Source organism: Triticum aestivum, chromosome 4A (assembly GCF_018294505.1).
Source record: "Triticum aestivum cultivar Chinese Spring chromosome 4A, IWGSC CS RefSeq v2.1, whole genome shotgun sequence".
Taxonomy (NCBI): domain Eukaryota; kingdom Viridiplantae; phylum Streptophyta; class Magnoliopsida; order Poales; family Poaceae; genus Triticum; species Triticum aestivum.
Genome location: NC_057803.1, coordinates 610874795 through 610944440, shown reverse-complemented (window position 1 = coordinate 610944440; position 69646 = coordinate 610874795). Strand labels below are relative to the sequence as shown.

At 47.1% G+C, this 69646-nt stretch overlaps 6 protein-coding genes, 1 long non-coding RNA gene and 1 pseudogene across 12 annotated transcripts; 3 read left to right on the top strand and 5 right to left on the bottom strand.

The window, feature by feature from the left end:
* Positions 1-12596: 12596 nt before the first annotated feature.
* LOC123087529 (uncharacterized) lies at positions 12597-14648 on the bottom strand. Of its 2 annotated transcripts, XR_006441422.1 has the most exons (4): positions 14455-14648; positions 14231-14381; positions 13482-13732; positions 12597-13377 (listed from the first exon to the last, which is right to left on the bottom strand). It is a non-coding gene; the product is annotated as an uncharacterized lncRNA (long non-coding RNA). The 2 variants fall into 2 exon arrangements; XR_006441423.1 differs by having other exon boundaries at positions 14231-14648.
* Positions 14649-22397: 7749 nt separating this feature from the next.
* LOC123087527 (protein Brevis radix-like 4) lies at positions 22398-35770 on the top strand. 5 transcript variants are annotated; one of them, XM_044509559.1, is made up of 5 exons: positions 24512-24923; positions 28964-29470; positions 29570-30012; positions 30114-30205; positions 33740-35770. In XM_044509559.1, the coding sequence occupies exons 1-4, from the start codon at positions 24795-24797 to the stop codon at positions 30190-30192; spliced, it is 1158 nt and encodes a 385-aa protein (XP_044365494.1). In that variant the 5' UTR covers positions 24512-24794; the 3' UTR covers positions 30193-30205; positions 33740-35770. The 5 variants fall into 5 exon arrangements, with proteins under 5 accessions (XP_044365497.1, XP_044365495.1, XP_044365494.1 ...); XM_044509562.1 differs by lacking the exons at positions 24512-24923; positions 33740-35770 and adding an exon at positions 22398-22655 and having other exon boundaries at positions 30114-30540; XM_044509560.1 differs by lacking the exon at positions 33740-35770 and having other exon boundaries at positions 24511-24923; positions 29573-30012; positions 30114-30540.
* Positions 30739-36816, bottom strand: LOC123087526 (uncharacterized). Its single transcript, XM_044509557.1, has 4 exons — positions 35791-36816; positions 32239-32294; positions 31953-32145; positions 30739-31574 (listed from the first exon to the last, which is right to left on the bottom strand). Exons 1-4 carry the CDS (start codon positions 36517-36519, stop codon positions 31218-31220), a joined length of 1335 nt encoding a protein of 444 aa, XP_044365492.1. The 5' UTR covers positions 36520-36816; the 3' UTR covers positions 30739-31217.
* A 6968-nt stretch (positions 36817-43784) lies between these two features.
* Positions 43785-47054, bottom strand: LOC123087524 (transcriptional repressor ILP1). The gene has a single exon (XM_044509555.1). The coding sequence runs from the start codon at positions 46851-46853 to the stop codon at positions 43959-43961; it is 2895 nt and encodes a 964-aa protein (XP_044365490.1). The 5' UTR covers positions 46854-47054; the 3' UTR covers positions 43785-43958.
* Positions 47055-47231: 177 nt separating this feature from the next.
* On the top strand, positions 47232-49424 carry LOC123087525 (uncharacterized). Its single transcript, XM_044509556.1, has 2 exons — positions 47232-47452; positions 48542-49424. Exons 1-2 carry the CDS (start codon positions 47362-47364, stop codon positions 49216-49218), a joined length of 768 nt encoding a protein of 255 aa, XP_044365491.1. The 5' UTR covers positions 47232-47361; the 3' UTR covers positions 49219-49424.
* A 346-nt stretch (positions 49425-49770) lies between these two features.
* On the bottom strand, positions 49771-52053 carry LOC123084057 (chaperone protein ClpB1-like; annotated as a pseudogene).
* A 4971-nt stretch (positions 52054-57024) lies between these two features.
* LOC123084055 (chaperone protein ClpB1-like) lies at positions 57025-61337 on the bottom strand. Its single transcript, XM_044505856.1, has 6 exons — positions 61071-61337; positions 60253-60939; positions 58137-58477; positions 57752-58031; positions 57336-57533; positions 57025-57225 (listed from the first exon to the last, which is right to left on the bottom strand). Exons 1-6 carry the CDS (start codon positions 61335-61337, stop codon positions 57025-57027), a joined length of 1974 nt encoding a protein of 657 aa, XP_044361791.1.
* Positions 61338-61791: 454 nt separating this feature from the next.
* On the top strand, positions 61792-64021 carry LOC123087523 (uncharacterized). The gene is made up of 2 exons (XM_044509554.1): positions 61792-61982; positions 62346-64021. The coding sequence occupies exons 1-2, from the start codon at positions 61792-61794 to the stop codon at positions 62953-62955; spliced, it is 801 nt and encodes a 266-aa protein (XP_044365489.1). The 3' UTR covers positions 62956-64021.
* The last annotated feature ends 5625 nt before the right edge of the window (positions 64022-69646 follow it).

Below are 69646 nucleotides of genomic sequence, written 5' to 3'. Positions count from 1 at the left end.
AGCAAGATGTGAATGCACGTGCGGCAAGCAACAATTTTGACAACCCCACAAAACCAGTTGCATGTAGTTTATCATCATTTCTATATGTAGATACCAGTCTTGAAGTATACACACTACTATGTTCATATTATATTGGTTACAAGTACTGGCCTTCAGCACCGTCACTGATCCGCCTCGTCTCTTGTGTCCTTAGGGCCTTGGGACGTGGTGGATACCGACTCTTCCTGGTGGGAGGGCTCCGTTCAGGTGTTTTTAAACTTCATTAGGGTTTGTGTCCTATTCAGAAAGACGAGGGGGGGACAACTCCCTGAAGATGGAATAAGATAGTTCTCGCTTAGCTTCCATCCTAGCGGTGCGTCTAGCATCGTCATACATTTATAGATGTGTGTCTTCGGCGGATCTCATGTAATTTAGCTGTGTTTGTCGTCGGTTGATCGACGGCTTCATGAATAGGCATGTGCGGCCCATGAGAAATCTACATGGGCTAGAAAAGGCATGGCAGAAATCGAAGTTGCCAGGTGCTTGCCCTCCCTCTGAATCCTGCTTTTTCGACCATCTCTGTGGCTCTCTACAGCTAGCCGATTTGTAGGTTGTAGCTGATTTTTACCGAAAAAATGTCGTGGTCTGATGAAATTGAAAACTGAAACCTGTCTGTGGGAGTATAGGTCGCGCCATATATCAACATGGCACCTCTTGGAGGGAGTATGATTGATTGCCTTGCCACACACCATATCCACTCCCAAAGTGATTTGTGTTGTGCCCCCGTTGTGAAGCGGGCATGAAGACGGAGGAGGAGCTCGATCTAAGCATGTCGCTGCGCTGGTACTCGCCGCCAAGGCGCTAGGTGGTGTTCGCCTGGTACTAATGCCCGCCGCAAGTTCACGAGCCCTCAAGCGCTCGACGGCCACCAGAACGCGCACAAGCTGCAGCGCAACCTGGACACGACGCTCTGGTTATGGGCGTTGGCAGAGCATGGTAAGGCTGTCGTTCATAACCACAGCGCTCAGCCACGCCCCGGCGCCCGCGCTTGGGGAGCAGGAGGGAATCACAAGCTTTTGATAAAAAACGAGCCGTTTTAGCGAGATTTATAATATAAGTACCCTGCTTTGCCGAAATGTAAGGGGCCATTTAAGGATTCCATTTCTTAATACCATGACCAAAATGAACTCCTGCTTCTATCATCTGTTTCAAATTAATGTTCCAATATCTTGTAGTCATTTTTTCCACGCTTCCTTTTTCCTAATCCTACCATTCCATTACGAATTTAGTTCTTTTTAAAGATTAAGAAAGATCTGAAATAGCTTGAAATAAATAATAATTTCCTCCCTCGTCGACATCACCAGCAGGGCACGGGCACTGGTTCACGGGCAGCCTCGTCCGGGACAAGAAGGGGCAACTACACCTAATCCTCCAGAAGGCCACCGCCCAAGGAAAACTACACCCTCTCGGTGGTCAGGCTATGTCAATTCGGGCCTCCCTCTACGCGGACGATGCAGCTGTTTTCCTTGCCCCCATCAAGTCAGATGTTGAGTTCTTTGTCTGCACTCTTAAGAGTTTTAGGGATGTCACTGTCTTGGTCACGAACTGTGCCAAAAGCTTGGTTGCTCCTATTCGTTGTGAGAATCTGGATCTGGTGGATATCTTACACTCTTTCCCGGCCAGCCATACCTCATTCCTGATGAAGTATTTGGGCCTACCTCTCTCGGTCAAGAATTTGAAAAGAATCCACTATCAACCGCTCGAAGACAAGATCGCAGCCCAACTGGCACCATGGATGGGTAAACACGTTGCCTCTCCGGGACGTGTAGTGTTGGTCAAGTCTGTGCTTACGACCATTGCCATCTACTATATGACGGCACTTAACCTCCCGGTTGAGGTGATGAACAAGATTGATGCTCTCCGACGGGCATTCTTGTGATCTGGATGTGACAAAGTCACTGGAGGAAAATGCAAGATTAATTGGGAGCAAGTGTGCAAGTCAAAACTTCATGGTGGCCTTGGCATCCTGAATTTGAAAAAGTTTGCATCAGCACTACGCATTCGTTGTCTCTGGGGTGAGTGGCTTACACTGTTCAAGCCTTGGGTGGGATTGTAGGGTTTCGTAGTAATTTTAAAAAAATTCCTACGCACACGCAAGATCATGGTGATGCATAGCAACGAGAGGAGAGAGTGTGATCTACGTACCCTTGTAGATCGACAACGGAAGCGTTAGCACAACGTGGTTGATGTAGTCGTACATCTTCACGGTCCAACCGATCCAAGCACCGTTACTCCGGCACCTCCGAGTTCTTGGCACACGTTCAGCTCGATGACGCTCCCCGGGCTTCGATCCAGCAAAGCTTCGGGGAGGAGTTCCATCAGCACGACAGCGTGGTGACGATCTTGATGTTCAACCGTCGCAGGGCTTCGCCTAAGCACCGCTACAATATGACCGAGGTGGAATATGGTGGAGGGGGGCACCGCACACGGCTAAGGAACGATCACGAAGATCAACTTGTGTGTCTAGGGGTGCCCCCTACCCCCGTATATAAAGGATCAAGGGGAGGAGGCCGGCCAGCCTCTATGGCGCGCCAAGGAGGAGTCCTCCTCCTAGTAGGAGTAGGACTCCTACTAGGAGGGGGAAAGAAGTGGGGAGGGAGAAGGAAAGGGGGGCGCCGCCCCCCCTCTCCTAGTCCAATTCGGACCAGGGGGGAGGAGGCGCGCGGCCCACCTTTGGCTGCCCCTCTCTCTCTCCACTAAGGCCCATATGGCCCATTACTTCTCCCGGGGGGTTCCGGTAACCCTCCGGCTCTCCGGTTTTCTCCGAAATCACCCGGAACACTTCCGGTGTCTGAATATAGCCGTCCAATATATCAATCTTTATGTCTCGACCATTTCGAGACTCCTCGTCATGTCCGTGATCACATCCGGGACTCCGAACTAACTTCGGTACATCAAAACTCATAAACTCATAATATAATTGTCATCGAAACCTTAAGCGTGCGGACCCTACAGTTCGAGAACAATGTAGACATGACCGAGACACGTCTCCGGTCAATAACCAATAGCGGGACCTGGATGCCCATATTGGCTCCTACATATTCTACGAAGATCTTTATCGGTCAGACCGCATAACAACATACGTTGTTCCCTCTGTCATCGGTATGTTACTTGCCCGAGATTCGATCGTCGGTATCTCAATACCTAGTTCAATCTCGTTACCGGCAAGTCTCTTTACTCGTTCCGTAATACATCATCTCACAACTAACTCATTAGTTGCAATGCTTGCAAGGCTTTATGTGATGTGCATTACCGAGAGGGCCCGAAGATACCTCTCCGACAATCGGAGTGACAAATCCTAATCTCAAAATACGCCAACCCAACATGTACCTTTGGAGACACCTGTAGAGCACTTTTATAATCACCCAGTTACGTTGTGACGTTTGGTAGCACACAAAGTGTTCCTCCGGCAAACGGGAGTTGCATAATCTCATAGTCATAGGAACATGTATAAGTCATGAAGAAAGCAATAGCAACATACTAAACGATCGGGTGCTAAGCTAATGGAATGGGTCATGTCAATCAGATCATTCACCTAATGATGTGATCCCGTTAATCAAATAACAACTCTTTGTCCATGGTTAGGAAACATAACCATCTTTGATTAACGAGCTAATCAAGTAGAGGCATACTAGTGACACTCTGTTTGTCTATGTATTCACACATGTATTATGTTTCTGGTTAATACAATTCTAGCATGAATAATAAACATTTATCATGATATAAGGAAATAAATAATAACTTTATTATTGCCTCTAGGGCATATTTCCTTCAGTCTCCCACTTGCACTAGAGTCAATAATCTAGTTCACATCGCCATGTGATTCAACACTAAGAGTTCACATCACCATGTGATTAACACCCATAGTTCACATCGTCATGTGACCTATACCCAAAGGGTTTACTAGAGTCAATAATCTAGTTCACATTATTTATGTGATTAACACCCAAAGAGTACTAAGGTGTGATCATGTTTTGCTTGTGAGATAATTTTAATCAACGGGTCTGTCACATACAGATCCGTAAGTATTTTGCGAATTCTATGTCTATAATGCTCTGCACGGAGCTACTCTAGCTAATTGCTCCCACTTTCAATATGTATCTAGATCGAGACTTAGAGTCATCCAGATCTGTGTCAAAACTTGCATCAACGTAACTTTTTACGACGAACCTTTTGTCACCTCCATAATCGAGAAATATTTCCTTATTCCACTAAGGATAATTTTGACCAATGTCCAGTGATCTACTCTTAGATCATTATTGTACTCCCTTGCTTAACAGAGTGTAGGGTATACAATAGATCTGGTACACATCATGGCATACTTTATAGAACCTATGGCTGAGGCATAGGGAATGACTTTCATTCTATTTCTATCTTCTGCCGTGGTCGGGCTTTGAGTCTTACTCAACTTCATACCTTGTAACACAGCCAAGAACTCTTTCTTTGACTGTTCCATTTTTGAACTACTTCAAAATATTGTCAAGGTATGTACTCATTGAAAAAACTTATCAAGCGTCTTGATCTATCTCTATAGATTTTGATGCTTAATATGTAAGCAGCTTCACCGAGGTCTTTCTTTGAAAAACTTCTTTAAAAACACTCCTTTATGATTTGCAGAATAATTCTACATTATTTCTGATCAACAATATGTCATTCACATATACTTATCAGAAATGTTGTAGTGCTCCCACTCACTTTCTTGTAAATACAGGCTTCATCGCAAGTCTGTATAAAACTATATGCTTTGATCAACTTATCAAAGCGTATATTCCAACTCCGAGATGCTTGCACCAGTCCATAGATGGATCGCTGGAGCTTGCATATTTTGTTAGCACCTTTAGGATTGACAAAACCTTCTGGTTGTATCATATACAACTCTTCTTTAATAAATCTATTAAGGAATGCAGTTTTGTTTATCCATTTGCCAGATTTCATAAAATGCGGCAATTGCTAACATGATTCGGACAGACTTAAGCATAGATACGAGTGAGAAACTCTCATCGTAGTCAACACCTTGAACTTGTCAAAAACCTTTTGCGACAATTCTAGCTTTGTAGATAGTAACACTACTATCAGCGTCCGTCTTCCTCTTGAAGATCCATTTATTCTCAATTGCTTGTCGATCAGTGGGCAAGTCAACCAAAGTCCATACTTTGTTCTCATACATGGATCCCATCTCAGATTTCATGGCTTCAAGCCATTTTGCGGAATCTGGGCTCACCATCGCTTCTTCATAGTTCGTAGGTTCATCATGATCTAGTAGCATGACTTCAAGAACAGGATTACCGTACCACTCTAGCGCGGATCTCACTCTGGTTGATCTACGAGGTTCAGTAGTATCTTGTTCTGAAGTTTCATGATCATCATCATTAGCTTCCTCACTAATTGGTGTAGGTGTCGCAGAAACAGGTTTCTGTGATGTACTACTTTCCAATAAGGGAGTAGGTATAGTTACCTCGTCAAGTTCTACTTTCCTCTCACTCACTTCTTTCGAGAGAAACTCCTTCTCTAGAAATGATCCATACTCAGCAACGAATATCTTGCCTTCGAATCTGTGATAGAAGGTGTACCCAACATTTTCTTTTGGGTATCCTATGAAGACGCACTTCTCCAATTTGGGTTTGAGCTTATCAGGTTGAAACTTTTTCACATAAGCATTGCAACCTCAAACTTTAAGAAATGACAGCTTAGGTTTCTTGCCAAACCATAGTTCATACGGTGTCGTTTCAACGGATTTAGATGGTGCCCTATTTAACGTGAATGCAGTTGTCTCTAATGCATAATCCCAAAATGATAGTGGTAGATTGGTAAGAGACATCATAGTTCGCACCATATCTAATAAAGTACGGTTATGACATTCGGACACACCATTATGCTGTGGTGTTCCAGGTGGCGTGAGTAGTGAAACTATTTCACATTGTTTTTAACTGAAGGCCAAACTCGTAACTCAAATATTTGTCTCCGCGATCAGATCGTAGAAACTTTATTTTCTTGTCACGATGATTTTCCACTTCACTCTGAATTTTTTTGAACTTTTCAAATGTTTCAGACTTATGTTCCATCAAGTAGATATACCCATATCTGCTCAAATCATCTGTGAAGTTCAGAAAATAACGATACTTGCCGTGAGCCTTAACACTCATCGGACCGCATACATCAGTATGTATTATTTCCAATAAGTCAGTTGCTCGCTCCGGAGAACGGAGTCTTAGTCATCTTGCCCATGAGGCATGGTACGCAAGCATCAAGTGATTCATAATCAAGTGACTCCAAAATCCCATCAGCATGGAGTTTCTTCATGCGCTTTATACCAATATGACCTAAACGGCAGTGCTACAAATAAGTTGCACTATCATTGCAGTGCTACAAATAAGTTGCACTATCATTATTAACTTTTCATCTTTTGGCTTCAATATTATAAATATGTGTATCACTACAATCGAGATCCAACAAACCATTTTCGTTGGTGTGTATGACCATAGAAGGTTTTATTCATGTAAACAGAACAACAGTTGTTCTCTAACTTAAATGAATAACCGTATTGCAATAAACATGATCAAATCATATTCATGCTCAACGCAAACACCAAATAACACTTATTTATGTTCAACACTAATCTCGAAAGTATAGGGAGTCTGCGATGATGATCATATCAATCTTGGAACCACTTTCAACACACATCATCACTTCACCCTTAACTAGTCTCTGTTTATTCTGCAACTCCCGTTTCGAGTTACTAATCTTAGCAACTGAACTAGTATCAAATACTGAGGGGTTGCTATAAACACTAGTAAAGTACACATCAATAACATGTATATCAAATATACTTATGTTCACTTTGCCATCCTTCTTATCTGCCAATCACTTGGGGTAGTTCCGCTTCCAGTGACCAGTCCCTTTGCAGTAGAAACACTTAGTCTCAGGCTTAGGACCAGACTTGGGCTTCTTCACTTGAGCAACAACTTGCTTGCTGTTCTTCTTGAAGTTCCCCTTCTTCCCTCTGCCCTTTTTTTGAAACTAGTGGTCTTGTCTACCATCAACACTTGATGTTTTTCTTGATTTCTACCTTCGTCAATTTCCGCATTACGAAGAGCTTGGGAATCGTTTCCGTTATCCCTTGCATATCATAGTTCATCACGAAGTTCTACTAACTCGGTGATGGTGACTAGAGAATTCTGTCAATCACTATCTTATCTAGAAGATTAACTCCCACTTGATTCAAGCGATTGTAGTACTCAGACAATCTGAGCACATGCTCACTAGTTGAGCAATTCTCCTCCATCTTTTAGCTATAGAACTTGTTGGAGACTTCATATCTCTCAACTCGGGTATTTGCTTGAAATATTAACTTCAACTCTGGAACATCTCATATGGTCCATGACGTTCAAAACGTCTTTGAAGTCCCGATTCTAAGCCATTTAAGTATGGTGCACTAAACTATCAAGTAGTCATCATATTGAGCTAGCCAAACGTTCATAACGTCTGCATCTGCTCCTGCAATAGGTCTGTCACCTAGCGGTGCATCAAGGACATAATTCTTCTATGCAGCAATGAGGATAAACCTCAGATCACGGATCCAATCCGCATCATTGCTACTAACATCTTTCAACACAATTTTCTCTAGGAACATATAAAAATAAACACAGGGAAGCAACAACGCGAGCTATTGATCTATAACATAATTTGCAAAATACTATCAGGACTAAGTTCATGATAAATTTAAGTTCAATTTAATCATATTACTTAAGAACTCCCACTTAGATAGACATCCCTCTAATCCTCTAAGTGATTACATGATCCAAATCAACTAAACCATGTCCGATCATCACGTGAGATGGAGTAGTTTCATTGGTGAACATCGCTATGTTGATCATATCTACTATACGATTCACGCTCGACCTTTCGGTCTCCGTGTTCTGAGGCCATATCTGTATATGCTTGGCTAGTCAAGTATAACCTGAGTATTCCGCGTGTGCAACTGTTTTGCGCTCATTGTATTTGAACGTAGAGCCTATCACACCCGATCATCACGTGGTGTCTCAGCACGAAGAACTTTTGCAACGGTGCATACTCAGGGAGAACACTTCTTGATAATTAGTGAGAGGTCATCTTATAATGCTACCGTCAATCAAAGCAAGATAAGATGCATAAAAGATAAACATCACATGCAATCAATATAAGTGATATGATATGGCCATCATCATCTTGTGCTTGTGATCTCCATCCTCGAAGCACCGTCGTGATCACCATCGTCACCGACGCGACACCTTGATCTCCATCGTAGCATCATTGTCGTCTCGCCAATCTTATGCTTCCACGACTATCGCTACCGCTTAGTGATAAAGTAAAGCATTACAGCGCGATTGCATTGCATACAATAAAGCGACAACCATATGGCTCCTGCCAGTTGCCGATAACTCGGTTACAAAACATGATCATCTCATACAATAAAATTTAGCATCATGTCTTGACCATATCACATCACAACATGCCCTGCAAAAACAAGTTAGACGTCCTCTACTTTGTTGTTGCAAGTTTTACGTGGCTGCTACAGGCTTAAGCAAGAACCAATCTTACCTACGCATCAAAACCACAATGATAGTTTGTCAAGTTGGTGCTGTTTTAACCTTCGCAAGGACCGGGCGTAGCCACACTCGGTTCAACTAAAGTTGGAGAAACCGTCACCCGCTATCCACCTTTGTGCAAAGCACGTCGAGAGAACCGGTCTCGCGTAAGCGTACGCGTAATGTCGGTCCAGGCCGCTTCGTCCAACAATACCGCCGAACCAAAGTATGACATGCGCAGTATGACTTATATCGCCCACAACTCACTTGTGTTCTACTCGTGCATATAACATCAACACATAAGACCTAGGCTCAGATGCCACTGTAGGGTTTCATAGTAATTTCAAAAAATTTCCTACGCACACGCAAGATCATGGTGATGCATAGCAACGAGAGGAGAGAGTGTGATCTACGTACCCTTGTAGATCGACAACGGAAGCGTTAGCACAACGTGGTTGATGTAGTCGTACGTCTTCACGGTCCAACCGATCCAAGCACCGTTACTCCGGCACCTCCGAGTTCTTGGCACACGTTCAACTCGATGACGCTCCCCGGGCTCCGATCCAGCAAAGCTTCGGGGAGGAGTTCCGTCAGCACGACGGCGTGGTGACGATCTTGATGTTCAACCGTCGCAGGGCTTCGCCTAAGCACCGCTACAATATGACCGAGGTGGAATATGGTGGAGGGGGGCACCGCACACGGCTAAGGAACGATCACGAAGATCAACTTGTGTGTCTAGGGGTGCCCCTGCCCCCGTATATAAAGGATCAAGGGGAGGAGGCCGGCCGGCCTCTATGGCGTGCCAAGGAGGAGTCTTCCTCCTAGTAGGAGTAGGACTCCTACTAGGAGGGGGAAAGAAGGTGGGAGGGAGAAGGAAAGGGGGGCGCCGCCCCCCCTCTCCTAGTCCAATTCGGACCAGGGGGGAGGAGGCGCGCGGCCCACCTTTGGCTGCCCCTCTCTCTCTCTCCACTAAGGCCCATATGGCCCATTACTTCTCCCGAGGGGTTCCGATAACCCTCCGGCTCTCCGATTTTCTCCGAAATCACCCGGAACACTTCCGGTGTCCGAATATAGCCGTCCAATATATCAATCTTTATGTCTCGACCATTTCGAGACTCCTCGTCATGTCCGTGATCACATCCGGGACTCCGAACTAACTTCGGTACATCAAAACTCATAAACTCATAATATAACTGTTATCGAAACCTTAAGCGTGCGGACCCTACGGTTCGAGAACAATGTAGACATGACCGAGACACGTCTCCGGTCAATAGCCAATAGCGGGACCTGGATGCCCATATTGGCTCCTACATATTCTACGAAGATCTTTATTGGTCAGACCGCATAACAACATACGTTGTTCCCTTTATCATCGGTATGTTACTTGCCCGAGATTCGATCGTCGGTATCTCAATACCTAGTTCAATCTCGTTACCGGCAAGTCTCTTTACTCGTTCCGTAATACATCATCTCACAACTAACTCATTAGTTGCAATGCTTGCAAGGCTTTATGTGATGTGCATTACCGAGAGGGGCCAGAGATACCTCTCCGACAATCGAAGTGACAAATCCTAATCTCGAAATACGTCAACCGAACATGTACCTTTGGAGACACCTGTAGAGCTCCTTTATAATCACCCAGTTACGTTGTGACGTTTGGTAGCACACAAAGTGTTCCTCCGGCAAACGGGAGTTGCATAATCTCATAGTCATAGGAACATGTATAAGTCATGAAGAAAGCAATAGCAACATACTAAACGATCGGGTGCTAAGCTAATGGAATGGGTCATGTCAATAAGATCATTCACCTAATGATGTGATCCCGTTAATCAAATAACAACTCTTTGTCCATGGTTAGGAAACATAACCATCTTTGATTAACGAGCTAGTCAAGTAGAGGCATACTAGTGACACTCTGTTTGTCTATGTATTCACACATGTATTATGTTTCCGGTTAATACAATTCTAGCATGAATAATAAACGTTTATCATGATATAAGAAAATAAATAATAACTTTATTATTGCCTTTAGGGCATATTTCCTTCAGGGATTAGGGACACCATGCGACCGACACGATAGAGACATCTTTGCGGCCTCCACAAAAGTTGGTCTGGGCGATGGTACATGTGCCATTTTTTGGGAGTCTGCTTGGCTTGATGGTTTGCGACCCAAGGACATTGCACCAAAAAAATTGAACTGTCAAAAAGAAGAAATTGCTCGGTCCAGAAAGCGCTCTCCAACAATTTTTGGGTGTCTCAGGTGAAGACCTCTCAGGGCATGATGGTTGACCATCTTCTTGAGTTTGTCAACCTACGGGAGAAGCTATCTCATGTTCAGCTAATACCTGACACACCTGATTCCATCACTTGGAAGCTCGCCAGGGATGGTCATTATTTAGCGGCAACGGCTTACAGTGCGCAATTTCTTGGTTTAGTCAATACAGACTTACCACTAATGGTTTGGAGAATTTGGGCTCCCCCAAAATGCAAATTCTTTGCTTGGCTAGTCATCAACAATAAAATCTGGACGGCAGACCGGCTTCAGAAGCGGGGATGGCCTAATTGCAACATGTGCCCCCTTTGTAAGCAAGTTTAGGAATCGACGACTCATCTGCTTTTCAAATGCCGACACACGGTTAGAGTGGAACATGATTAAGGGTGGCTTGGCCTTCATGACATTTACCCGCGGAACTGGGCCATGATTGACACAGTGAAGACTTGGTGGAGCGCCAACGCCTCGAACACGACGCAATCTCGACGACCGCTAACCTGCCTTATGCTACTTGTCTCGTGGGAGATCTGGAAAGAACAGAATGCTAGAGTATTTTGTAACGTCGCAGTGCCTGTTGGAGTTTTAGTTGCTAGAATCAAAGACAAGGCGGCGATATGGTGTCTGGCCGATGCGAAACATTTGTGTAATAACATGCCACGAGAGTGATATGTTGTATTTGGCCTTTGGCCAAAACCCCCAATACTCCTTATTCAATGAAAATGACAAATCGTTTGCCTTGTTTCAAAAGAAAACTGCGGGTGAGGCGATTGACCTGACCTGTCCCTGAAGCTATGACCGATCCATCCATGCAGGAGCAGGACATGCACAGTAGTTCGTTCCTCCTCTTTTCCAATAATTTCATTCACTGTGTTGTGTCTCTGCTATCACGTACCGGGTTAAGTAATTTGCTGGTTGGCTCTTGATTTGGACATGCATGGATTATTACTTTGTTACTCCCTCTATCACAGTTTAAAGAGCGTATCTTCAAAACCAGAATTTTTCACAATTAGAGGAAAATAGGGCGCATGTCATTAATTAGCCTATTAACTGCATCGTTTTGGGAGGAATTAGCTCCTTCCGTTTGCCTTCCTGGTGCACATGCATGGTGTGAACTGAAATTACTCCACCAATGCATGCGATGGTTTCCTTCTTTTACTGGACGGAGAGATTACTATGTGTTTGTTTGGCGATTAATTAGGCGCATATCCTTAACTACCGCAGCTCCAACGCATCGGTTATTCCTACCAATCGCTAGCAACCTTGGGCCCAAAAAGATGTGAGGTACGCCCTTTAAACTGTGATGGAGGGAGTAGTTAAGCGGATATTCATTTCTGAGCTCGGGCTCAGATGAACCCTAAATCAGCATCGTCCAGCAGCATGGGGATCTGTGCCGCCAGTGGTATTCTATCTCTGTATTTCTCAGGTATAGTACTAAATAAAAGCCATGTCGCAGGCGCATTAAATTTGAGGGCAGCGCGCCCTGTAGACGCGGAACAGGTAACCCGACCACGGCTGACCCAATTTTCCGAGCCAGTCTGAGCCGTGTCATCCCACGGACTCAATAACGGCCACCATGACCAGCGCCTCATAATAAATATATCAAACCATGGGACGCAATACTAGCAGGTTTGCAAAACTGAGATTCAGGTATACCAACACCCTCACCCTCGGCCACACTAAAGCCAGTAGAACAAACATTTTAACAACCAGTGAACCAGAAACAGTTCGGACAAACAAGATCATCGTTTTATTATCTGATTCCGGCTTTTTGCCACCTCGAAAATGGAGGAACAAGCATGGAGCACTGCTCACAAGAACACACTAGAAAATCTTCAGCAACTAAGAACAGAGTACAAACTTAAATATCACATCCCATTTTTTCAGCAATTCCCAGTGGCCTGGTACATATGTTCCAGTGATGACCTACCATACTATAGTTCTTGCATTTTCCAGGGTTTGCACGGCTTCTTCGGTGCATCCCAGGGCAGGTTGTTCACTTGTGTCCCTCGCGCCGGCAGAAGCTGCAGAACTTTGTCCATTTGCTCAGACCCTCGTATGGTGCCTTCTCCAATATCTGTCGGCCTTCCAACCCCTCTGCTTATCCGGGACTGCAAGACCTTTGCCAATCGGTCCTCAAAAGCCAAACAATCTCTCTTCTCTGCAAACGGTGCACTAGTAACCAACAATCATTCAGACTAGCTAACATGTGCTCGAATGACTCTGCACTCGCATCCCCCATCATCATGACATCCATAGCTTTCATACATAGCGTCGAATGTCTGCACGTGAAAGACAAGTTAACTGAATGGTCTTTCTGGTATTGAATCAGGTGCTAGGGTAGTATGTTCTTCACGTCCTTGGTCCACCGCTTGACAATATGCTTAACAGGAATCTCCTCTAAGTGAAGTACATCCATGAACTGTGACAGCAAAACACGGTTTTCAGAAATGTACATCCTCAAAGCAGGTCACTCGCATCTACACAACCTGCTATTCTCAGCCTCTGGCTTCCCAGTTTTCCAAAAAAAGTAGAAACGCTTTGTTAGTGACACATTCAACTATTCTTTTTGAGTTCATATACTTGAACAAGCGGCTTTAGGAATTTACCGAGCAGACGCAGACAATCTCCTGCATTGATTTGGTCCTCTCTGCGTTCAATCTGCGTTTCCCATATCTTATTCCAAAGCCAATCTGCCACGAATACAAATTGTATAAATTGTACGCCTCAAATTGAATCGAAACTTAGTCCTAGTTCAGGACAAACAACACATTTTTGTCTACTTGTGAATTGACTACTCAAGGGCACTCATTCTTGAAGGAAATGGGTTCTGTCTGGCAGCACGCTCCCTAGACGCAACCTGTATTTCCATAGAAAGACAACATTGGTCAGTTTCAACACGAGGGAACAGGGGAGGAGGCGCAGAAGGCATACTTCGCATAATTATTAAGCTAAGCAGACGGAATGAGGGTCGGATATCAGATGCAAAATACATTTGGCATGGTGGGATGCTTGCATTATTGGAAGATAGATATTTTCAACACATTCAGAAGTTGACATGTACCCAAAGCAAACGTGGGGTAAATACGGAAGACAATTTTATGTATGGATGGTTTGCCATGGAATACAAAATCATGCCTCATACTCTTTTTTCTCAACCACAACTTGACTTCTCAGGGTTCTACAGTTTGCGTTCCCAGTTCTGATTTCGTTAGGATTACTGAATCATGCATGTACCTATTTGACACGCGCAACTTCAGTAACTACTCTTCTGTCAGCTTCTAAAATTCAGCATAACTGTGATTTTTGTTTGTTCTAAAACAAAAACTAGTGTTCTTTTCCATCACAGAGATCACACCTGGCTAACGCCGCCAACTCGCTGCCCGCATCCGGACCCAACGTTTGAGTCAGCCGGCTCAACGCTTGTCGCACAATTCCACGAGAGAACCGCCAGAGGAACCGGATCTCGGTGGTCTAGGATGTTCGCGAATTCTTCACGGAGGGGAAATCTGCAAAGGCATGGCCATGTCCAGTGCAACTGGAAAAATACATAGATCTCCAATTTGGGAAGGGTTCCCTTACCTGTCGACCCCATCGAGAAGGAACTCAAGGCCATTATCTTCCATTGTTGGTTAACTTCAGCCGCCGTAGACTTGAACGGCAGTGGGGATGGAGTATAGCTGCTCGCGGCGGCGGCTTTGTTTCGAGGATCACCGAGGGCAAGGGTTTGTGGGTTCAGCGCGGTCCCACCCAGGGGACGACCTCTGCTTATCCATCGAAGGTCCAAGCGGCACCACGAACAGTCAGTCGCCGTCTAGCTATTGATCGAAGACGGCTCTGTACCTAACATCTGTTCCACGGCTCGGCCTAAAAGCAAACGATCTGGTCCACGGACCAGCCAGACTCGCGCTCGGGGCATACGATTCTGGCCCACGTACGCGCACTGTTAGCTACCCTGCTGCGCTGTATAACGATTTACAAACGTACCACCGCAGACTTGTCAGGCCACATTATGCGAATCCCCATACGAGAACCAACGAGAGAGATTTAGGGAGCAGGTGAGCCCGAGCACCAAAACTCCGCGTCCTTCGTAGTTAAGTCGCTACATTGATCCGGAGCCTTGTCTGTAATATGCATGGGTCGTCATGCTTGCTTGCAGGTGACGCTTGCGGTTGCGGTGCATGCCGCCATTTCGAACTCAATCCAGTGGTACGTTCATTGTAACATGCTCATTTACAATACAGTATAGTTTTTTTTAATATTTCAACGCATTTTGGAAACATGCACATTTTTCTGAAGAAATGTATTTTTTTAAATCCTAGAATGTTTTTTGAACAACACAAAAAGAATTAGAATTTTGAACATATTTTGAAATTTTGTGATTTTCTTCGTAAAACAAGGAAAAAAAATTATGAACTTGAATTTTTAAAATTGTGACAAGTTTTTGAACAATGTTACAAATTTTGTATAAATCTTGAAATCCCAAACTTCTTTTCAAAAAATTGAACGAAATTGGAAATTCCGAACATTTGTACTCATTTCCGAACAAGTTTAAAAGATTTTCAACATTTTTTGAAAAATGGAAAACAAATTCAAATTTCGAACATTTTCAAAAACACGAACATATATTAACTAGAAAATTCCGAACATTTTTTGAAACAAGGGAACAAATTCTGAAATTCTGAACGTTTTCTTTTGAAGATTTGAACGTTTTTTTAAATTTGGCGAGAGACCCTCCACTAGTACTACTCTGGGCAGACCCAGGCTGAATCTATCAAGCTGTTCGATGGCGCTACTCATGGCTCCGTAATGGCCTACTACATCGCCTTTCTGCTTCGATCCACTCGATCGACGCCACTCTGCTTCCCCTCTTTTCTTCTGTGCTATACCATCGATCTTCTTCACTTTCTTCTTCCCTGCATCTGCATGCCTGGACTCGTTCCGGCGATGGATCCATCGACTGGCGCAAGTGACGCATGCACGCGGCCTACTGTGTATGCATGGGCGCGCGCGCGCGCAATGGTGCTAGCTGCAGGACGCATGCCATGCCATGCAAGTGGATCCATCCACCGGCTAGCTAGCTAGGTAGCTGGCCGGCGAATCGGAGTGATGGATAATGGATGGATCCATCGGCTAGAGTAGCAGTAGTAGTAGTAGAGATGATGCATGCACATGCACGGCACAATGGTTAAAGTTGCGACAATGTAATGTAGTGCTTCCTCTATCCACAGTATGTTACCTTGAGTGAAATAAGGTGCTAGGACGTAATAGGCTTTGTCTTAGGTACGTAGTACGTACGAACGCATCCGATAGATGGAGCTATCTTCTTCCTTGCTTCATAGGCTGGTGGGCACGTACGTACGTACGTACCCAGTGCAGATTGCAGCGCCACGCACGGCCTACCTAGCTAGCTAGCCAGCTAACAGTAGCTACGATGGATGGATTGGTCACGCATGGCCGTATAATGCATGTGTCACTTTGACGCGGCCATGCATATGCATGCGCGCGAGCTCGCCTCATCATCATCATCATGGCCGCCTTTGGTAGCCGTGCGTGCGTGCGTGCAGCCATGGCTCGTCATGGCAGGCAGGCATCGTGCGGCCGGCTTCAATTCAATCGCAGCTTGCCGGGGCTAAATTTGGTGTTTTGACTTTTTTTCAAAATTATTCGAGATCTGATCCTAGTTTAAATTTTTTTCGAGATCTGACCTTTTTGCTAACGCCAGGAACAAAGGCGGTAGGGTATAACAGCCTACCGTCAAGAACCCTGGCGGTAAGGTTACATGCCCTACCGCCAAAACCCGTCTAAATATTGAACACAGTACGTGCTCGAGCCTACCGCCGTGCTCGTGCCTACCGCTCGTCATGGCAGGCAGCAGGACAATGGCGGTAGGGTTGTGCAGGCTATCGCCAACCCGTTTGACGGTAGAGATGTTTCCTACCGTCAAAGTCCCTGGCGGTAGGCTGTTAGACCCTACCGCCATGGACTCTGGCGGTAGCAAAAGGATCATATTTTGAAAAAAATTCAACTTAGGGTCAGATCTTGAATAGGTTTAAAACAAGGTCAAAACACGAAATTTAGCTGCTGGCCGGCCGGAGAGGAGAGACCCGTCCGCCAGCGGGGCCATGGAATGAACAGCCAGATTCCTCACCATCATTGTGTCGGAGCCGGCCGGTACCGCTAGTGTGGGTGGGTGGGGCCCACCTTCCATCCATTGTCTAGGTCCTCAGTAGTAGCTGGTCATCTTCTTGTCATCTCGATCGCCCCGACCCCGATGGAGCGCCGTGCTCGCTCGATCGTCGCGGCGGGCCGGGCCGGCCGCTGTCATGTCCGTACTCCGACCTGACGGACGGACGGACCGCGTCACCTTCTTCCTCCATAATGTCGCAAGAATAGCACACGTACGTATCCGGCCGTACCACTACTCCAGTCACATCTCATGTACCAATGCTGTATTCGCTTGCACGCCGTTGCTCGGCCAGTCTCCAACTTCTTCGAGGGGGGCACGATGCTCAAGATGCTACTGCTCGCTACTCGTTCCTAAATCCGTTACCTCTCAAACCCGTTTCAAATAGTCTAGACAGGTAATGATCGGTCACTAGAAACCGACACAATCGAACGCCTCAAACCATTCTCAAACATCTGGGCTAACCGGCACCCCTCATATTCAACTTAAATATAGGATGAATATGAGGCGGTCTGGACGCGTCCGCCACGTCTGCCCAGTTCACCACTGGCCCACCCCTTACCCCACAAAATCCACCTCCGGAGCAAACCCTAGCCTCACTTCTCGCTCCGCTCCGCTTTCTCCAATCCGACAACTCCCGAACATCAGCGAGCATGTCCAGCGCCGGCAGCCGCTCCGACAGCAACTCCAGAGACAAGGACGAGCTGGCTCTCCATATTGCGCTGGATCGCTCACTAGTGGATACGAGCAGTAGCTCCGGTTCCGGTGCAACGCCGCCTGTCGCCCGCGGCCGTAGCGCCGACGCCAGCCCTTCCCACCCCACGCGCATATCGGTGAGGGCGGCTCAATCGACACCACCATGTCCGTCGGCCTCCTCCATCTTCGGTCGCTGCTCCATGCGGGCAGCGGTGGGTTCTGGTGCCCGCTCCGCCTACGCCGCGGAAGCGGACTCCAAAATCGGAGGCGCGTGCCGCCTGCCACAAGAGACAGAGGGCAAGGGAGATGGCAGCGAGGGTAGCCAAGCTCAAGCGCGAGTAGGACCGCATCGTTCAACGCTTGAAGGGCTGCATCTTCATCTCTGATTCCTCCGACGACGATGGTTCCGACTCTGATAGCTCCGACGTCGACCCACCTCCTGCCGCGAATGACTACAGCAACGCCGGCGACGAGAAGTGCAAAGGACCGGCGAAGCAGTGGCGAAGCCCCGCGCCCCGCCCTCTCGTTTAATCTAGCTCCTAGTATAGTTAGAACACAGTACTATCACTAATCTATGCCCTCCCTTGAAAAATTTCTTCAGATATGTGCAAAATCGTTTGAAAAATTCCTTCACTTGAAAATTGTTTCTGCATCCGTCACTAGTTTCATCCTACACTGGTCCCACATCTAAGCCCCCCGAGGAGCTAGCCTAGACTTGAACGTGAGTGTTGAAGCATGTTACATGCTCTTCTTTATTATTTTGGAGTAAATGGTTGGGATATGTATCGTCCTTGGTCATCTAATTGTGTCTTTTTTATTTTCGTAACATGCATTACTTTAGCTGATGTCTTTTTTATTTCCTTAACCGGCAATTCTTTAGCGTGATGTATTTTACTTTCTAACAGGCAATTCTTTAGCACGATGATAGTATAAAATAACCCTGAACAGTTTGTGCATATAACTTGTTTCAAATGACAGAAATGGTGCCAAGTATATAAATTCACAAACCAAGCAAAGATAACCATGGTATGTAGCTTCCACCACCAGCTTGTCATTTGCTCCGGCCGCTTGAGCTAATGATGCACGCATGTCCATCACCGCACTAATTTGCTTGGCTCGGACTGTATGTACTACTTAAGTGCGATGCATATGCTCATTAACTTTGTGTCCACTTACTACTTTAATTACCAGCTTGTGAAGTGAAGTCCACGACTTTCATGCACTCACAGCAGTTAATCTTAATTTTAGAGCGGGCGAATTAAGCGTGCATGCATGCATGGCATGATGGGGGCACAATAATCAGTTGCAATTAAGTGGAGGAAGCGTCCGGACATTAGCTAGAGATATGATCTACCAGAGCGCACGCACGCACGCACGATGAATATATGTGGAGTGGCAGGCCGGCTCTTTTGTGCATGCCAATGATGGATGTAATGTAGGGATGATATAGGGAGTGCGTGCATGCCGTCATGCATCGCCAAACTACGTACCTACATGTGTACTCATCCATGTTCCCGGCTGGCCTGATCATGCAGGTCGTGTAAAAATGATTGTCCCTTTTTTCAGATTGGACCCAGCTTGCTAGAGAACTGAGAACATACTAGTGTTTTCTTCAAAGAATGAACACCAATAATTAAGTTAATCACAACATTTAGAGTGAAAGTTTCCGTAAAAAGAATTATAGTGAAAGTTACAGGAAAAGACTGGAAAAGTTTAACTTAACCACCAGCTCTAGGGCAACTGACCAATTGCGGCTGAAAAACCATGTCATGTTCTTCTTATTTACATTGTAAATTTTGTAGGCATGAAAGTAGGAAAATTTTGGACGAGCAAACACTGAAGTAGGTCAAGCTTAGTTGGACAAATGGGATTAGTTTAATTCACCGCAATACTAGCCAGTGGCGGAGCGTAGTGGGGACAATTCCGGGCCCTGGCCCCCCTTCCAAAAGGAAAATTTATCAAATACACTTACTTATCTGCTAATTGCTCTACTAATCGTCCGGCGTCTCTGATCATCCTAGCCTTTTCTATGCCATATACACTCATTTGGCCCCTCCTAATATTTGATTCACGCTCCGCCACTGATACTAGCGTCACTGAAGCAGAGCTCAAGACGTGCCTCACCGGTCTATATATCGGTATGACCCTTCATTCACCTATTATACTGGAGACTAACTGTGCGTTTATGATGTCTTTCCTATTGAATTAAAATCTTCACAGGTCATTGCTCGTTGATCTACGCTCAACACCTCGAAGTTGCTGTAGAGGGTCAAGTTAATTAAGATCAATCGCCATGCCAATGTGGTAGCCCATGAGATTGCTAAGTTTAGTTTTTTTTAATAAAACACGTGGTATTTTGCTTAATAGTTTTCCGCATTGTGTGGCGCCATGGATGATTGTAAGAACATTTTAATTAATTAATTAATTAATATATTGGGGTGTTTTATAAAAAAACACCACAATACTAACCGCGGCTCATTTGGTATGTTTTTTATATTTCCTAGGTTACTTTTTCATAAGCCCGTTGATCTCCTTCTAGCAGTTTTATTTATGCATCTTCATTTAACCCTAGTATTGTTGTTTCCTTTCTTATCCTCTAGTCCTACCGCCACAAGCCCCCACCTTCTCCATGTATGGTCACTCTCCTGTCATTGCGGTCTCGCTTGCTCGTCAACCAACCGATCGTCTTCCTCTTCCCCCCAAGCAACTGGCCGGCAACAATACCAAACCACCACCCCCTCACGCAATCCCTATATTATGATTGTGAGGCGATCGTCTTCTTCATCGTGAGTGCCCCCCCCCTCTCCGATCCCTCCACCAAACCATAAGCTTTCTCTGTTACCATTTGCTTTACTCTTCGTCGTTGCTAGTGAGCTACGCCTGTCGCCTATCTTCTCCCTACCGCGGATTGCCGTCGCCGCCACACCACGTGCGAGCTACGACTGACACATCTAGAGGAGTTGAGGGAGGCGGGCGTATGTGTGCCGGGTGGGTGGTAAATTAACAGGATTGCCATTGCTTAAACATTTGTGCACCCAAAACTTCTTTTGAAATGTTGGTTAAAACTCTTTGATTGCGGTCGCGCTTGCTCGTCAACCAACCGATCGTCTTCCTCTCCCCCCCTAGGTAGCTGGCCGGCAAGAATGCCAAACCGCCACCGCCTCACCCAAACCCTATATGTTTGCGACGCGATTGTCTTCTTCATCGTGAGTGACCCATCCCCCACCCAACCCTAAGCTTTCTATGTTACCATTCGATTTGCTCTTGGGTCGTCGTCCTCACAGTTGCGGCTGGTGTGCTACGCATGGCATCTCCCTACCACGGATTGCCACCGCCACCACGCCGCCTGCGAGCTCGGCTTGACACATCTAGAGGGGTTGAGGGAGGCAGGGCGTATGTGTGTGGGGTGGGCGGTAAATTAAAAGGGTTGCCATTGTGCTAGTAAGTACAGTACGTTTGAACATTTGGGTCTGCTGCCCACGAAGGCGAGACATGTACGCGCGTGTCGGCAGTCCTCGTGTAGGGTGCGACGGCAGAAATCACTGTTTTGACCTAAGGACGAAATCAATTCACAAATTGAACTGTTTTGAAAAAAAATTCACCCAACTGATATTTTTATGTGGCGGCCGACAGTTAGGCGCCACACTACACTGTGCAGCGCCTAACACACATCTGGACAGTATGGCACCCCGGAGCCAGGCCTGGCCCCACCCTTGATGGTGCAGCACCTAGGCGAAAGGCGCTACACTATCATGTGCAGCGCCTAGACGAAAGGTGCTATACATGCACTTACTAACCGCCTCGGAGGCAACAGAGAGCAAGACTAAAAATTGCTAAGTCAATGTGCAGCGCCTAAGAGCTAGGCGCTACACTATGCAGTGTAGCGCCTGACTTCTGGGCACTGCATGATTGATCCACCACGCGTGGCCTGACCGGCGAGCTTAAACGCATAGGGCGCGGCGTGACCTGACATGCCATGACATGCACAGTCAGAATTTGAGTTACTACCTGCTGTGGTCGATCTGCAGGTTGGCTGGCTCACGGGCAGGGGCTCGCTGCTGGTCACGTATTTGTAACCCATGCTCCTGCGGTTTAAAGCAAGCAAGCACGGACCCTTGGACGGTCACCGCGGATCTTCTCCATCCTTGTTGTGTGTCGGCCACTATGCAATCAGATCAAATGATCTTCGTAGAAAAAAAAAAAGAGTCTGGGGTATGATCAGAACGAGCATATGTGCATGGATCGATTAAATAAAAGGAATATGTAGCCAAAGATCAACAAGAGTGAATGCGCACGGGAGAGAGTAGTATATTTCCGTTTAGTTTCGCCAGATTTTGTCTCTCCTTCAGTAATGACCAGGCATTGAGCAGTGGAGTACAACTAGCCAGAGGCGGAGGCAGGGGGGTGCGAGCAGGGGTCAGACACCCCCATGGCTTCGCCCCCCCTGTGAGTTTCCGTTACTAGGGAGTACTAGTACACATCAGTACGGATACGTAAAGTGCAGACCACTTGTAGACCTATGTCGAAAGCTAATGGCCTAGCAGGACACCTTTCCAGCCCAAAGCCCAACGTGAGAAAGCATCGCTAGTTGTACATATCAGAAAGAAAAGAATTACGTGCATCCGTAATATCAGGCAGTCAGTTTCCTATCTACCCTGTAATTTCGTTCGTGGGCATCGTGGCTTCTAGGTCTGCTGGCACCGCAAGGCCCTACGCCGCCGTCTCTCGACTCTCGCTGCTTCCACCGCCGTCTCTCGGCTCTCGCTGCTTCCGCCGCTGCGTCACAGGGTAGAGGGCACTCCACTGTCCACTCCGGCGACTGAGTCCACGATGGGGACCATGCCGGTTTGTCTGCTGCACCGGCATCACGCACCACAAGATCTGTTTCAATGAACCAAAGGTACATCACTGGCAAATAATAATCTTTTTGAATTAATACAATTCCGTTGAAGGCAGTGGTTTATAATTTACTAATTAGATACAGTAGAATTACAATTTAAGAATCTAATTTTACTGCTCGTTTATTTCAATCACTGAATGATGAAGAGAGAATACAACTAAACATATTTGGTTTTCAAGCCCGTTGCTTCTAGCCCAGACTGTCATGGCAAATGCAAATCTTTCTACATAATAATTCGAACCCAAGTCCAGTTGATGTGCAACTCACGGATATGTAGTCTTCTTTTATATATTTCTCCCTCCGTCCCAAAATAAATGTCTCAACTTTACTGGGACAAAGAGAGTACTGGACGTATGTTGCAATACAATGAAGTTACATTTTTAGACTATATTATTGTGTTGTGTCTCTCGAACAATTATTATCTTCCTCGCCCCCCTCATGTCTGAATCCTGGCTCCGCCCCTGCAACTAGCATCTAGCCAGTGTAGTTAATCAAGAACAGTGTCGGCCGGCCCGTGGTGGTAACAGTAAAACGGACGCTACTAGCCACTGCAGGGCAGTACGTATGTAAACAGTAAATGCGCAACAGAACTTACCAGCAGTAGGGATAGATCCATCGCATGGCATATCTACCTACAGCGAGCAAGGCAGGGCAAGTGCAGGTAGTAACTCAAATTTTGATCGTGCATGTCATGTCACGCCACGCCCTATGCGTTTACAGCTCAGTCGGTCAGGCCATACGCGGTGGATCAATCTTGCAGCGCCTAGACGTTAGGCGCTACACTGTATCTTGTAACGCCTAGCTCTCAGGCGCTGCATACTGACTTAGCAATTTTCAGCTTTGCTCTCTGTTGCCCCGAGGCGGTTAGTAAATGCATGTGTAGCGTCTTTCGTCTAGGCGCTGCACATGATAGTGTAGCGCCTTTCGCCTAGGCGCTGCACAATCAGGGGTGGGGCCAGGCCTGGCTCCGGGGTGCCACGCTGTTCAGATGTGTAGCGCCTGTGTGTTAGGGGCTGCACAGTATAGTGTGACGCATAACTGTCGGACGCCATACAAAAAGATCAGTTGGGTGAATTTTTTTCTAGGACAGTTCAGTTTGTGAATTGATTTCGTCCTTAGGTCAAAACAGTGATTTCTGCCGGGTGCGACGGTGTCCAGCAATAGCTAGAGTCGACAGCACCGTGCTGTAGATGGACGGAGGGACGTACGGTACGGCGCTGGCGAAGGAAGGAGACATGGATGTAGTGGCGACAAAGGCCCAGCGTACGTACTCCACTAGTACTGTACACCACTGCAACGGCGGCACATAGATACAGCTAGCGGCCGACCAGCACAAAGAGCAAAGCAGCCGGCCGTAGCAGACGAAAGAGATTACATGCATGTGTGGGCTCGTCATCGTACTGGTACCTCCTAAGACCTCGACCATGGAGGCCGGCCGGTGTTCCATCTCTGCATGCAGCACGCGCGATGGTGGAATGGATCGAAGCAGATGCAGATCGGAGCACGCGGACCGATCCATGGAGCGATCGATAAGGAGGAAATAAAGAGAAAGCGAGGGATGATTCATGAGCAAGGCTGCGTCGCGTCGTCGATGGCACCAAAGCACGAAAAAGTAGAGTGGTGCGTTGCATGTCGTAGTATGAGGCAGGCCATCACAGCACATGTCGTAGTATGAGGCACAAGGAAGGCAGCTGGCTAGCTATTCGATCGATCCTAGCAAGAGCAAGGCTATTGTCTTTTTTAACCGCGAGGTAACAGTTGCCCCCGCGCACCACGAGTATTAAAGTGCTACTCCTACTCAGCAGCGAGGTACTAGCTTATTTAGCCGCGTCTGCAACTCTGCATTGCGCATTGCTCAGCTCCCTCAGTGGACGCTCAAAGCCTCAAAGCAGAGAGAGAGAGAGAGAGAGAGAGAGTGCAGAGAGAGAGAGAGAGCAGCTCCATATACTCAAGCTACAAGCGGATCCATCCATCCCAGTCCCAGTCCCAGTCCCAGTGAGGGGGCATATATATACAGCCATCAGGCCGCTGCCGCTGCAGAGTGCCGAGTGGAGCGGGGTGTGGGGATCCATATTCGAAAGTAGCAAGAAGAGGAGAGGCTGACCCAGCTGGTGGAAGAGAAGGGAGGAGGGGGAGAAGATGCTGGCCTGCATCGCGTGCGTCAACAAGGAAGAAGGCGGCGGCGGCCGGGAGAGGGAGCGGGACGGCGCCGGCGGCGACAGGGACACGCCGACATGCAGGGACCCCGTCAAGTCGCTCACCTCCCAGGTACGTCGTCCGTCCCGTCCCTGCATGCGGTGGTCGGTTCCCTCGCTTGCTCCAGCAGCGCCATGCTGACGCATCTAGCTAGCTAGGTTTGTACGTGGAATCTACCGGTAAGATGCATGCATTTTTGTTCAAGTTGATTGATCTCTCTCTTCAAATTTGTTCAAGATGCACACAGGGACCCCGTCCTTCTTTACGGAGGGAGTATATCGATTCTTGGTGCTTGTTTTGTGCTCCTAATTTAAACCAAAACCAAAAACGCTTTGTATTTTGGATCGGAGGAAGTAGTACGTACGTGCGGCAAACACACGTACGCTACGCACGGCACACACACACACACATGCAACAGTAGTTGTTGATCGGTCGACCGAAGCACCCACCCATGGCAACAGATGTTTGGACAAGTATTCTTTCTTTTGTGGGTTTTCAACTTGAAACGGTGTCCTCTCAATCTCAAGCCAACATGCATGACAAGTAGAGTAGTCAGTAGGAGCAAACATGTAGCTTTAGTTTTATTTGTTAAAGTGAGACGGACACGGTTGATGATGGTGATGATGATGTTGGTCTAGTGGTGCGGCGGTAGTGATTAGCTGCTCTGCGCGCGTGGCGTCGCTTTCCTTTCGTGTTTGGCATATCATATGCACAGACAGACAGAGAGACAGCAGGGACATGTCGTCGTCGTCCTGGAGCTACTACACTGCATGAGACTGTGCCTGGCTATCTTCTTCTCCGGTCCAGCCTCCACACCTACCTCTCTGCCTGGTTGGTCCTGGAGCTACTACACTGCATGAGACTGTGCGTGTAGGCGGCAATCCCGATGCACGCACATGTCCATGTCCGATCCAATCCATCCATCTGCACCTAGAGCTACACGGCTACACGGCCGGCCGTGGGCTCCATATGGACCATGCATGTACCTGTCCACACTAGTGCATGCATGCTGCTACGGCCGCCAGGACGACCGACCGGTGCAGCTAGCAACCTCTCTCGCTCTACACTACACTACACTACACTGCTGCTGCGTTGCGTTACAGTTACATATGGATACCAAGAGCTGCAAACTATCCTATCATGCAGCTGCAGGTGCTGCTGGGTTGGTTTTTCTTCAACCTTGTAGTATTCCATTTCTGCCTTCTTTAGCTTGTAAGTGTTACGTGCCTTTAATCGGATCAGCTGCGATCGACGCTGCCCATCGACGGCTTTAATCGCCACTCATCAGCGAGTGCCAAAAAGAAAAAGAAAAGAAGAAAGAAGAAACGCATCCATCCAAGATCCAACCATCAGAATACCAGGAGGGAGGGAGAGGTCTTTTCTCTTTTCTCTTTGGGCAAAGTGCAAGCATACATGGCATGCCAACGCCAACGCCAACGCCAACGCCAATGCCAAGCACAGCAGCGCACTGCATGCATGCCAAAGTTTCTGCCACCTCCTCTCCTCTGCACCCTCACCCTCTTTATATATTCTCCTTCTCTTTTTGTTAATATATGACCCCCACTATAGTACACTACTACCGTACCATACCATACACACACACACAGCCACACAGCCAGACGAATATCTCTTCGTGCCTCTACATTCAAAGCCCACATTCATACGTACTCCCTGCGTTTCTAAGTATAAGTCTTTTAAGAGATTTCAATATGGACTACGCACGGAGCAAAATGAGTGAATTTACACTCTAAACTACGTCTATATACATCCGTATGTAGTTCATATTAGAATCTCTATAAAGACTTGTATTTAAGAGAACAAAGGGAGTACTTACATACTACGTACATGTATGGCGTGGCGCCACTTTTCCTTTTCTCACCGGCCAACGTCCACTTCAATTCAACTTGCAAGCATTTTCAGCCGTCCATCTGCTTCATTCTTCATCATCGCTGCCGGTCAAACCTTCAGTCCACACAAGATGTAGTAGCCGCATTCACTACTTGGTTAACTGCTTATCTCTTGTCAACAGTCCACACATTGGATCGTTGCCTTTTTCTGCTTCTGAATCCTTGACCCCAGCCAGCCAAGGTCACTGGCTAATTAAGTACGTGCTCTTTGAGCAACTCTTTAATGAACCGCAGTAAGACATTCGGAAAAAATAAATTCAAACTAGACTACACAGCAAGTTAATCAAAGATGGCCTGGTCAAAATCAGGGAACAGATGGAGACAGTGTAGGCCATGGCATCATGCCTGCACTGCTGCTGCAACCATACATGCATACACAGTTATATGGTTTAGATACAACCACCTTTCACTTTGTGTCATCTCCTTGTGGAGGGTTTCCTGGAACAAAGCAAAAGGCACATACAAAAATCATCCACTCCATACTATATATAAATATGCTTCTTTCTAAAATATGTGTTCAGATGCATGCAACAAAGAGTTCATTCCACCTCTTCTTTTGTGTGGCAAAGAAGCTTTGATCACCTTCAAAACCTTCTCGCTCACAACACCAACACGCCTTTCTTAGTTTCTTTTCTGTTATTTTTGGACAAAAGAAAAGAGTTCATGCAGATGTCCCATCCCCATATGAGATAAACGCATAGATCGATGTGGAAGGATGCACTATGGTTTCATATGAATAAATGTGCGCGGAGGGATTCCTGGAACAAAGCACACGCTTTAAGCAAATACAAATGATCAACCATACGTTTATCTATTCATACATGTCTTGAGATGCTTCTTTCTAAACGATCAAAGAGCGGCCATGGACTATTCCTCCCCCTCTTCTTTTGTCACAAAGAAGCTTTGATCAACTTCAAAACTTCCTCCCATATCTGGCTCCTCCTTTGTTCTTTCCTTTTCTTTCTCTTTTCTTTTTGAATGGAAAAAGAAAGTGGATGTAGATGACTCATCCCCATACAAGATAGTACATAGTCGGGTAGATTGATGTACAGGGATGCATGCTTTCTCAAAAGGAGAGAATGTGAAAGAGATCCCCTGGCCTAGATGGATGGACAGACAGATAGACAGGGATGTGCCAAGCATATTGCTGCTGCAGCCTCCAGCAGCAAGGCAAGAATCCAATCCCCAGCTCTGTGCTGTGCTGTGTGGGGATCTTCAATTTTTAAATTTTATCTTTTGCCTGATAAAAGAGGTCAGGGAGGGGGATGCATCAAAAGATGGGTGCTAGTGCTATCATGAAAGGGGCCAAATCTGACTGTAGATGAAACATACAGGAGACTGAAAAAACACCATGGACAGAGGTATGTTTCTATAGACTATAGTATGTGTGTGGTTAAAGAGAACAAAAAGGAAAGCAAATGGGTCAGAGAATCCATCCTTGTTTGCTTGCTTCAACTGGCCCTATCTAAGCTAGATGCAGAGAGCAACATTGTACTAGTGTAGTGACCATGTGGTATTTTACTTAATTACCTTTGATTAGGGTGAGAATTCACCACATACTGTCATGAATTACTAACTAGCAAGTGTAAAACAGCTAGCCAACATTTAGTAGCAAGCTGTTGTGTGAGTGAAAGCAACAAACATGACATTGGTGCTGTCTGAACTGAAAAAAGGAGTGTTTACCATTACCAGTGGAGGGACTGGCCATGAGGTCAAAGCAGAGGAGTGCAACATAATCTTTGAACATGTCATTTCTCTGACCCCTAAAGGCGCAGCATCAGGAGCCGGCATCACCTAGCATTATCATTTGACCGGAGACCGCATTATATATAAAATGGCCATGTGGAATGCAGTTCGTCTGAACTTCACACCAGATGGCACAGTAAAGTAAGATCAGGATTGATAGGTTTAGAAACACTTGAGCTGAGCTTCCTGAAGTTCACTGCAGAATCTTCAGCAGTTGCTTGGAGACTGTTCTGTTTGGTTGTTAATTATAGTTTAGAGTCTTTGAATCACTGAGAGAGATGCAGTCCTGCAGTTGCTACAATCTAGGAGTAAGTAGTATGCATCTCTGAATTTTGGTCTGGAGCTAGCTGCAAACTCTGTTGCATTTGAAGCATGAACATCAGCTGCGCTAACAATGGTGTTCTGTATTGATTCAACATATGTTTGATTCTGACACTTTGAATTTGTTGGACGGTGCAGCTCAAGGACATGGTGCTGAAGCTGTCGGGAGGCACGCAGAGGCAGGGGGTGCCGAAGCGGGGCGGCTCGCCGCCGCCGAGGGGCCGGACGACGTCCCTGTACCGGAGCGGCTACTACCGGCCGGGCGTGGTGCAGGACGACATGGCGGTGCCCCCGGCCACGTACCTGGGCCACGGCGCCGGGGGCGGGGGCGGCACGGCGGCGTCGAGCGCGAGCTCCACGCCGGCGTGGGAGCGGCCGCCCAACGGGGGCGGAGGCCCGGGCGGCGAGGCGGCGGTGCGGGAGTGGGTGGCGCAGGTGGAGCCCGGGGTGCAGATCACGTTCGTGTCGCTGGCGGGCGGCGCCGGCAACGACCTGAAGCGCATCCGGTTCAGCCGGGAGATGTACGACAAGTGGCAGGCGCAGCGGTGGTGGGGCGACAACAACGAGCGCATCATGGAGCTCTACAACGTCCGCCGCTTCAGCCGCCAGGTGCTCCCCGACGCGCCCCGGGACGACGACGGCGAGGTCAGTGTCACCATCGCTCACCCGCTCTCTCTCTCCGTCTGTCCGGCGACGGCGCCATCGTCGTGCATCGTTGCTTAAGGCTCAAGGATTTGTTTGCAGCAGAGGGAGTCGTTCTACTCGCAGTCGCAGGTGGGCTCCACGATGGGGAGCCCGGCGGCGACGCCGTCGCCGGCGCCGGAGAGCATCGCCTGGGGCGCGGCCTTCGCCCGCCCGCAGCCTTCCGCAGCGGCCGCCGGCCCAGGCGGCGCCGGCGCGGCGCGGCAGCACAGCTTCCGCGGCCCGCTGTCCCCGCCGCCGCCGTCGTCGTCCAACCCGTCGGAGCGCGCCTGGCAGCAGCAGCAGCCACACCCGCAGCGCCAGAACGAGCCCGACCTCCCGGAGCCGGCGAGGACGACCACCTCGTCCCTGCCGGACGACGTGTCCATCAGCAACGCCAGCGAGCTGGAGGTGACGGAGTGGGTGATCCAGGACGAGCCCGGCGTGTACATCACCGTCCGCGAGCTCGCCGACGGCGCCCGCGAGCTCCGGCGCGTCCGCTTCAGGTCCAAATCTCTCCCGTCCATTTCCTTCTCTGAATCCAGCACATGATCAGATGATGATTCTTTGGGGTTCTTGAAACTTATTATCATCGTGTTGCCTGCAGCCGTGAGAAGTTTGCGGAGCTGAACGCCAAGCTGTGGTGGGAGGAGAACAAGGAGAGGATACACGCGCAGTACCTCTGAATCTTCTCCATTGGTAAAAGTTAAAACTGGGATACTTTCACTCTGAAGCTTCAAGCTTTGTGATGCAAGGGAGGGGGAAAGATTAATAGTATCTGATACTACTACTGGCACTTAATTACAAGTATATATGGAGTTAGTTTGTGTTTGGGGTTGGAGCTGGGAAAGAGAGAGAGAGAGAGAGAGAGAGAGAGAGAGAGAGAGAGAGAGAGAGAGAGAGAGAGATAGGAGGGGGAGAGGGGAAAGAGAAATGTTTATTTAGGGTTTAATTAGGGCAGTGCCATGATGCCCAGCCCATGTGACCTGTGATGGACTGTCACTGCATGAATGCAGGTGTACCATGTTCATGTTGAGAACCTGTCACAATGCTTGACTTGAGCATGCTTAATCCTCATTTCCTATGCATGCCAGACATCTTTATCTGTCTATTTTATTTATTTATGCAGTAATGATAGGCATACAAAAAACATAACAAAATATCCTAGCACTGCAATGTGGCATGTTGGCTCAACAATCACAATGTGCGCAGATCAGTAATAACCTTATAGATTAATAACAACACTGGTGCAATTCTGTGCATGGAAGAAATGTGCTACATACGGGCATACAGTATGATGAATCCACCAGAAATCATAAGCACATACCACATGTACAACTGCTACCCAAATGAGCTACAAACTGGACGCACCCTTGTCACGCGGTGTTCTTGACAGTTATCTTGATAAAATGTGAAGACAAGTGATCTAAAACATGACCGGAATTCCGTGTCAAACCTTGATACTGAGAGGTGAAAGAGATGGGATTGTGGAGGGTTGGATCAAAATGTGATCTGAGGTTTGACGTGGTCTTAGATCACCCCTCTTCACATTTGCCAGGGGTTGCAAGAATACCAACTAAGAACACAAGGGGCGGCCATAGGCAGATAGGCTTCACATGCTGAATTTGCATTTGGTAACTTACCTGACGACGGCACATCAATGTAGTGCACACATCGTGAATTAAGTCAAAACACTCCATCAGAGCCGCGCTCATCGAACAGCAGACGCGTAGGGGGACAGAATGTACTCTCTTATCCGGGATGCCCCGTCCCTCGCCAGCATGCCCTCGAGGTCTCCGAGGATCCTCGCCAGCCAAATCTCCAGGCTTCGCTGGATTTCCTTGAAATTGTTCCTGACTGCACTTAGTGCTCTTCTTGTGCTCACTTTGGCTTCTGCTGGCAGCTCATCGCAGAAGCTGCTTTTCGCGGTCTCTGCTTGCACTGTGCCCAGCTTCTGCCTTGTTTCAGCTGCTCGGTGCTGAAGGTGGAATGCTTCCAGCAAGTACTCTGTTTGCCGCTGTGTTCTCAACTCCGAGTTGAGTGTTGAATCGCAGGGGTCATTAGCTTGCTGCACAAATAGATAATAGGTTAGTTTTTCTTATTGCAGCCGGTTAAATAGCAATAGGAAGAAGTAATACTATACTGCCTCAAGAGTCATGCAATAGAGCCAGGAAACAATTGCCCCAATATGAAACTATCTCCTACTTCTATGAACTAGTGTAACAGTTAGCTTACAAGCTAGTATAGCACTGAGGTCATTCCTGTGTTTACCTTTAGGCTTTAGCAATGCATCAATAGTCAGGTCACAAGGATGTTAATCACATCATATGTTGGATGATGCGTTTAAATAACAGTGATGCGGTACTACCAGCCAAGTTAGGTTATATAGACTGCATGTGCCTTGCGAGAGCAGTACGCATATGCCATGTCAGATGATGAAACCTACCATCCGTTTGCAAAGATCATCGATCTTCCCAGCAAGAGTTTGGTATCTCTTTACTTGCTTCCTCATCACCAACGGGATCTTGGATAGATCTCCATCTCCAACCTTCTCCAGATTAATTAACTCCTGCTCAAGCAGCCGGAGCTTTGCAGGAACTCCTGACGATTCCACATCCACCTTCCAAGGTGATTCTCTCCTGGTGAAAAAGATGGTTTAGAAATGAGAGGAAACAAGTAGCATTTATTTGGTTGCTGCTTCACAAAAATGTTTGCCTCAGTTAAATACTCACCGTGGTACAGCAAGCTTTGTGTTGTACATTGACTCAACTGATTCATACTTCATGTCCTGCAAGATGCAAGTAAAACTGAGTGACCATAGGGGCAAAACAAGTTACAATCCAACAATGCTCTAGCTAACTGTGACACAACAATATGAGCAAGCAAGAAAAGTTTTACATCAAGAATCCTTGAGACAATAACCAGAAAAACAAGTAGGTTGACTGCCAGCCACGGCATAACCCTATCAAAAACGAAGAATCAAATTTCTCAGAACTAGATAATCACTTGAACTGAAACAGCATCAGCTAGTGAATCGTCCTTAACTGAGTCGGTTGACTATATTTAAGTGGGTTGCTGATTTTATTCCCTATCTTGCTTTTTTGACTCTGCACCGTTGAGAACAGAGGTAAATACTGAATGACGAATAGCAAGCTCACTCTTAACGTTGATTTGGGAAAAGTGAGGCAAAGCATATGGAGGGAGAGGTCAAGAAAAGAGTTTGCAGTTTATACAAAAGGAAAGAACAGACTAAGACAGCAAAGAACAAACAGCATAGGAGCTGACAGGCTGTAAGACTGAATAAGCCTTTATATCTGGATCATACGAAATTAACCTAGTGAATTTTGTTACTTGGAAGTCCGAAAATAATTCGATCAATACAAACTTACGAGATACATATAAGATCTATATACCTTCACTGCTAATGAACAAAATATGGGGCAAAAATCCAAGTTCGTTCCCTTTGCGAAGAAATGCAAGATCACCATTATCCTATCATTGCAGATATATGTAATGTTTTGACATACATGAGACCAATAGCAAACAGCTAATGCATATGTGCATATCTGTGTTGCCATACTAGATGATATAGGAACATTGAGGAATTTGCAGTTTACAAAAGTACAGAACTAATATCAGCTTAATGGTGTCTCCTTCACCACCCCAGCCTCATCTATCACCAAACAATCCTCATCCTTCACTCCTCTCTGTCTCTGAAGTCTGACACCTCCCTCTTACCCGCAACACTTGGTTGTCCTATTTTCTCAGTCTTGTAGCCACTAGCCCCCCAACACTTTCTGCTCCTCCATCTGTCTCCATCATATAATCGATCTCACCTCTCATGTCTGAGTGAACAAACCCTATGCAAAACAGAGCCAAGATTGAGTGTCCTCTCAAAGCTACTACCCTTTGGATACCACTAGTGCCCACTTGATCAGCCCATGTAAAACCACATTGTCTTTTAGCCTTCTGTTATCAGAGCATCACTAGTTCTCGTAGATCATATTTGAGCTATGGCACAGCAACACGTTTGGACAGTTTCACAATATGGTTGATAGCCTTAATGGCAGCTTTAAAAGTTATGTAATATATAAAAGGCAACCAAATGACAGTGTGGATTAAAAAACTACAGTTTTTCATGCTTTGATTCAAATCATTGCCTAACCACTTCAAAACATTTTTTCTTCTAATTCTTACCCTCTCTGATGGATTTTAATTTTTTTGGAATTGTAGGTATCCCCTCTGAGCATTTTGTCAAGTAACATTCTGGACACAGCAAATCAGTGGAAGTAGAAATGCAGCGTACACGTCCAATGAGTACTAGACGAAACAACAGAATCAAATAAGAAATTACTCGTGAAGGGCGGATCAGCTGTTGTTTGTGTCTTTTCCGCTTGATATGGGCATGAACTTTCTCTTCGATAAATGCATATGCAGTCAAAAAAGGCATGAACTGCTGTGTGGTTTATCTATGTTTCAACAAGGCACCAAAACTTGTACATAAGAAATAGGCTGAAGGAATACATGACATGGCATTATGCTGAGAGGAGGACATAGCTAAAAAAACGTGGGTGTTCATCCTGTACAGTAAGTCAGTAACTAAGGTCAGCAGCCCTATGATGATCTTGGTGCAGTACTCAACTACTCATCTTACAGGGCACTGTTACCATGAGCAAACAGCAGGATGCCCGTGAGTATCTGACAACCATATAGGTCTAGAAACGGGCCAGACAAGATTCTTTGTTGGATGCAGATGCAAGGGCGCCCCCACAAAAACAGTGCCTGTATCCTAATTGATCCAAGGGGCTGCTTTCAAAGTGGTTATTTGTCTGTTCTATTGTGGGTACGGCATGCATGGCACTTTGCTCGTGGAGATTCAGGGAAAATGTGTATGCAGACCTACCACAGCAGAGTGCATCAACCAAACAAAACTGATAAGTTGAGATATCATGGAGCATGGGGAAAATCTGCAATTGGTTGAGTTGTTTCCACAAATGTTGTCTCTGTCCTCCTAGTCTTATAGCCCACCATGTACTCTATACAAAGCAAAGCCAAATTAGAGTGTCCCCTCATAGCTCCTATTCTTTGGATACCTCGAGATACCGCTGGTATGTGTCCACTTGATCTCCCCATGTCAACACATTCTTTTAACCTTCGGTTCACCAAGCATCACTAGTTCTTGTAGATCACGTTTGAGCTACGGCATCGCAACTCGTTTGGACAAATTCACAATATGGTTGATAGCCTTAATGGCAGCTTTGCAGGCTATGTACTATAGAAAGGGCAACCAAAAGGACAGTGTGGATTCAAAACAAGAGTTTTCGATGCTTTAATTCAAATCGTTGTCAAACTATTTCAAAACAGTCTTCTTCCAATTGTTTCGAAACAAAGCGTAAACTGCTATCCTTGACACAACAAATCAGTGGAAGTAGAAATGCTGCGCGCATATCCAGTGTGCACCCAATGAAACAACAGAATCAAATAAGCATATGCAGTCATAGAAGGCATGCACTGATGTTTGGCAGTAGTTTATCCACATGCTCAACAAGGCACCCCAAACCCAGACTTGTACATAGAATTTAGTCTGAGGTAATACATGATTATAGCAAGAAGAGACAGAGCTAAAAACTATGGCCAGCAGCCTATGATGATCTTGGTGCAGTACTGGACTAGTCATCTTACAGGTCACTGTTACCATGGCCAGCACCAGGAAGTCTGTGACCATAGATAGGTCTAGAAATGGGCCAGATGAGATTGTGTGTTGGATGCAGATGCAAGGGTGCCCCCACCCCACAGAAACAGTGCCGGCATCCTAATTGATCCAAGGGGCTGCTGTCAAAGTGGTCATTTGTCTGTTGTATTGTGTGGGTACGACATGCAGGGCACTTTGCTCATGGAGATTCAGGGGTATCACTATCACTATCACTATCACTATCACTCCTGGAAAAATGTGTATGCAGACCTACCAGTGCAGGATAATGTTTTTAGCATGGAGCATCAGCCAAACAGAACTGATAGGAGCACGGGCAAAATCTGCAATTAAGCGAGGTGTTTCTACTACAAATTTCTACCAGGATAATGTAGGAGGAGTGGTCTTCAGAATGATTTTATGATGTTTAAAAGCAGAACCGGATTCGATGGAGTGTCCATCGGTTGACATTAATAATTTTGCGTTCTTCAGAGTCTAATTCAGTAGTAATAGTAGGAGACACGCACTTCCATGGTGGAATCATGGCAGAAGAGAGGTCAATGGGGGAAAAAGGGGGAACTTTTTGTCGGCTTACCTGCCACCCTTTGGAGCGCGAGTCCATCCAGGGCGGCATTCCCGACGCCGCCGCCGCGGAGGACGAGGAGGAGGAGGTGTAGAAGTCGTCGCCGCCGCCGAAGCCGTCCTGCTGCTGGCGCTGCTGGGCGTAGAGCGCGGCGGCCGCGGCCAGGGCCTCCGCGTCGGTGTCGCCGTAGCCCTCGGCCGGATCCGGCGCGCGCTGGTGCTGCCGCGCACCGGGTTCGTCCTGCCCGGCGCCGTTGCCCGTGGCGGCGAGGAGCGCGTTGAGCAGCCCGTCGCGGTCGGCGGCGTCGCGCTCGAGGCGGTCGGCGCGGGCCCGGAGCGCGGCGGCCTGGGCCTCGGCGTCGGCGAGGCGCGCGCGGAGGGAGGCGGCCTCGTCGGCCGCGGCCGCGGCGCGGGCTAGCAGGCGGCGCTCGGCCTCGGCCCAGGACGCGCGGTGGCCCGCGAAGATCTCGGCGGCGCGCGCGTTGGCCCGGGCGTCCTCGCGGCGGCGGGCCCGCAGCTGGCGCAGCTGGTCCTCGGCGGCGAGGAGGCGCGTGGCCAGGATGCGGCCCCGCGACTGCAGCGAGGCCACGTGGCGCGCGCCGGCCGGGAGCGAGGCGAGGAAGAGCGCGAAGGCGACGCCCAGGTAGGCCGCCAGGGCCTCGGCGCCGGCCTGGCCTGCGCCGTCGGCGTCCGGGGGAGGGGGCTTGGTCGGCGGCGCGTCGTCGGCGTCGTCGGCCGCCATTGTTTCGGGGGGGCGCGTGGAGTGGTGGAGAGCGATGGGTCGGAGAGGAGTGGCGATGGCGACTGTGTGTGTGGGTGGAAGTGGAAGGAGATAGATTTGGGTGACGGAAATGCCCCTGTCCGTGTGTGTGCGTGGGTGGGCCCGCACGTGATTGTGATTGGGTGGAAAGTCGTGATGATGATTGACGATTAGGATAGTGTGGTTCGGCCGCTCCTTGTCGCCCTGCCTGCCGGTCGTCTGCGTGCGAGCGACGGTTAACTACGCTTTCGTACAAAGAAAATGTTTTCTATCAAGGAATTGATTAGTGGCATCTATATTACTCCCTCCGGTCCTTTTTACCCTGCATATTAAGTTTGTCTGAAGTCAATCATATCTAACTTTGACCAAGTTTATATAAAAAATTATTGACATTTACATAACAACACCAATATCATTAGATTCATCTCGGAATATATTTCCATATTATATTTATTAGATGCTAATAATTTCTAATATAAATTTGGTCAAACTTAGCTAAGTGGCAAATCCAATGTGCAGAGTAAAAAGGACCGGAGGGAGTACCATTAAAAAAATCAAACTACTAAAATTTCTAAGAAAGAATGAGTTAGTGGCATTGGTGTTACACTTCGAGCACAAAGAAAATGAAATAAAAACTAAAACATAATCAAATTATCAAGTTTTTTCTAAGGAAGAATGAATTACCGGTTTTGATATTGCCCTTTAAGAAGAAGACAATGAAATAAAACTAAGACAATAAAAAATTAATCAAGTTTCCTAAAAGAATGAATTAGTGGCATTCATACAACCCTTTAAAAAAGAAAGAAATTCAAAATAAAGGAATAATAATTATAATTTCCAAAGTTTGCGACCAATTTACTCGGGAAATGCTACACCTACATAGATATTGCAACTGATCATCTTTACAGTAAGACGTAGCTTTCTTCCAACCACAAAACTCCCCCTATTTCCTAAGAATTCTTGCCATGCTTTGAATTGCGTTTTTATACTAAAATTTCTATAATCGAAAACTTAATCAAATAATGACAACATTTGCACACAATTTACACAAAAATTGTGCTTTCTGGTAATATGCAAGAGTAAGCATATAATAGTGGAAGTTTCACAATAAATAAGTTTTTTCAAAAGGAATGAATTAGTGGCATTTGTATTACCACTAAAAAAATAAAATCAAAACAAATCACAACACTGAAATTTTCTACGAAAGAAAGAATTAGTGGCTTCGGTATTACCCTTTAAGAATAAAGAAAATGAAAGAAAATCAAAATTATGAGGTAATCTAACAAAGAATCAATAGGTGGCACTAATATTACCATTAAATAAGAAAGAAAATGGAATAAAAACTAAAATAGCATAAGAGAAAAAGTAGCATGAATCTCAAAGCAGAAATCAACGACCAAATAAATTGACTAGGTGAAAATCTATTTTTAGGTGACTTACATTTAACTAAAATGAGGCTAAAATTATCCACGTAAAAAAGAAAAAAAATGAATAAAAATATAAAGAAAAGTAAAAGAAAAAACATGTAAAAAACATGCAATGTGTAACGGGCTTCGAGCACAATAAAAAAGTGACTTACCCCACGGTAGGGCAAGTCAAAAATCCAGCCAAAGAAAAAATTGACTTACACCAAACAGGGAGAAGTCAAAAATTCAACCTAAGAAAAAAGTGACTTATCCTAAAGAGGGGCAACTCAAAAGTCCAGCCAAAGAAAAAAATTGACTTACACCAAACAGGGGCAAGTAAAAAAATCCAATGGTCAGACTATTGACTTACCCAGATTTAAAAATCAGGTAAACTGGGATTTCTAATATGACATGAGTTTAGAGCAACTCCAATGGACCGACCCAAACGGACGGTGTATTTGTCCGTTTGGGTCGACCGCCCACCCCGCGTCTGTCCAGTTTTGTATTTGGGTCGGCAGTGCGCCCAACGCGCCGATCCATTTCATGTCCGCATTCAATTTTTTTTTTAAAAAAGGCCTGCGGCCGATCATGCCAGCGACCATGTCTCATGTCGGCATCATGCCAGCGCCGGCATACAATGCCGGCTTCAGAAAATACCACAGTTCATACTAGCGCACTCGCCAGCCGACCGACACACATGCCAACACACAAAACAGTGTGGGACTTGAATTCGACCACGCCATCGCGGCTCCTGTGGTCATGCCGGCACACCTGCCGGCATACAAAAAATATGGCCCTCGCCGCCATAGACCACTCGTTGTCGAACTTGACCATGTTGGCCTGCATCTTCTCGAACCACGGCCTCTTCCTTGGCGACACGGTGTTGAGATCCACCTTCATGATCTCCACCCGGTCATCATGCTCGCAAGAGCCACTTCTTTCACCTTTGTCTTGGCGTTGGCGGCCTCGATCTCTAGCATTTTGGCTTGCTTCTCCGCCTTGAGCTCGAACATCTTGGCTTGCTTCTCGGCGTCAAGATCAAGCCTCCTCCTTTGGATCTCCACGAAAGCATCCATTTGCTCCGCCTTGAAACGCCGGCGCTCCTCCTCCCTTGAGTCCTTCTTATTCATCATGCCGTCCACGCTTGCGATCAAGGCGTTGGTGGCCGCATCTCGCTTGTCCTCCTTCTCGGAGTTGGTCTTCCCCCTCGGCCATGCCGGTTCGCCCTCCCCAACATCCTCCACGGCTTTCTTCCCCCCACGTGCCTTGAGGGCGGCATATTGTGCCTTGAACTTCTCTTCGTCCTTGATGACCTGATAGCAATGGGAGAGGTTGAAGCACTTGCCATTGTGTTGAACCTTGAATGCCTCCAAAGCTTGAAATGCCTACAAAATGTTTCCATGCAAGCATATGGGCAAGTGATAGCAAATGAAGACATAAAAGGATGATCTTGATGACACAAAAGAGGCGCTTGCTTGCTATCATACCATGTCTTGCATGCCGATGCCGCTCACGGGGCGGGCCTTGACGCTCTCAAGGGTGGCGCAAAACTTGTTGCACTCTTGTTGGATCACCATCCACCGCTTGGAAATGAAGACCCACCCGCGCGTGCTCACAAATTGGTAAGGTGGAAACTTCTTGCGCTCGTGAAACTCGCGGTGCACATGAGTCCAAAAGGTTGAATGCTTTTGCTTGGCGCCCGTCTTTGGGTCTTGTCCAATGTCTCGTCAACACTCGCAAAGAAGTTTGCCCTCGGCAGCTGTGTACGCCTTCGTGCGCTTGCTCTTGCGCTTCAGCTTAGGACCGGCGGCTTGGTTGGCGAGCTCGTCCTCGAACAAAGGCTCCGCTTCGATGTCGCACTCATCCTCTTCCTCTAGCCCATAGTCCTCCGGGAACTCGTGGTCCAGGGGGAAGCCATCCAGGCCGATGTCGACCTGATCACGCATGAAGGCTGCCTGATCGGGATATAGCCAGCGGCCGGCGTGAACGCCCCGCGGCCGTCCTGGCTTTGTGTCTCGTCGGGATCGTAGCCAGCGCCCGGCGCACCACCCTCGAAGATGAGGTTTTGCATGTAGTCCTCGTCGACGGCGGACGACATTTCCTCGAACAGGTTATGGGCGTCCGGGAGCCTGCCGGCCGGCGTCTGTCGCGCGCGTTTCCTCGTGCCGCCGGACGACGAGCCACCGACCACCGGGGTGGCATTGAGGTCGATGGGCGCGGGTGCGGGCGTGGAAGGCGCGACCACACTCACGTCGAGCGAGCACTTCCCGAAGAGGCGGGAGGCCTGCAGGTAGACGTGGAAGCCGGGGACCGGGTTGCAAGCCGACGCGCGGGGTGAGTCGGGCACCACCATCCGAGGAAACGCCGACGAGCCGGTGATGGCTGCGGCGACGACGGCTTGGAGGACGCTGTGCTGGCTAGGTTTACCCCTAGCATGACTTACTGAACAGGGCAAGCCAAAAATCAGGCTTAGAAGTCATGAAACAACACAAGCAAAAATAACAACACAAATCACGACAAAAAAATCAATGGTCAGACAATTAACTTACCCAAACTTAAAAGTTAGGTGAACTGGGATAGCTAATATGGCATGAGCTAAGAGCATCTTGAACGCTATCCCCTAAACCGGACACTACATATGTTCATGGATCAATGAGGACCAATCCGTAAACACTGATGCGAAAGCTGTGCATTCAACCATGTCTTCAAATGTCCATTTCTTAAAAATGGTAACCAAGCCGGCCAAAGCTACTTTCGGCGGATGGAATCCGTCCACCTTCCGCCAAATCTGATGGTTAGTTAGCATTTAAATAACAATTATACAACCTTCGTCAACTAACAACTTGGCATTAACAACCCATTAATAAGCAAAACTAACACTACTCTAGCATACGTAAGCTCTTATATATACGCGCATACACTCAACTCTATAAACACACATATGCGCACCTTATCTCTATGAGCACTTTCGAGAGACCGAGCCGGTATATCATCTTGAAATTACGAGTAGGCGCCTCGTAGTCGACAAAAACATATCATCACACTGACTAATACTAATAGAATACCATGGTTTAATTTGTTCTTTTCCCAACAAAATATTAGCGGCCTTCTGCCAAATAACAACGAGGGCCGGGGTAAGTGGTGGTTTTTCGTTCGCGAGTGGACGTTTGGATTCCTGCAAAGTCTCTTTTTGTTTGTCTTTGATTTGCGAAAAAAGGGACGTCGGAATGCGTTGACGGATCGTTGCTAGACTGCGTTGGATGACAAATCGTGCCCGGACAGCACGGTTTGAATGTTTACGGAAGGTTTGAGGGTCAGCTTAGGCCTTGTACAACGGGAGGTTGCTTAGAGAGATGCTTAGTAAAATAAACCAAGTTTTTTTTAAGCACCGGTGCTTATTATTATAGGACAGACACTTAATTAAGCACACTCTACAAATAAGCACCGATGCTTAGAGAAAAACGGGTTCATTAATTAAACATCTGTCCTCTACAAATAAGCATCCATACTTTGAGAAAAACTCGTGCCTCGGCGGATCCAATGGCCTCCGGCGACCTCATTTTCATTTTTCGGGAAAGAGGGGAGGAGAGTAGCCATTTCCATTTCGGGAAAGGGCAGGCGGATCCCATGGCCTCCGGCGAGACCTAATTTTCTTTTTCGAGCTGTTCTTGCTTATCTGCGTGGCTTGAAAAGATGTGAGGAATCAATCCTCGTGCCTAACATTTCTTCATCTTGGTTACAGATCAGATCTGATCCTCCTGCCTCGCCCTCAGCATCCTCACCAAGGAATGGCCACCCAGGGACACAGCGCCGGCGGCAGGAGCTTCGTCCTCGACGCCAATCTTCCACCACCACCCCGACGCCCTCGCCCCGCACGCCGTGTCGAACCGCGTCGCCATCCCCGTCATCGACCTCTCCGGCCGCCGCGCGGAGGGAGGCGGCCGAGACCGTGGGCCTCTTCCAGGTGGTGGCGCACGGCGGCCATGGCGGGGATGCTGGCGGCGGTGCGGCGGTTCCACGAGGAGCCGGTGGAGGCCAAGGCGCGCTACTACTCGCGGGACGCGGGCAGGAGCGTCCGCTACAACTGTGTGCTTCTTCCGCGCCAAGGACGGTGACGGGGAGTGGTTCACAGGCGCGGTACAGGACGGTGACGGCGGCGGAGCTGCTGGGGTCGTCGAGGGCTTCTTCTTCAGCCATATTTACCTTGATTACGATAATAAACATTGGGGAAACCAGGACACAAAGATGTACTACTTCCTTGATGCTTGGGAGCAATTCCAGTCCAGAAAAGCCGGTTTTACAAGACAACCGGTTAGTCGCAGGCTGAGCACCTCAAGGTTTTTTTTTTTTTTTTTTTTTTTTTTTTTTGCGGGGAGAGCACCTCAAGTTTCGGCATTGATGTTTCCTCGAACACAAATGACTCCACTTCCACTTCCACTTCCACTTCCACTTCGCTCTCAAACTAACTCTGAGTACCAAGAGGCTTGTGAATAGCCCGCTCTGGAAAATGTACCTCGGTGTATTCTAGCTTGATCTTCACAAGATTCCGGAGCACAATGATCCATTTTGGCAATTTTCTCAGCCAGCCGTGCAGCTTCAGGCTCCGGAGATTTTCTGGAGGTGAGATTACTATGCCTTGCAGGCAGTCATATAGATCTCTTTCTGCTGAATGCACCGTGAGAGATTCAAGGCTGCGGTGACCTGAAATGGCCCAACAGAACTCCAGACTATTATCCTTGTCGATGCCAAACACTCCTAACTTCAAATACACTGTGTAGTACACCATGTCATGAAAATTCCCACCCCCAAAATCCCTACCACCCTGCTGTCCCAATTGTTCGTCGAGTTCCTCCCAAATTGCCTCCTCGTCCCCATCTTTCGTTTACGTCGCTTGATAGAGGCGCAACCTGCTAGGGCTCAAGGTGGGCACGACTCGCGTCACCATCAATGGTCACACAAGACATTGAGTCTGTGAGACATCAGTGCCTAAAGAACCAAACCCTAACGAGTAATCAGAACATCGAATCTCTAGATTGAAACGGATTCGGAACCAAATGCAATTCATGTACCATGTCAAGGAAAAACTAGCTAGCAAGCTTCTCTGTTTCGGAAGGTCTTCAAGATGCATTTCTAGCCCTTTAGTATCATCTTTGATTCACAAGAACTGTATTCAGCGGTAGCAGGATGCCATGCATGGTCTTGTATGCAATGCAGGAATTAACAGAGTCACAAGTGTGGCGTGGGAGAATATCATCAGGCTGCCAGCAGCAAAACAGGCAGGCACACAGGGTTGCTGGTGGCCACTGCAAACTGCTCCTGGGTCAGCGGCACACAAGAAAAAACATCATTCAACATCAGATGTGAGGAGAAGCTTGTTGCGGTATCTTTTTATTATCAGTGGGGAAACAGCAAACATGTGCCTAACAGAAGATGAGAATTGATGATAGTCAACATCTTTGGGAAACCAGGCATCGGATAATCAACTCCAAGAATTGTGTATTTTGCATGCCCCACTTCCCCAGACCTGGACTAAACATAAAGCCATTTCCATAAATGCTAGGACTAGGACCCACAGCTCATGTCTGAAAGTCCGATCTATTTTACCAAGCTGGCTTATCAAACTATATCAAGGAATGTAAGTTGACTGGCATGAGCCAAAGCCAAACTCTTATCAGAATGGTCCAAAACTTCATAACACACAAAAGCAAGCTTGCATGAAAGATGTCCAGTAATAATAATGTAATGCAGAAAAGTGCTGGACATATATATGCCTTATCAGTCAGTTAACTGACGTTGGCCATTACTGAGAAAGACAATGATTCCTGAAATCCAGAAGCACCATGAAAATTGCACCAACATGCATGTAACTGTAAGATTGGACTAGGTACTCATGATCATTTGATGTACAGAGATAATTAGACATTACAACATTCCCGTGAACCAAAAGGATATCGAACCTGCTTGCCGCCTTCAAACAAAAATGGAATTCTTGTTCTATGTCAAGGGAACAACTAGCTAGAGAGCTTCTCTGATTTGGAAGGTCTTCAAAATATTTCTAGCCTTATCGTACTCGTTCAGCGCCACCAATATGTTCTTCAAACGACGAGCCAGCCCACGTATCTCTTCTTCACTAACGCCTGAAATGTGTCTACTCTTGAGCTTGTTTGATAGTTCCAACACGAAATCTGTGAAAGGCTCCAGCTTCTTGTTTGGTGAAGACCAGACTCCTGAAAGTGATGCGGCTATCCTTTCGGCCCTTGTGACCGCATCATGGACTTCCAGAATGATACTTTTCATATGAGGAAGAATCTTTCCTATCAATAGCTCTTCTAGAGCAAGTTTCTCCAGGGCATCTACTGCAAGGACCTTTTTCCACAGACACACATTTTTAAGCAGCCGTGTGGCCACTCCGAATCTGTATGCAGCATACTCAGCAGCACCTGGCACAGTCCTTGTCAGCATTGATCCCCAGGCTGGTACTGACACGTCAGCAATTGCCTCAGTCAGACGACTACACACCGTCGCCAGCAGTTGATGCAAAGCCTTGCTTGTTACCGGCACATAGTTAATCACCATAAAAGTTGCATCTACAGCATGTTGTGTTCTTTGCGTGCTCAAAATGTCCCAGCAGTGCTTAATACGGTGGTGCAGGACAGGAAGGGCTACCTTTTCCGCTAGAACTTGAATGAGGTTCAGATCTAGATCATTAGGGTCAGCACTGTCTTCATCTTGCACTCCATAACCCACAAGAACGTTAGTCCACTGCATGTCAAAGAAACTAGTTGTTTCATGGAGAGGATCCCAATTCAGAAGCTCCAGCCTCACATACGGGGTAAACACAGATGGCACACTTAGTGACACATGAGCATCTCGGTAGGCCAAAGGATATTGTGTTTTCCAGCCTTCAAACTTGTCCTTGACAATTGTAAGGCTCGAGTATTCCTCTGCAGCATCACTGAATACAGCATCAGCAGTCTTGAGCAACTCATCACGGCTGGACAGATAAGCACTGGTGTCGGTGTCACTCTCATCAGTGCTTAGCTCACCTTCAATGTGCTCAGTAGCACTCTTTCGTGCAGAAGACAATCTTTTGGATTCGGACCGAGCTTTTCTTCGCCTCCTGTTCTCTTCCCTTCGCTTAAGATCCATACGCTTCTGGAGATTGATATCTCTGCCAAACTCATCCAGCTCCGGTGGTAGGTTAGCGCTTTCCCTGGCAGCAGTTGCTGCTGCTTGTGCAGCATGCGATGCAGCAGACAGATTAGCTGAGCTCGGTCCTTTGCTAAGAACAGATATTGCTGCACTCACCGCAGCTTCAATCACACCTGATTCATCAGCAAAGTCGGCAGCCCGCCTCTCTGAAACAGCCAGTGCCCGATTTTCATGCAATTTCTGCATGTGCTCCTCCAGCTCCTCTATGAAGAATGCCTTATCATTCAAGAAATCACACATGACAGAAATATAGTTCCGGAGCTCCTGCATATACACAAACTTCTTCTCTGCATCCTGCAAGCCACCCTCCAGGCTGGAAATCTCTGAAAGGGCTTCATTTAGATGTGTGTCGGTCCTCGCTAAAGAATCAACTGTTGTCTTGTGGCTTTCCTTGAGCTTTCTGATGTTCTCCTGCAGGGCTTTGCTTGCTACATCAGCTTGCTGAGAGATGGACAAGAACTCTGCACTACCCGATGCAAAAACAGATGCCCCAGGCACAACCCCGCTAAAGGAGGGCTGATAATGAGGACCCCCCGAGTACCCAGACGGCTGCGGCTGAACCTGCTGCCTCGCAGCCGAAACACCGTTCGTTGCTCTCTGAGCAGAAGAATCGTCCATCCTATTACCAAGCGCCTTTTTGACCTGCGCTTCCTCCCACTTCCTTTCTTCCTCCTCCTCGTCATCAACCTCATCATCCTCAACCTCCATAAACCTATCTTTCATAGCCCCCAAACTGGCAGCAGGGCCCCTATTATTGATCCCCTGAAACACTCCTTTTGAGCTCCTCTGGCCATCACTCGTCTTCTCAGAGTACATGGCAATCCTACCCTCCATCTCATTGTCCTCTTCATCGCTGGACCCGCCAGCCGCGTCCCTCCTGCTGCTGAGCACACCGCCACCATCAAGGGAGATGAAATCAGGCGCCGCATGCCTCGGCTGTTGCAGTTGCTGCCGCTTTGCCCGGATGGCTTCGATAGTCGCCTTATCAGGTATCAGTGGCCCTTTGTCCTCATCTTCTCCATCATCCTCGGCCTCCTCTTCAGAAACATTATCTTCAACCTCGTTCGGCAATGGTCTCCGTGGCCCAATGCTGGCCTGTGCCATAGGTTTCACCAGACCTTTGAGAACAACCACTGGCTCCGCCGGAGCTGCTTTACCGGCAGCGGTGGGACCAGACGAGGTGCTGGCCGCAGCTCCAGCCAGCCGCTGGTGCCGGGACTCAGCCGCCGCCGGAGGAGGGGGAGGAGGCGGCGCCGGAGCCCGCATGAGGCTCCCAGGGAGCGGGCGCGCGTTCTTCTGGAGCTCCCGGAGGCGCTCGGGGGTGTACTCGCCAGCATGGCTCTGGAAGTTGGACGGCTTGGGCGCGGGAGCCGCGGCGGCGACGGCCGGCGAGCTCCGGGCCCGGTCCCTGGCGGGCGTGACGCGGTGGAGGGCCGCCGCGGCCGGGGAGGCCGTGCGCGCCTGGCGCACCGAGGCGGACGGGCGGCGGCTCCGCTGCTGCGCGAAGGGCCCCTCCTCGGCGTCGTCCTCGTCCTCCTCGTCGTCGGCGAAGCTGAGGCGGCTGGCGCCCTGCGGCCTGGGCTTGGGCGGGGGCTGGGCCTTGGCGGCGGGCCTGCTCGCGGGGCCGGCCTCCTCGGCCTTGCCCCCGTCGTCGTCGTCGTCCGCGCGGCGGCGGAAGTTCTTGCGGTGGCTGCTCATCCCGGCACCGCGAGGCGGAACCGGGTCAGGCGGGGGGAGGGGGGGTGGATGGAGAAGGCTTGGATTTGAAGTTGGTAGCTAGGCTGAGGGCGCGGGGATCTCACCGGCGGTGGGCGGCTAGGGTTCCGGCGCGGCGCGTCGAGGAGATCCGGGTGAGAGATAGAGAGTAGGCCAGCAAAAGAAAACCAGAGTCCAAGTAGGGTCCGGACCCGGCAAGGAACCGGCTTCATGTCGTGCTGGGCTCTCTCTCAGACTTGGCCTGCTACCAGCCCAGCTGACAGCCCATATAGCCAGGCTCTCAGACCCGGTAAGGAGCCGGCTGCCTGCTTGCCGTTCATAGCCCATATAGCCAGGCTCAGTTCAGCCCAGGCCTTTTTCTCAAAAAAAAAAAAGTTGAGCCCAGGCCTGGCCAGAGCGTCGTCATTCTCATTTCCCCTGCTTCCAGAACACCACCACTCCCCACGGACGACTCTTCTCGCCGCGCAAACCCTAGCTAGCTAAATCTCCCATGGCGACGGCGAGGCTGCGATCCGCGTCGGCGTCCTCCCTCCGCGGGATCCTCCTCCGCCACTGCTCCGCGCCCCCGCGCGCCGTCTCAGGTTCCCCCCCACCCACCGCCTCCTCCCCCCGTGGCCGTCCCCGGTGTGATAATGACTAGTAGTAGATTTGATCCGCATGGTGCTGTGTAGCTTCGACCTGAGACGATTTGGTGAGACGTGTGACGCGATTCTGCTGCGGAGTGGTCAGCCCCCTGGTTTGATTAGGTGTTACAATTAGTGATTCTCGCCAGTGGGCGCTGAGCTGCTGGTGTCATCCGGCCCGCCTAATTGATCTTCTGTAAACTGAGAATTGCTGGTGTAGGTTGGTTAAATTGTTACAAGGGCATGCGATCTGAGGTGGTTAGGAACAGCACCCTGTCCTTCATTTTACCGACAACTGCGCCTTGCCCCCCCACACACATTGGTGTTACTGTGCTTACGCCGGTTGGAGCTCACAAGGAAAATCTGCGATCTAGTAGTCCACTCTTCTTTCTTTACAGATGCTGCGCACGAGCAGAACCACCTATATCGCTATGGCGTGGCTAACATGCAATTTCCCCTTTTACTGGTCTATCATCACAACATGTATGCCGTTGTATTTGCGTGTGTTAGGAAACACGATGGAGGTCACAGGACTGATGGTATGCTTCTGTTGGTGTGGTAATTGATTTCCTTGTTTGGTTTGCTAGCTGGAGCACTGTATCAGTGCTGAACTGCTGCTGTTATCTGACTGGTTGGTGCATTATGGGCCACTGGGTTGTGTATAACCTGAGAACTGGTGAGTAGTAAGTTGTTTAGGCCCTGAGCAGGAGCACCTCTTATGTTGTTCACTATCACATAGTTGCAGTTTGGCAAACACAGCTAGTAAATATTCTACTGTTTTGAAGTGCTTGTACGAACATGTGTGTGAATGTCTTGAAATTATTTTGTCAAAAGAAAAATGTCTTGAAATTATGGCATGTGCCATTTCCCCTTATGTGTTGCCTTGAGATGTGTAGCGCCCTGAATTGAAGATGAAAAGCAAGTAGCTATAACAGGTTTACTGTGTCAAAGTGCATCTGTTGGATAACCAAAGTGAATCTTGTACTGTCTTGCATGTACTGTCTTGCATGTATCCGTTGGATAGCTCATTGCCCTTTGCTTTGCCAGATTTTCAGGTTCCTGGATCTGCAACATGGAGGCATTTCTCAACATGCAGGCCTAACCCTCTTGCAAAAGGGAACAGCTTTGGCTCAATGGCTTCTCTGTACAGCCAGACAAGATGGGCTTCTCAAGCCACTGCTGTGAAAGAAACTGACCCCAGTGGCGGCAAGATAAGCATTGGGCCCAAATCCAAGCAGATCAAGGAGGAGGACAAAGATGATGGACTGGTTTATCAGGGACCGATATCATCAACCATCAAGAAAGTGAAGCTTCTGTCCCTGTCCACCTGCTGCCTCTCTGTGTCGCTAGGCCCTGTCATAACGTTCATGACTTCGCCCGACATGAATGTGATCCTCAAGGGAGGAGTCGCATCCACCGTGATCTTCCTCAGTGCCACAACAACCGCAGCCCTGCACTGGTTCGTGAGCCCCTACATCCACAAGCTGAGATGGAGGCAGGGTTCAGATAGCTTCGAGGCGGAGATAATGTCATGGCTGGCTACACCCCTGAAGAAGACGATCAAGTTTGCTGACATCAGGCCCGCAGAGACTAACCGGCCTTTCGTCACCTTCAGGGCCGACGGGAACTTCTACTTCGTCGACGCCGACCACTTCCCCAACAAGGCCTTGCTGGAGAGGCTCACGCCTAAGCTCCCCAACGAGTCCGCGTTCAAGAACTTGTGATGGAAGCTACTGTTTTGCCCGCATTCGTGCTCTTGAACCTGGCTGAGCTATCGAGTCCTTTTTCCTGTAGCTAATACTTGTGAGAATTTGTGGTATAAGGTATCGCCGTTGTTTTTAGTTCAGTACGGAGATTTGTGAATCGCTGGCGTGGAATATTTTTAACTCCTGGACGATTTTGAATAAGTAGCAGCAACATATCCCTCTTTTGTGATTGCCAATTTAGATTGGCAGTGGTATCTATTTGCAGATTCTCTTGAAGCTAGGGAAAACATTGTGCGACTTGTTATCTATGGTGCCTACATACTCTTGATCGATTAGCATGATTACCACAACTTTCTCTGCTTGCATTTGAGTATGATATTGCGAGATTGAGCCCTTCATCTCTACAGATTCATGTATGGTGTCTGCTTCGTCTTGCAACTTCATCAGAAACAAAGCTACCAAAAGCTATCTTACACACACAAATAGAAAGAAAAAGAACAGTCATCCTGTGATGAATGCGTGCGTCTGAATTAGTTTCAGGATAGCTGCATGTTTTTCCTGCTTCAAAGTTCAAACCGAGTCTGCTGCGCTTTCCTTCTACGCAACTTGGTACTTCAACCCCTTGTTGTCGTTGTCAGCGTCAACTGAGATCGTCGAGCCTTCATCAGCTTCCCCACTGACCAGCATCTTGCAGATAACCGTGATTACATTCTTCTCGACCCACCTCTTTATAGGCCTCGCACCGTACATCTGCATGACACAAAGTATATGTGGTTATATATTACCACCCAATATGTACATGAAAAAAGTTCGCTATTTCAGAGACTGAGCCGCATGGTACGATTCACTGGAAGAAGATGCAATATACTTATTGGGTCATGTGATTCCGACAAAATAACATCCAATGCGGCGTCCCTTAAAACTAGAGAGATGCCCTTGCTGGCTACTCTAGCAATGGCGTCCTTCATCTGGATATTCACAATCTCCTTCAGCTGGTGGTGCGAAAGCGGCTCAAATATCACAATCTCGCTCAGTCTGTTGAGGAATTCAGGCTTGAAGTATTTCCGAACCTACAAACATACATGACACTGGATCAGCAAATGGCTTGGTTTTATAGGGCTATTTATGTTTCACTCACATACCTGTTTCATGAGGAGTTCATGTGCCCCTTTCGTCGCGTTTCCTCCTGTTAGGTGCTCTGCCCCTAGATTCGAGGTCATAACAATGACTGTATTTTTGAAATCTACGTTCTGGCCTTTACCGTCAGTCAGCACACCATCATCAAGTAGTTGAAGGAAAACATTCAGCACCGAGTAATCTGCCTTCTCCACCTCATCGAAAAGAATAACAGAGTATGGGCGTCTTCTGATTTTCTCCGTCAGTTGTCCACCGTCATGGTAACCATGATAGCTTTGTGATGCCGTGAAAGAAACACTCCCATTAGTAAAACTAAATAAAAGTATATATATAATGTAACGTATGAGAGCTCATATATTATGACTAAACCTTGGGGGTGCTCCAGTGAGACGCATCACCGAGGATGAACAACTATATTCTGACATGTCGAAGCGAACCAACATCTTTTCGCTGCCAAATAACTGCTCGGCGAGAGCTTTTGCAAGTTCTGTCTTTCCAACACCAGTTGAGCCTAGAAAGAGGAAGGAGCCCACCGGTTGGCCACCTCGAGCAAGGCCAACCCTGGAACACAACACGTCATCTGCAACCAAATCGACCGCCTCATTCTGACCTACTACTCTCTCATGCAATCTGTCTGCTAAGTGCATTAACTTGACCTTCTCATCTTGATCAGCCTGAGTTAAAGGAATCCCGATCCACCGGCTTACCACCTTCAAATAACAACATGAGCTTAACGTCTTAACTCCTATCTTCAATAACAAAATTTGTTGAAAATGGCGTGACAAGCACACATCCCTTACCCATGCCATAAGATCCGGGCCAATAATTGCTTTTGCTTTCCGCTCGACGGAGGTGCAAGCCTCGTCTATTAGATCAATTGCCTTATCAGGAAATTGACGACCTACGGCATGAATGAAACCCATTAGTTTTGCTCAAAGGTAAATCTTACGCCGGAAAACCAAGCTTGTAAAATTCTATAAGCTTGTCTCACCGGTGATATAGCGGTCAGCGAGGTGCACGGCGGCATCAACAGCAGCATCCTGGATTTCCAGGCCATAGTGGTTCTGATACCGCTGCCTGATCCCCTGCAGGATGGTGGCTGTAGCCTGTGTGGTCGGCTGCTCAACGTGCACCTTCTGGAACCGCCGCTCGAGCGCGGTGTCCTTCTCTATGTGCTTCCGGTACTCGTCGAACGTGGTGGCGCCGATGCAGCGGATGCGGCCACGGGCCAACGCTGGCTTGAGCATGTTGGCGGCGTCGTTCCGGCGCTGGTAGTCGCCGGCGCCGATGAGCGTGTGCATCTCGTCGATGAAGAGGATGATCTTGCCGCCGGAGGCCTCGGCCCGCCTGATGACGGCCTTCATGCGCTCCTCGAACATGCCGCGCCACTGCGTCCCGGCCGGCCACCATGGCCGCGAGGTCAACTTCCACGAGGCGCGCGCCGGCGAGCTGCCTGGGCACCTTCCCGGCGGCGATGCGCTGTGCGAGGCCCTCCGCGATGGCCGTCTTGCCCACCCCCGCGGCGCAGTTCTTGGTCCGGCGGCAGAGGATGCGGACGAGGCGGTCGATCTCGTCGTCGCGGCCCACCACGGGGTCGGCCCTGCTGGCGGCGGCCGTCATGTCCTTGCCGTAGGTGTCCAGGGACAGGGAGGTCCAGTAGTTGTAGAAGCTCCACGCCGCGCAGCACACGGCCGTCGCTACTCCGGAGACGACCATGGTCTGCATTAGGCTAGACATGTTTCTCTCGCCGGCCGCTGAGGAGAGAAGGGAGGAGGAGCTGGACGACGGCGAGCGCGATAGATAGGAGACTTGATTAATTTGGGCTGACGTGGGAGAGGGGCTACGAATGGTGCATGTCTACCATCCAATATTGTTTCGTGTACTACTATATGGAGGAGTTTTTGGAAGAAAATGGTATGTCGATGTGATGCGAGTACATTCCAAATAGGAAAATGTCTATTTCTTATCTCTCAACTATTGGAGTATTTTAGTTTTGGTACTCTAAAACCTGACACCCACAATTTTCATAGTTTTAATGTATTTTGGTTTAATAGATAAATGGAGGTTCCAAATCAGATTGGGAACTCCATAAATTTTCCCCGCAAAAAGAAGCTTCCATAAATTTTCAAATGAGAAGAGGACAAAAATAAGAAAGCATAGAAACATTAAAAAAAAGCATAGCAATTGTTTCCGGAGTAATGTAGGGTACAGGTTGGACCCGTCTGATCTATGATTCACTTCATCGATGACGGTTATTGTTCTCGTGTGCTAGTCCTTTGGGGCCTTAGCACGACGACTCCCCGACATCTACTACAACAAGGGTTTCCCTTCTCCGGCGAGGGAGGGGCAATGAAGACGGCGCGCCTTCTGCTCGCTCCAGTGCATGTAGTCGTCGCTAGATGGTTTTACGAACATGGATGCAATTTTTATTACTTCTCATATTAGTTTTACGCCTAGCTCTTGTATCGCCATGATGTTTAATGAATAGATCAGAGGTTTTACTCGTAAAAAAACTTAGTCTTATACAATACTTAGAATGTTGGGGTCAAACGGTAAATGATATTAATTTTATTTCCCATATTAGTCTCACCGCCACCACCGGCCTCCCACTCTATATTGTGCTACAAGACTTAGCTGACCCTAGACCCGCAAAAAAAAAGACTTAGTTGACCCTTATATAACATCGAAGGCGAAAGCAAATGGTTTTTGTCTTGGTCCACCCACCTCTTCGCCCGCCCAACTCACCGCATGTCCTCATCGACGCTGATGCACACACGACCAATCTAGCTCTCCAAAGCTTAAATTTACTTTGAAAAATTTAAAACAATGAATTTGAAAAAAATTAACAGCAGTATAGAAAAGTTATTGCAATTAAAAAATGTTCATAGCTTCTAAAAATGTTGCTAACAATGAAAAACTGTTCCTGCTTTTCAAAAAAATGTATGTGAAATTTTGGACAAATGTGTATACAATGAAATTTCTTTTGTGTAGTATAATTTTTTCGTACCATATAATAAAATTTAGGTGACATTTTAAAGAAATATTATCTCATTTCTAATTAATGTGTTTGACATTGAAAAAATTGTTATACAAAATTTAAAAAGTTTGCATAAGTTAAAATATATATTTTCATATTAAGAAAATGTATGTAAGTTTTGAAGAAATATTCATGTGTTTAAAAAATTTCCTTTTAATTTAAAAATATTTAGACCATGTAAAATTATTGTTCTCTTAGTTCTAAATAACCGTTTATTACCCCCAAAAAATGCTCAATGCATATTTAAAAATATTGACTATGTATTCTAAATAATGTTTAAAACATGATTTCATAATAAATATGCACCGTGTTTTTAAAAGATGTCCAACGTGAATAAAAATATGTTTCTTGTGTACACAAAAATGTACATTGTGTACTGGAAAAAGTTAACATGTGGTGAACAAAAAGGAATGAGATGAAAACGGACCAATAAACAAAGAAAACCAACAAAAACCGAACAAGAAACAAAGAAAACAAAAAACAAAATTAAAAGTGAAGAAAACCAATGCAAAAGAATCACGAGCGAAGAATTGGTTATTTGAACTAAACGAGACCCTCGAGCACAACACGTTTACGAGGATGGTTGTGCCCCTTCGGTCGATTTGGTATGTGAGGAGACAAGCAATACATGAAGGTTTCCTAGCGCTGGCTAGCCTCATCTGATGGAGTGCTCAAATTGTATGTCCAGATCTACTGGTATGTTGCCGTTGTGTATTGGAAATATACGCATGCAGGGATGCGCTGGCACTAGCGGGAGGACCTGTTGGAATGACCAACTTTGTATCTGTTCGTATTGACAATGACAAAGTACAAGCCGCTGGTCAGGATCAAGTTAACGTTACTTCGTTAACTATTGTTTTTTTTTGAGGGGACTTCGTTAACTATTGTTAAGGATGTATACTATATGCTGGAACATATTTACGGCCGAGTTACGCCGGCAAGTATAAGTATGCGCTGGTTAATATAACATGCACGCATGCTGACACAATTGATGGTTTAACATGAAGTTTTCATATGGCTTTGGCTTGGACCGGGAGAAAATCAAGCTAGATGGACGCATGCATGTACAAGGAGTCCAAAACAGGCACGTACATCCAAAGTATATATTCTTCCTTCCTCACGTGAGCTGTGGAGATTCATCTAGAAAAAGGTATGGCATCGTGCACACACAGGAAAATTATTCGCTTGGGGGATCAACGCTGAATTGGAGGCATAAAATCAGCAGCTGCCATATTCTGTGAGAAAGGAGTTTGCTGGAAGAAGCTATTTCTTTCCCTCCGCGATCTTGGCTGAGGTCCACCGTAGTTAACCAATCAAAGCTACATCGTACAAGAATTTAGTTGTGTTTTTTTTGGTAATTCCTAGTTGTAAAAGGTGTCCTGTTTCTAGACATTTTGGTGTGCGTGCGTGAGGGCCTTCGGCCAAGTTTGAGTTGGCTATAGAAGCCACAAGGCGTCATGTAAAAAGGGAGGACATTTTGGAGTTTAGACAGCGTCATGTATAGACTATGAAGTGGCCCTCTTCAGGTTCGTTGTTATTTATATTGTGTGAATTTTTTGCGTGAAAGTTGCACTTGGCTTGAGGTCCGCCGTTTGGGACGGGTTGCACGCTGGTTTCGTCTACTTTGACAGGAGGTTCCTCGTGTGCCAAAAGATTGTCCGTTGGTCGTCGTTACCCCTACTTCAAGTTACACATACTGCTTGTGTAGTTGGGAGTATTTTTCATGGATGGATATTGAAGGTTATTGTATCGTAAAAGATCGGGCCAAATCAGCGGCGCGTCCGAGTTTGTGCTCTCATCAAAATATGGAACTTGTATTACTAGGGGGCCAATGCGAACATATATATGATGTATAAGAGGAAGCCAAAAGGTTAGAATACAAAAAGGTAAAGACCATCATCAATATAACTCTAACACCCCCCTCAAACTCATGGTGAATCCATGACACTGAGTTTGGAAAGGTGAAATCGATGTTGCGTTCTAGTCTGGGCCTTCCGCTTACTGTAACTTAGAAGGCAAATAATGAAGAATAACAACATGATGCTGCACAGCGGCACGCACATAAGAAGCATTGGCACTAATATGCTTGGTAAGCTCATGCTTCATGGGGTTCCGTGCAATACTGATAGCACTTGTACTGTCGGACAAGAGGGTGATAGGTGTAGTAATAGAAACACCAAAAATCCTCCGGTAACCATCATAATCAAGTCATCTCTGCCGTCTGAAGAGCCATAACTCTTAACTCGGCCCCCACACTTGAACTGGAAACTGCAGTTTGTTTCTTCGTCTTCCATTCAATGAGAGAATCACCAAGAAAAACACAGTAAGCAAAAAGTGAACGATGATCCGAAGGATCACTAGCCCACACAGCATCCGAATAGGCCTAGAACTGTAACGAGCTGGAAGGGAGGAAAAGACGATGAGAGATCGTGACACGAATATATCATAGAACATGAAGAAGATGACTATAGTGAACTGAAGTGGGAGCAGAAACAAACTGATTCGGAATATGGACATGATAGAAGATATCTGGATGAGTGACAGCAAGATAGACAAGAGTCCCAATAAGGCGACGATAACGCGTCGGATCAGAAAAGAGCTCACCGTCAGAAGCACAAAGGTTAACACTGAGCGCCATAGGAGTCTCAACAGTGCGGTCATCATTAAAAGCCACACGAGCAAGAAGATTCTGGATATATTTTTCTTGGGAAATAAAAAAGCCATTCGAGGTGGACGAAACCTCAATCCCAAGAAAGTAACGAAGAGGACCAAGATCATACATAAGAAAGTGCTCACTAAGACGAGCATTGACAAACGCAATGTACTTAGAATCATCGCTAGTGATGATCATGTCATCAACATATAGAAGAAGAAAGTGCGACCACGAATAGAAAGGTGGACAAACAACGCTAGAATGAGCATTGAGCGAAAAACCAGCTGTAGTGACCACAGAGGCAAAACGCTCAAACCAAGCTACATGTACAAAGATTGAAGGTGACTTCAGACTGCCTAGGAATGGTGAATGATATAAACGATGGGACAGTAGGTTCTCACTCGGCTATTGTACATGAAATAAAGAATCGTAGAACTAGTTTTACTTTGTGTTCTTTTGTCCATCGCTAAATTTGCCTATAATTTAGGCATAGGTACACATGTTTGGTTGAGCAATCCTCATGATGTGATACTGGTACCTATGAACATTGTTATCAATCAATAAAGTGGTGAGATTTCTTTAGAAAAAGTATAACTACTGTAACTACAACTTTCACTTTCTTCAGAAGGAAGTTGCACTGGTCGTGATGTTCCATTTTCACATCCCTGATTCGCAGAGCATTTAAAACAGACAATATGACAGACCGATACGAGAGTCAAGTTGAATTCATCGATGTGAGAATGGGGTTATTTAAGGATGAATTATACAAAGATGTTCTGTGTTGACATTCATAGAGAATAGAACAATGCATGCAACAACAACATCCATAAGCAAAGGCAATGCAGCAACGGTGCCATGCATCAATTCGAAAGAACACACCCTGCTACTGACTTGCACAAATGCATGGTTCGGACGGAATTAAACGGAAGTTGCAAGATATACACACAGAATCATTCAAATCAAGCTGTGCTTACGCCGTTCTTTTTCAAAGCGTTAATCAATCATAGGTGTTCCTCTTGCCCCCTGCATCTACATTATTGTTCTTGTTCACCACTCGAAACTCCAATCCTTTCCAGTCAATGGCAGCGTCGATGAAGATCGTCGATCCTTTGTCAGCTTCTCCTTTGACCAACATCTTGGAGATACTTATCATGATATTCTTCTGCACCCACCTCTTTATGGGTCTAGCGCCGTACATCTGTGACAAATTAAAAAATATGATTAGTTATTGCCAAGTCAGGTTCATTATTACTTGGCTCAAATGAGTTTGATGATACCATTATTTTGGAAACAATATTAAGTACTCACTTGGTCATATGACTCTGACAAAATAACTTCCGGCACATCATCGCTAAAAACCAAAGAGACGTCCTTGCGAGCTACTCTAGCAATGATACTCTTCATTTGGATGCTCACGACCTCCTTTAGTTCGTGCTGCAAAAGTGGCTCGAATACCACGACCTCACTTAGTCTGTTGAGAAGTTCCGGCTTGAAGTATTCCCGAACCTACATCAACAAACACATACGATGAGTGAATCAGCGATGAGACTTAGACCATGTTCGGAGTTCCACCAGCTCCGCGAAATCCCGGGAGCTGCGGAGCTAGGAAACAGGCGCTCCGTCAATTTAAAAAGTAACTCCACGCGCTCCGGGAGTGGAGTTGTGCAGTGGCGGTTCTCCAAACAGAGCCTTAATTATATCAGGGATATTTATCAGTCACAAACTTGTTTCATGAGAAGGTCTCGTGCAGTTCCCTTCACGTTTTCTCCCGCTATTCTTGGTGTTATGTGCTCCGCTCCGACATTTGATGTCATAATGATGACTGTGTTCTTGAAATCCACATTCCGGCCTTTACCATCGGTCAATACGCCATCATCAAGCAGCTGGAGCAAAACATTCAATACCGAGTGGTGCGCCTTTTCCACCTCATCGAAAAGAATGACACTGTATGGCTGTCTCCTAACTTTCTCAGTTAGTTGCCCACCTTCTTCGTAGCCATAATAGCTGTAAATTAAATGATATTACATAAGCAACTGAAATTAGCACTACAAACAAATTAAAACATGCTATTTGAATGTTCAAAAAACACACAGTAGAAACAAACCAAACCTTGGTGGTGCTCCAATGAGACACAGGACAGATCCGGGGCTAACATATTCAGACATGTCAAAGCGAATCAACATCTTCTCGTCGTCGAATAGCTGCTCGGCGAGAGCTTTTGCAAGCTCTGTCTTTCCAACACCAGTCGGACCCACAAATAAGAAGGAGCCTATTGGTTGACCAGGATGATCAAGACCGGCCCTAGAACACAACACCGCATCTGCAACCAAATTGACAGCCTCATACTGTCCAACTACTCGCTCATGCAATCTGTGTGCTAAATGGACTAACTTGACCTTCTCCTCTTGATCAAGTGTAGCTATAGGAATGCCTGTCCATCGGCTCACAACCTTGAATATATACAATCTCTTCCTAATAATAAAGCACGGATTGGGTCACCGGATTCACCGTCGCGCCTTTTTTGCAAAAAAGCACTTACAATTCTGAGTAATTGAACCCGCAGTCCAGTAAATTAATAAAAAAAACGTTTCGCACTGCTCCTTCGGGGCGAATCTGCAGCCCGCTGAGACCCATATCGGGCCTTGGGAAATTCATCCGAGCCCGAGCTACGCCAGTACCCCGCCACCCGACCGTGCCGGTCGGACCTCCTCCACCTCGCCTCGCCGCCGGTGACCGGACCCTGGCCGGACCAGCGGATGAGCAGCGCATCTCTCTCTCTCCATTCCTTCTTCTTCATCTCTCTCTCTCTCTCCCTTCCTTCTTCTTCATCTCTCTCTCTGTCCAGGACGCCAGGAGCTCCACAGCCGCCGCCACGAGTCGTCCGTGCTCGGATCCGGCGAGATCCGGCCGCGGGCAACCCATCCCCGCCACTCCTACGCTAGATCTGCACGGCCCCTTGCCGTCCCTGTCGGAGTTTGCCTCGAGCGCCGCCGCAGGCCACATCTAGCCTCTGCCCTCGTTCGAGGAGAATGACACGACAGCCTCTGCTGCTCGCTCGTGTGGGCCGCGTGACCCTTCAAGGCCCAGCACAGCGCTCGCGCCCAAGCCCAGCCTCCTTGGCCCAGCTGAGCAGCCACCATGTTCTCAAAAAAAAAAAAGCTGCGCAGCCACCTCATGGATGGCTGTTAATTAAAGCTAATTGGATTGTCTCAAAAAACCACTAAAGTTAAAAAAGTGCTTCTGTACGCCCAATATTTGCTAGGAAAAATGTGTCTGCACATCCATAAAAGTAGGGACAAATGTATGTGCGCGACTAGAGCAACGTCGCCACAAAAAAAAGTAGAAGAAGATAATAAACCTGACAAATATGAAAATCCAAGTACATACCAAATTTCAATAAATTAAAAAGAAAAAATCCAGCAAAAACAATTTGTTTTTTTTGCACGTAATTGTCTTCCTTTTGATCTTTCACATACAAACATGAAATTTGACGAAAATTCACACAAATATACTACATTTTTATACTTCTTGGATAAAAATATGTTTCTAAAAATGACTACAATGTGCCCGTGCTCCAAAGTGACTTTTCGGATTAATCAAAAACCCTACATGAAGTATGGTTAAAAAAGTGAAGTGATGTAAATGTGGAATCACCACGGGGCATACATGATACTAATATGATACTGTGATACTAATATTTGACGTATCAGAATTGTTTAACTCAGGAGCAAAATATTGCAATAACACATGCAAAAATAACTATGTCTAAATCACAATAGAAACTTTTCATTATTTTTTGGTCATATGCTATATTTTTCTACGAACAAAAAAAATTTCACTCTTATTTTTCAGCTCGACCCACTAGCGCCTGTCACCAAAGTACAAGGAGTCGGGACTTGGAACTGTGTGCGACACAAACTCCGCTCTTTTCTCTGTTATATTAGCCAAAGATGGGGGATCTTTGGACAGCGCTCCTAATATTTATTTTGTTTCTGGTGTAGTAGTGTGGAGGATTTCAAGGAGTTTCTTGATGATGTCATGTCTGGTGATGGGCCATGGGGAGAGGAGGAAGTCTTGAGCCATTGGGTTAGTGAAGTGAGGTTTTTTATCTCCCGTTGCAACGCACGGGTATTTGTGCTAGTAAAACAAATTGAAATACACGTGACACAGGCATATATCTGTCAAAATAATGGACATATATATAAATTTTAAGAAGTATGGCTACCTGTGCAATGTGATCCGGACCAACAATCATTTCACTCCCCTCTAGGCTTGTGCAAGCCTCGTCAATGAGATCAATTCCCTTGTCAGGAAATTGTCGACCGGTGACATAACGGCCAGCGAGCTGTGCAGCGGCAACAATTGCAGCATCCTGAATTTCCAGACTATGGTGCTCTTCGTAGCGCTGCTTTAGACCACGGAGGATGCCAATGGTGGCCTGCTCGCTCGGCTCGTCGACGTGCACCTTCTGGAACCTCCGCTCGAGGGCGGGGTCCTTCTCGATGTGCTTCCGGTACTCATCGAACGTGGTGGCGCCCACGCAGCGGATGCGGCCACGGGCCAACGCAGGCTTGAGCATGTTGGCGGCGTCGTTTCGGCGCTGGTAGTCGCCGGCGCCGATGAGCGTGTGCATCTCATCGATGAAGAGGATGATCTTGCCGTTGGACGCCTCGGCGGAGTTAATCACGTTCTTCATGCGCTCCTCGAACATGCCACGCCAACTGGTCCCTGACACCATGGCCGCGAGGTCGACCTCCACCAGGCGTGCGCCGGCGAGCTGCTTGGGCACCTTCCCCTCGGCGATGCGCTGCGCGAGGCCCTCGGCGATGGCCGTCTTGCCGACCCCAGCGGCGCCGACAAGCGCGGCGCAGTTCTTGGTCCGGCGGCAGAGGATGCGGACGACGCGGTCGATCTCGTCGTGCGGCCGACCACCGGGTCAGCCTCGCCGGCCGTGACCGCCTTCTGACTCATGTCCCGGTAGTAGGCGGCGTTGTGGCCGGAATTTCGTTCGTCATCGCGGCGCACCACCGGCACCGGGTCGACCTGCTTGTCATCGCGGCGCACGGGCTCCACCGGGTCGCGCTGTTTGCTGGCCAAGGCCGTCATGTCCCGGCCGTAGGTGCGCAGGCAGGTCTTGTACCTGTAGTACCTCCACGCCCCGTAGCACACGGCCGCCGTGGCTCCGACGCAGGCCATGACTTTGATCTCCTCCAGCGCTAAGCCGAGGAAGGTGGAGCTGGACGATGCGCGCGGCACGTAGGTTCCCAGTACAGGATCGTAAACTTGGCATGCACACGACGCACGAGACATTGGCCGCGGCCAGGAGGAAGAAGAAGACATTGTTGGTTGACGCACACGCAACAGACAGCGTTCGCTGCATCGATGCTTGGAGTTAATTGCACAGAAGTACCACAATTCAGGCATCACATGCAGATTGGTACCACGATTGCTAATTTTTGCGTGTCAGTACCAACATTGGTCCAAATTTTTGCAAATTGGACTAAAACGCGTATTTATACGTATTGACTCTCGATCCGACAGGTCGGGCCCACCCGTCAGGTGCCACGCTGGCCAATCGGCGCGTGCCCGCGTGCTGACTAGGACGAGCCGGTGCGCTGCTGTCCTAACCGGCCCGGTCGCACCAGCTCCAGCCCGGCCGCACCATTCCCCTCCCCCTCCTCCTCCTCGCTCGAACCCTAGTCCATGGCGTCGGCGATTCCGCCAGTCGGCGGCGAGGGCGTCCACGGCGGGGCGTCCGGGAGAGATGCCGTTCTGGCCTCCTAGCGGAACGGTTGGCGTCGACGGGGATGGCGGCGACGAGTCCAGCTCCGCGTACTCGACCGACGACGAGGAGTCGATGTTACTCACCATGGAGCAGCGGTTGCGGTTGGCGCATCAGTGGGTGGCGAACCCTAGCAGCAGCCATGAGTTGACGCATGGACTTGGCGGCGTGCTGTAAGTACCCTTGTCCTACTCCTCTGATTCATCCAATTGGGCATTTTTAGGGTTTGTTCATCTTCTGCTTTATCTAGTTGGGGATTAGGTTTTATCCAATTGAAGTGACTAGACTAACCTAGTAACATAGTGTATTGCACTCTCAATTTAGTTCAATTACTGTGGCTCTCCAAATTGTTCTGTACTGTCTGGTACTGTAATTTAAGCTGTTTTGTACTTTACTGTTGCTCTCCAAAATTTGCTTTTGTGCTAAATTAGTAAATAATAGACTTACAGGTTACTTTAAATTGTAATGTACTGTACTGTTGCTCTCCAAATTAAGAGTAATTATAATGAATAAATGAAATTTAATTTTTTCTGTAGTTTGGATGAAGACATTTGGCAAGTAAGGATCCATTTTGATGCAAGAGAACCATTGGAGATGAAGCTGTGTGGTTCAGATATTACTTATCTGAATTTGGTTGCAGTGATGGAAACCCAAGGATTTAATGCATATGATTGTTTGTTTCACATTGAAAATCCATCTTTAGGAGAGAAAGGGCTGGATTTGGTAGACAGTCATGCAGAATTACAGATGATAAAGAGGAAGATCCAGGACAAATTGGTGCTTAATTTGCTAGTCAGGGCTTGTCCACCCCCTGATACTGATTTTGAGAGGCAGCATTTTGAAAAGCCAGACTTGTCCACTGTGGTGTACCAAGAGCCTGTTGTTTATGATCTGAGTGAGCCTCCTATCTTAGCTGTTGATCAGGAAGGAGTAGTCTTTGAGAGTCAATGTAGCACACATCACCCTGTTGCTCCTGCTGGTGTTTGCACACAAGAAAGCAGAAATGCAACTAACAAGTTGAAAGCAGTTTGGAAGAAGAAGAAGAGGGATATCAAGGATTTGAGGCTTATGAGGACAGTGATTCCTCTGATGAGGATGGTCAAATTGGAAGTTACCCTAATTACATGGTTGATGAAGAAGATGTAGAGGTGGAAGAGGGAAAGAGGCAGAGAGAGCTAGAAGTACAAGAGGAAGAATCAGATGATGATCAATCAGAAGAGGAAGAAATGCTGCATTATGAGGGTGACACTGAAGTTGAGGACCCATTTGAGGTAGAGGAAGATAGGACTTTTGAACAAGAAGAAGAAACTATAGTTGAACCTGTAAAGAAGAAGCAGAAGCTGCCAGTTAGAAGAGGCCCAACCACTAGGTCACATTGTAGTGAGCTACCAGAGGTTGAACCTGATTTCAGACCATCATCAGATGAAGAAGAGGAGGGGTTGTTGAGGGAGAGTGATGATGATGGTTTTCAGCCACTCTCTTTTGTCCTACAAAAGAAAAGGAAGAGTAGGGCAAAGAAAAGGCCTCCTAGGAAGTGGTACAATGAGAAAATGGAGCAACCACATGAGCAACTGTGTATGAAGTTGTGTTTTAGGGATCAGCATCAATTCAGAGAAGCTTTGTTGAATTTGCACATCACCCAGGCCAGGAATTTCAGGTATCACAGGAATTCAGATCAGAGGATAATTGTTGAGTGTACAGATAAAAAATGCCAGTTCTTAATGGTGGCAGCAGTTATAAAAGGGGAGAAAACATTTGTAATTAAGAAGATGAGACTAGAGCACACTTGCCCTAGTACCACTGAGACCACCAGGGTTAGTGCTAAGTGGCTAGCACAGAAATATGAGCATCTCTTTAGATCTGATATAACTACTGGTATTCAGACTATAATTGATGCATGCAATGAAAAATATGGTGTAGATGTGCCCAAGTGCATGGCATATAGGGCAAAGAACATAGCTATTGATGCTGTGTTAGGAGATCACAGGAAGCAATATCCTAGGCTTAAAGACTATGCTCAGACTGTCATGGACACAAACCCTGGGAGTAGAGTAATAGTCACTACTGTTACTCCAGTACCTAATGCAAAAATACCCCACCCAGGCCCAAGATTCCATGCCATGTTTTTTTGCCTTAATGGAGCAAGGGAGGGGTTTCTCAATGGGTGTAGGCCTTTCATTGGTTAGTTCTTGAACCTTGTGTGAACCATTTACATATTGTAGAGTACTCCATATTGTATCTCACTTGGAAATGTTGATTATGCAGGTGTTGATGGATGCTTCATTAAGCTCACTACAGGTGCTCAACTACTTGCTGCCACTGGTAGAGATGGCAACAACAACATATATCCACTGGCATTTGGCATAGTTGGTCAAGAGGACACACTTAGTTGGTGTTGGTTTCTACACCAACTGAAAATTTGCCTAGGGGGAGAAGTGGGCAAGTTTGGAACTTATACTATAATGTCAGATAGACAAAAGGTATGTGTTTGCATATTTCATTCTGTTTTGAACAAGTGTTTGCATTAGCTTAGATTTTCAAATTGTTTGTAGCTTAGACTTGTTAAATTGTTTGTGTCAGGGGTTATTGAATGCAGTGAATGCTGTGTTTCCAAGTTGCAACCAAAGATTCTGCCTTAGACATTTATATGCAAATTTCCAAAATGCTGGGTTTAGGGGTGAAGATCTTAAGAAGTGCATGGATAATGCTAGCTATGCCTACAATGAACACAAATTTAATATTGCAATGAATGATCTTAGAGCTGAAAGTGAGGAAGCTTGGGAGTGGCTTACTGCAATACCAAAAAAAACATGGGCAAGGCATGCATTTGACACAAACTGCAAGACTGACTTGGTAGTGAACAACTTGTCAGAGGTGTTCAACAAGTACATTCTAGATGTTAGGAGAAAACCTATAAGGACAATGTGTGATGGGATAAAAGATAAGCAGATGGTGAGGTGGCACATGAAGAGAGAGAGTGTAAAGGAAGCAAGATGGGAGATAACACCTCATTACAGTGAGAAGCTAGAGATTGAGAAGGAGAGGGCCAGATACTGCAAGCCAATACAGGCAGGGGTCAACTTATGGCAAGTTACAAGTGGGCAGCAAACACATGCTGTCAACCTGGAACTTGAGACTTGTGGATGCAGGAAGTGGGACCTTAGTGGCATACCTTGCAACCATGCCATCTCTGCAATAAACAAGGCTAAAAGGAAACCAGAGGATTATGTCAGCAAATTCTTCAAGAAAGATTTTTATGCTGCAGCTTATGAACCAATGATCTTTCCTGTGCCTGGTGAGCATGATTGGACAAGGACCCCTGGTCCAGACATAGAACCACCTGCATTCAAAATCAAGAGAGGAAGAAGGAAAGAAAAGAGGATCAAGGGCAAATTTGAAGTACCAAAGCCAAAAGAAACTTCAAGAATGGGGACCATAACATGTGGCAATTGTGGTCTCCAAGGGCATAGGTACACAAACTGTCTTAAACAGTTGAAGCCTGAGCTAGCTTTGAGGAAGAATAAGCATGTGGTAATAATTTTTCACCTTCAAATATACTAATGTTTTCTTTCTTGTACATTTCTTTCTAGCATTATTAACCGTTTCCTTTTCTTTGCAAGGCTAATGCTCCTACACCACCATCATCTGGAAGACAACCAAGACCTGCTGCTTCTGCTCCTACACCACCATCATCTGGAAGAAGAGGAGCTGGCAGAGGAGCTGGCAGAGGAGCTGGCAGAGGAGCTGGTGCTACTTCTACTACAACACCACCATCTGGCAGAGGAAGAGGAGCTGGCAGAGGAAGAGGAGCTACTACTTCTACTACAACACCACCATCTGGAAGAGGAAGAGGAGCTGCTACTTCTACTACACCACCACCATCTGGAAGAGCTGGAAGAGGCAGAGGAAGAGCTGGAAGAGGTGCTCCAATGCCATTCATTGCCCCAAGGCAATATGCTGACATTCCTACTGATGGCACACACACTGGATGGATGTCCTACTTTACTGCTAGCATGGGAGGTGGAGGAGCCATGTAATGTGAAATATTGTGGTGTTATTTTGGTTAAACTTGATACTTGAGGTGGAGTACTGGTGGAGTACTCTAGTAATGTTGAACTTGATGCTTGTAATGTTGAACTGGATGGATATGTGGTTGAACTTTAGGTGATTATCTGAATGTTGAACTTTAGTTGGTTATCTGAACTTGCTACTGGATGCTGGTAATGTGAGTTGATTGTGACAAATCAGTACCACATTTGCAGATAATTGTGACAAATCAGTACCAATTCTGCTGCTAGCTGTTGCATGTCAGTACCAATATTGGGGCATCACATAACATGCAGTACCACATTTGGGGATTCTGACATGTGGGCCATCCACCTTTCCTACTATTAAAGTGTGACAGCACAAGATCTCAGAGGAGTGTGGGGACGAAACTAGGGTTCATCCGCGCAGCCAAGGAGAAATCTCAGAGGCGCTGACTGGGGCCGGCGGCGGAGATGTCGTGGTCATCCAGTGCCGGGTCCGCTCCCGGATTTCGTCGAGCTGCAGGAAGGAGGGGGGAGGAGTCGCGCTCGCCGGTGCGCTACCGCGAGAACCCAATGGCATACGAGCCTCCGGTGATGTGCCACTGTTCAACTCCGAGGAAGGCGCCAAGATGGATCTCCTGGAGCAGGCAGAACCCTGGTAGGAGGTACTACAGCTGCGTGGATGCTATGGTGAGTGCTGTTTTTTCCCTAATTTTCTTCCTCTTTCTTCTGTGCAATAATTTTTGGCAGCATGGTGAATTTGCTTGTGTATCTTAATAGCACGGTGGCTGTGGATTTGTGCAATGGCATGATGATCCATTGCCCACATTCTGGAGTGAGCTCATTGGGGATCTGCGTGATGAAGTATGGAGGCTTAAAGGTGCAACTGTTGCTAGATCTGAAGATCAATTTCCAATCCTGACTCCAAGTGAAGATGATGGCACAAGGGAGGCCATGTTTCTGTCTCTGCAAACTCAACTCAGAGAGAAGAATGCAGAGATTGCAGGGATTAGGGCCAAATTTCACAATGTGTTGTTTCTTTTCACTATATTTGTGCTTGGCTTAGTTGCAGGCAAGATATTAAGTTAGTTAGTTGCTTCAGTTGTAGCCAAGTTGTAATGGATCAAGTTGTAATGGATCAGTGAAGTTATCTTCTGATGCAATGAGATTTAGTGAGTCTTGTTCCTCTTTTATTGCAATGTACTGTCTGGTTTGCTGCAACATTGTCATAATGTACAATCTACATAATCAGCATAACCATAGCAATACATAACCATACATAATAAGAAACTGATCCATACATAGCAATACATAACCATTGTTCACAATACATAGAGGAGTTCCACTTCAAATGCATAGTTCATCCTTTTCTCACAAAAGGATGAATAGCATAACTACTACATACATACACAGCCATAGTTCACCATTAGTACAAGCATACAGTACACAACATTAGTTCCTAGATGCTAGGTCATTACACAACCATCATTCCCAAAAGGTCAGCAATGCCACTAATCTCATTTCATCTTCTTCACTTCTCCAAGATGGCTTGAATCCCCCTGAACTTCTCCTTCAACTTTTCATTCTGAAACTCTAACTGCCACTTCTCTTCAATATGCTTTTTATTTCCCTTAAGCAGATCAGCAACCTGAAGCTTCAACTCTAGCTTCTCTTGGGTGAGCTTCTCCTGACACTTAGTTAGCTCTGCATTCTTCAGCTCCAAATTCATACTAGCTTCAGTAAGCACTTGCTTCTCTTTCATTTTGTTCAACTTCAAGTTCTGAATGACTGTTGCTTGAGCTCTTGTCAGGTTGAGCAGCACCTCATACTTCTGAGTAAGTTGCTGGGTCTCTGCATCTTTCTTTGCCATCTCAGTTGCCATCTTTGCCTTCATATCATCAGTCAGTTCTTTTCTTACCTCCTGCTGATATGTAATGGCAGACTGCAGATGCCTGAAATCCACCACCTTATCTTCCTGGAAGTTCATCAGCTCATGCACATCTTGGACTAGCTTGTCATAGTTGGCCTCCAGCTTGTTCTTCTCTTCTGTCAGATGGTGGATAGTGAAAGAATTCTCAAGATTGTCATTCACCCTAGCACTTTTGGCATCTTCAACCATTGCCCATAGCTTCAACAATGCATTCTGCATTGTTGGGGGCCACTGGTGATCAACCCATTCAACAAAGCCACAATTGCTACCTTCCTGCAAAAACAATAACAACAACAAAACAGTTCATACAGCAAGTAATTACACAAAATCACTGCAGTTGCCAAAAAGAATGTCTAAATTTAGCATCAGACCACTAAATTTAACAAGAGGAGCAACCACTTGAGTAGCTGACTGACTAGGTTCAGCCATTGTTCTAATGCAAAATATACTCATGCTTGACCTAAATAAGCTACTCTAACCACTATGAATCAAAATGTTGACACCAAGCAGAGTACTCCAGCAAACAGAGTTCAATATGGCACTGACCAAGTAAGAAAAAAAATCAGTATGCCTACAATCCTACAATACATACCGGCTGTGCACATGCTAAAAACCTCCTGCCTGTGTCTGTTCCTTCAAAGGCAACAAGCCTCTCAGATGCCATGCCGTGCTTCTCACATGGAGACATCACATCCAGCTCAAGCCCCTTGTAATCTGGATCTTCAATGGTGAAAGGAACCTGCAGAAGCTCGCACAAAGACAATGGCCAAATCAAAACCTAGCGAAATCAACCAAATCAAGAAATCCCAAATATGAAACCCTAACCCTAACCCTGTACTGACCTCGTTGAGACCGTCTGTGGAGGAAGAATGCATGTACGGGGGGCTAGAATGGTCGTCGCTGCTTTCGTCCTCCAAAACCATGGCGACGGCGGGGCGGTGCGGCGGCCGGCCGGCTGTTGGGACGCGGTCGGCGGTGATGGAGGAAACGAGCGAGGAGGAGGAGGGGGAGGGGAATGGTGCGGCCGGGCTGGAGCTGGTGCGACCGGGCCGGTTAGGACAGCAGCGCACCGGCTCGTCCTAGTCAGCACGCGGGCACGCGCCGATTGGCCAGCGTGGCACCTGACGGGTGGGCCCGACCTGTCGGATCGGGCGTCAATACGTATAAATACGCGTTTTAGTCCAATTTGCAAAAATTTGGACCAATGTTGGTACTGACACGCAAAATTTAGCAATCGTGGTACCAATCTGCATGTGATGCCTGAATTGTGGTACTTCTGTGCAATTAACTCTGATGCTTGGGCCCTTTTATGCGTGTCCTACGTACAAGAAGCTAGCTTGACTTCACGAGCAAGATGATTGACCCCGCTTAAGGTAACTTTTCCTACCTAGTTGACTATCACAAGAAGCTTAACTACGCTTTCATGCAAAAGTTAAAAGATCTCTCCCGTGTCACTCCCCGCGTGGGCGGCCCGGGAGCCAACCCTAGCCGCCGACAAACCTCCCCTCCTCCCCCCGCCAGTTTCGGCGGCGGCGGGGCCTTTCTTCTCCCCTTTATTATGCTATTCATTTCAGAGGTGTTTTCCCTGTTCATATTCGTGCAGTTTGGAAGCTTGCAGTCCCGTTAAAGATGAGTGAAATGCACAGAACCATCATATTCGTGTCATGATTAGCGAAACAAAAACGGGAGGATGTGTTCACCTCTCGGCCATAAATTCTCCCCCCATGATTTTAGCTGACCCCACCTTCGTGATTTTAATTGGACTAGCTCAGCCCGTAACCCCCTTTCCGTGTGAATCGTCCCATAGATGTAGCAAAGCTCTTAGCGAAAAATCACTACTTTATGATTCGTGGCATTGTGCACTGCATCGAATTTCTAA

Bases quoted from the DNA above. Each gene is read 5' to 3' on its own strand.
- LOC123084055 (XM_044505856.1), bottom strand. From the start codon at position 61,337: ATGTCTCGTGCGTCGTGTGCATGCCAAGTTTACGATCCTGTACTGGGA. The intron at 60,940-61,070 runs GTCGACCCGGTG...CCGCACGACGAG, and splicing joins TGCGCCGCGATGACAAGCAG to ATCGACCGCGTCGTCCGCAT. The intron at 57,226-57,335 runs GTGAGTACTTAA...AATTTGTCACAG, and splicing joins TGTCAGAGTCATATGACCAA to ATGTACGGCGCTAGACCCAT.
- LOC123087525 (XM_044509556.1), top strand. From the start codon at position 47,362: ATGGCGACGGCGAGGCTGCGATCCGCGTCGGCGTCCTCCCTCCGCGGG. The intron at 47,453-48,541 runs GTTCCCCCCCAC...TTGCTTTGCCAG, and splicing joins GCCCCCGCGCGCCGTCTCAG to ATTTTCAGGTTCCTGGATCT.
- LOC123087527 (XM_044509559.1), top strand. From the start codon at position 24,795: ATGCTGGCCTGCATCGCGTGCGTCAACAAGGAAGAAGGCGGCGGCGGC. The intron at 24,924-28,963 runs GTACGTCGTCCG...TGGACGGTGCAG, and splicing joins TCAAGTCGCTCACCTCCCAG to CTCAAGGACATGGTGCTGAA. The intron at 30,013-30,113 runs GTCCAAATCTCT...TGTTGCCTGCAG, and splicing joins CTCCGGCGCGTCCGCTTCAG to CCGTGAGAAGTTTGCGGAGC.
- LOC123087524 (XM_044509555.1), bottom strand. From the start codon at position 46,853: ATGAGCAGCCACCGCAAGAACTTCCGCCGCCGCGCGGACGACGACGAC.
- LOC123087523 (XM_044509554.1), top strand. From the start codon at position 61,792: ATGCCGTTCTGGCCTCCTAGCGGAACGGTTGGCGTCGACGGGGATGGC. The intron at 61,983-62,345 runs GTAAGTACCCTT...TTTTTTCTGTAG, and splicing joins CATGGACTTGGCGGCGTGCT to TTTGGATGAAGACATTTGGC.
- LOC123087526 (XM_044509557.1), bottom strand. From the start codon at position 36,519: ATGGCGGCCGACGACGCCGACGACGCGCCGCCGACCAAGCCCCCTCCC. The intron at 32,295-35,790 runs GTAAGCCGACAA...TGCATCTTGCAG, and splicing joins CGCGCTCCAAAGGGTGGCAG to GACATGAAGTATGAATCAGT. The intron at 32,146-32,238 runs GTGAGTATTTAA...CTTTTTCACCAG, and splicing joins ACAAAGCTTGCTGTACCACG to GAGAGAATCACCTTGGAAGG.